Source organism: Lissotriton vulgaris, chromosome 1_1 (assembly GCF_964263255.1).
Source record: "Lissotriton vulgaris chromosome 1_1, aLisVul1.2, whole genome shotgun sequence".
In the NCBI taxonomy this organism is placed as follows: Eukaryota; Metazoa; Chordata; class Amphibia; order Caudata; family Salamandridae; genus Lissotriton; species Lissotriton vulgaris.
Window position 1 is genome coordinate 533512319 of NC_141685.1, and position 72089 is coordinate 533584407.

Sequence of the window (72089 nt, forward strand, 5' to 3'; positions counted from 1 at the left end):
TGCGTCATATTTACTGTATGGCACTTCATGTCACAATGAGTTAAAGATACGTCAGTATTTCTGATGTATCTTTAGGCGCAAAAGTGACGCATTGCTGGAGTGCGTCACTAAAGTGTTCAAATCCAGCAATGTGTCCTTTCACATGGGGCAAGCCTGCGTCAGTCTTACACCTACTGTGAGGCAGGCGTAAGATATTGATGCATTTGCACCCTAGAAGTGGCGCAGTGAAATCTCGTAGTTTTCACTGAGTCACTTCTACGAGGCTTACTTACGTGGGAACTCCCACCCTGCATACATTATACCTGACGCAGGTATAATATAGAGCAGGGGTATACAAAGTGATGCATCTGCTTAGATGTGTCACTTTGTAAATAGGGTGCAACAGGGGGCATGTTTTACGCCGCTGATGCGTCACAAAAAGTGACGCAACAGAAGCGCAAAACTGTTGCAAGGCCTCATAAATAAGGCCCTGTATTAATTGCAGCTAAACCTTGCCTCCAAATGTAAATTGTCTTATTTCTTTTTCCAGGTGGGCACCACTGTATAAACTTCAACGTCATCTAAAAGTCACCTCTATTATTATACAATATCACAAAACAACCAATAAAATGTCTAAGCATTTCCTGTGAAACTACTGTAAATGCAGTTGTGTCAACATAACATGACTTTATTTTAACAAATTCTGTGTTACAGTAGTTACAGTACTGTGTTTGTATGATGCAACCACCTTTACACAAATGGGTGGGGAACACACATATAAAAAAACAGCGCTAATTTGAACCAACCGCATATAAAAAAAATGCAAATATCAACCAAAAGTACAGCAAATACAGTTCTTGGGTAAATATTGTCAAACAAGACTGTTCCAATTACACCAGTCGGCATGAAAGCTCTGACCTTTTTTACTTATACCCTCCACCATCCCCAGTGTTGTGGTATGGTGATGCACCACATAAGTGCAAAGTGGTATGCTAAGTCTCTTTTCAGCTTAAATTTCAAGAGTGAACTGGAAACTTGCAGTTCAGGCTGGACTGTTCACATTGGAGCAGGGTCACAACTTTTTTGTATCTAGCTTGGTCTAACCTGAGGTGGTATAGTGGGACAAAGAACAATGGGTTGGAATGCTACCCCAAGTGATTGCCAGTGGTTAGATGTATTGCAAGCATCCTCCAAAGTGTCAAAGGGCCCAGACGTGAATCCCTTGCTCACTGAGTCAATGAAACCAAGTAACACCACACTGAAGAGTCCCAATTAGGGTGAACCAGCTCTTCAGTTGCTAGAGTTCAGTTACAGAGAGGACTTGAGTTGGAGGTTTTAGCTGCTCCGTTCCAATTAAAGCAGGGTCAAGTCTGATTTGCATGTATTTAACTGGGTCTAATCTGAGGTGGCATGGTGGGCAAAAGAATGATGGGTTGGAATGCTACTTCGAGCGAGTGCCCGTGGTTAGACTTATTGCAATCATCATCCCAACACCTTTTGTGTGTTTGATGCACCACCCTAAGAGCTCAAAGGCATGCCCAGATGCGGTTCCCTTGCTCGCTGTGCCACTGGAACCAAGCTACACCCAGCTGAAGAGCCCCAGTCAGTCGGAAACTGGTCTTGGGTTGCTAGTATTCGAGCTGGTTTCATGTAAAAGATAGTGCCTGTTCACGTAGGATGAATGATAACAATATTTGTTCATTCCAATCAAAGGGAGATAAAATGAACACATTTGAATTCTACGCTTTCTAAGGAGTCAGAGTGTCATTGAATAACACTGAAGTATCTCCTTGATGTGTATGAGAACGAATAGACCCTAGTATGCAAATACAAATGAATCATGTTCTAGTCTAGAGTGGCCTCGCCAGGTCCTGTTGAAGTTTTATTTATTTACTGTAATCTCTAGCTCACTGGTGACTTAGTTATTGTCTTGCATCATGACACTATGCAAGTTCAGTGCACTGGAGGACTGGGCAGTTTTGTGACATGTTATAATAAAATGTTTTCAATATATATATTTTTTAAAGATTTTTTCAAGAATTGTATATGTTTTTTATTTTTGAAATGTTTGTAAGTAAAATGTTTCTATTTTCATATATTTTAGGGTGTGTTTGCATTTTTAATTGCTTAGAGGACAGTGTTAATCTTCTAATGAAGTACATCATTAAATTTTGCATTTTCATTGAACAATATAATCATTTAATGGCTTTACTGACATCCATCCTGACAAAAGTGTAGTAAGGTGTTCTACAGTGAGGTCTATTGTGACATTTTAAGTGTGTCATAGTGGCATGTGTGTGGTATTGTTATTTGCTGGGGCGGTAAAGTGATGTGTGTAGAGGTTATTTTACGAAGCTATTGTGAAGTATTATAGTATGGAATTGTACAGATTGTATTGTACAGTTTGATAAAATTTCAATATGAAACTGGCAGATATGTTGTTCAGTGGTGAGATGTGGTATAAACTGGTCTTCTATGGGGTGGTGCAATGTTTTTTTAGATTGTTTCCCAAAAATTAATTACTAGCATAAATGGACAAAAATAATACTGCTAGGGAATGTGTGACATAATTCGTATACTCTTTGCACATAATTTAGACATCTTTGCTGCTTAATCCTAATTACTCGGGCAACAGTAAAGCTCTGTAGAGTGGTTTGGGGATTGATGAGAAAACTTATGTTTCACAAGGAAGAGTGAAATATTTTCAATTTTTCATGGTTTCTGTGAAATACAAGTTTTTGCACCAGTAAATTCATATGCATATATATATCTTAGAATTAGTACTTGTTAATGTCAATGGCATAGTATGTTGGTTAATTGACACTGTAGTGCACTGGCATGTGGGATGTGTTTCTACAAAAACAATATGCCTGATAAATTCTCCCAAACAGAACCTAAGCTACTTGAGCCTCAGGTTTACGTGATTAACAGCCAGATTCATCATTGTAAAATCGGCTCGCAAAGGGCTGAATTCTGAGAATCTGGCCCTTTGTGAGCGCAATTTTTGCATTTGGGATTCATCACTCCAAATGCAAAAATCGCAAATTGCGAAATCGCTAAATTGCGAGGAATTGCATTTAAGGAATCTCTATTTGAGATTCCTTAAATGCAATTCATGAACCATTTTTGAATTGCGAAATCGCTATTTTTGGCCGCTATTTACCGCGAAGTCTGACTTCGTGGTAAATAGCGAAAACTTAGAAAAATGCACTTTAGTGCATTTTTCTAAGTTGTATGTTACACACACACATGTCCTTTGGACATGTGTGTGCACAACATCAGTCTACATTTACATTTCAGGGGTGCTACAGGGTGTCCTTTGGACACCCCTGGCACCCTTGAAATCGCATCCTTATTTGCGATTAGCAAATTGCTAATCGCAAATAAGGAAGCTGTAGAAATCGCAAATAATATTGCGATTTCTACATGAATCCCGTTTTGCGAGTCATTAATAGCGAATCCTTAATATTCGCTATTAAGGACTCGTAAATCGGGACATTGATGAATCTGACTGTAAGTCATTTTGGGGCAGCGTCAAATCCCATGTGTGTTGTGTGGGAAAACCCATCACAACGCCCATAGAGCGGTTTTCTGGTGCAGAGTAAGGTGACACAACGATTTGTGCTGCGTTGCCTTACTTATGATGAATAAGGCCACTCAGAGCATGCAAGGCGGCTTTGCGTGGCTTCATAAATCTTCATGAGAGCCCGGCGTCACTCATGTACCACATTACTTGGTGCAAAAATAAATAATCCCTTGATTGCCACCATGCACACAGACATCACACATGGACACATATATGTACTTAGATCAGCACAACCTGGACAGCATTTAACTGAGTTGTTCTTGCAGTGCCTGCCATCTGAGGAAAGTAGAGCCCAGCCTGGTCAAGAGACCTTATTGCCCCCATTTGTGGACACAGCCACCTTTATTTACTGCAGTCGGTATGGACCTTTAAGTAATTCTGGCAGGTGTACACCCTGTATATTGAACTCACCATATCAGTGGGTCAGAATATCAACGAAAAAATATATAGTTTTAAATATCGATAGGTAAGTAGGTCTAGATTTACAGGTAAGTCAGTCTAGTTTTTCTTTAACTACCTCCATATAGATATACACGTACGTGGTAGATATATATTCAAGGTACGTAGATTCGTCCCTCCATATTCTCCTACCACGATTGTTGTTGGTGTCGATATTCAGAAGTACAACCATTCCGGCACCTCTTGAGCTATTGCAGCAATGAATGTTTTGGAACTTTTTGAAAGTGAAGCCGAAAAAACGAAATTTTGTCAATTACAAATCCGTCCAAACGGTGGCATTCATTGGCGGAAACCTGCCCCCTCCAGTTGGCTGAGCTAAATTCTAGGCATCGTCATCGACTCGGCTTTTTCTATCACACATCAGATGGCACCCACCATTAAGCCTGTTTGTAACATTTACAAGTTTTTCAGAACATTTTATTTTTCTAACTTTCCGAAGAAGTTATGGCTTGCAACGCGTTTGTGCAGTCGCATCTCTCCTTTAGTAATCCCCTTTACTTGGGCCCATCGAAAAAAACAAATAAGTCTGCATTAATATATACAGAAGATGGCTGCTTGGAGTCTGCCGGACTGAAAAACTGTACTGCACCCTCGTGAGTGGAAGTTACACTCCCAAAACACTCTTAATCAAATATCTAAATTTGTCATACAAGGACACGCACTCAAGCGTGCACACACACACACACACGAAACAAGGCCCTGACAAAATATGGCAACAGATGAATGAGAAATAATTCTGTGATGCAGAAATCACTCACAAAGCAATAGTGTATCACGGCATACTAACAAACTTTAATACAAGCATATGTGTATTGTTCACAGAATTATTATGTATAAGTAATATAAGTTAACTTACCTGTTTACCTGGTCCGATTTTTGCATGAAAGTTTGGACGTTAGTCTGCACTTCTCTTACCCCTGTAAATCACTAAAAGAAAACATTGATTTAGCATTGACAGGTATTTAGTCCAAAACTAAAAAGATGTTTTAGAAAAGAAGGATTAAGAACTGTGGAGATCTGAACGTTTACAAAGCACTTCCAATAATTACTTTTAGCAGTCCTGTGTCAGATCTGGGAACAAAATTACTTTTAGCAGTCCTGTGTCAGATCTGGGAAAAAATGACTTTTAGCAGTCCTGTGTCAGATCTGGGAACAAAATGACTTTTAGCAGTCCTGTGTCAGATCTGGGGAAAAATGACTTTTAGCAGTCCTGTTTCAGATCTGGGAAAAAATGACTTTTACTAGTCCGGTGTCAGATCTGGGAACAAAATGACTTTTAGCAGTCCTGCGTCAGATCTGGGGGAAAATTACTTTTAGCAGTCCTGTGTCAGATCTGGGGAAAAATGACTTTTAGCAGTCCTGTGTCAGATCTGGGGAAAAATGACTTTTAGCAGTCCTGTGTCAGATCTGGGAAAAAATTACTTTTAGCAGTCCTGCGCCATATTCAGGAAACAATTACTTTTAACAGCCCTGTGTTAGATCCAGGAAACAATGACTTTTAGCAGTCCTGTGTCAGTAAACAATGGCTTATAGCAGTACTGACAGATCCAGAAAGCAATGACTTTAAGCAGCCCTGTGTCATATTCGGGAAACAATGACTTTTAGCTGTTTTGTGTCAGTAAACAATGGTTTATACCAAGCAGTCCCATAGCACATCCGGGAAACAATGACATTTAGCTGTCCTGTGTCAGATGCAGCAAAACAATTTTTTTCAGCAGTCCTGTGTGCCAAAACAACGTCTTTTAGAAGTCCTGTGTCTGGAAACAATGACGTTTATCCGTCCTGTGTCCCTAAACAATGACGTTTCGCGGTCTTGTGTCATAATCATTAAACAATGACTTTTAGCACTCCTGTTTCATAATCAGGAAACAATTACTTTTAGCAGTCTTGTGTCAGTAAACAATGGTTTACAGCAAGCAGCCTTTGCCAGATCCGGGAAACAGTGACATTTAGCTGTCCTGTATCACATCCAGGAAACAATGACTTTTAGCAGTCGTGTGTCAGTAAACAATGACTTTTAGCATTTGTGTGTCAGTAAACAATGACGTTTAGCAGTCTTGTGTTCCTGCAATGACTTTTAGCAGTCCTGTGTCATAATCAGGAAACAATGACTTTAAGCAGTCGTGTGTCAGTAAACAATGACTTTTAGCAGTTGTGTGTCAGTAAACAATGACGTTTAGCAGTCTTGTGTCCCTGCAATGACTTTTAGCAGTCCTGTATTGGGTCCAGAAAGCAATGATTTTAGCAGCCCTGTGCTAGACCCAGGAAAAGATCTATGAGGAAGTCCAAGCCAGGACTCAAGCCCAGTAGACTCAAGCCCAGTGTTCGATTTGTGGAATAAGTATGCTGATCATAACCGTGTTATCAGGTTTTGTTTGTTGCTGATCATTTTTCTGATAGTTTATTGTTATGCTGTATTGATTGATTGGCGAGAAACCGAGGGCCATGATATAAGTTACTGTGTCATCTTAAGGTGGACAGACACAAGCTGGTCACCCTTTAATAGATTCGACTACATTTCAAATAGCGCGGATCATGTTTATTTTGCTTCCCTTACACAAATAGTTAAAATGTACATTTATTTGAGCTTTCTGATCCGGACAAAAAAATCTAGAAAAAGTAAATTTCGTAATCAGGTTCTATATTGTCTTTTTGTCAATGGGTGATATTGGTTGTCCGTCAACATTTCGGGGGTTCATTTGCGTTTGTTAGTCCTGTGAGCTCATTTCAGTGTTTTTTGCAGCTACTACACAACTAATAGCCATTAAGGAGACCAGCACCTTTTATCATTGAAAATAAATGTGAATCATTTCAGATCAACAAATGATAAGAATGTGAAGGGCATTTGCGAACAACTAAGTATGTTAACAGTGCTTAATGGCTGCGAGCAGTGGCGGCTCCTCCGCTAAGGTGGAGGAGCGTCGCTCTACTGCTTTTCTGCAGTGACACCAAGGGAAAATAAAATGATAATAACTTGTGTTATTATCATTTTCTCCTACTTCTGCCTGCTTTGCGTTAGGGGGCGGGGGCAGTGGAGGAGTGGTAGCACCCTCCAAAAGTGCGCAGTGACTGCTTGGCCGACCCTCTCGGGCCGCCCAAAACAGTCTTGCGCACTTTGCATGTTGTCCATGCATGCTTCATTACCGCCTACATGGAGAACATTCCTAGGCCCCCAGTCAGCGTCTGAGCACCGAAACACTGCGGTCCTACCAATCACAATTCTGCTAAGGCAGCGTTGTGATTGGCTGACTGGTCGCATGGGTATGCTTCCAGTAAGGCAGAGCGAGGGAGGACTACGGAGGCGAGGAAGCGGCGAGAAGGTAAGTTTTTATTTTATTTTTTTGATTCCCGGTTTTTAGTTTTGCTTTTGTCTCAGAGTTGGTGTGATCTCAACATACATGGGACATCACCCTGGACTTCTTGTTCATAATATCAGCTGTTGAGGGTTTGTGGCTTGTAATTCTCATCTTAAACGTTCTCCTTTGTAATATGGCCCAGCAGCAACTCCTGTATCCAAACGCACCCACATTTTAAAGAATGTTATAAAAATTTTACCACATTTTGCGTCTTCTATGTACTTGAAGGGTTACTACTCAGTACATGCGAAGGTGTCATATTCTATTAAAGTGCAGCCCCATGGTTTGGAATCAACAACAAGAAAAATTCGAAAAATAGACCATAGTTCCTCTATTGCTTTTATATGTAAAAAGAGCATTATATTTCTCTTACCCATTCCAACAGAACTCCCAGAGCATGTGACTAAAAGGCAATAGAAATAAAAATTATGAATATTTTGCACCGTTAAAAAATTAGTAGAAAAACAGTATTTGCCAATAAAACATCGTGCATATCAGTGGGTCTAGTAATTCGTATGATAAAAGCATAACACATGGCTGCTTGAGTAGCGTAGAAAGATGTGTTTCTTGTGGACTACTTGTGAGGCGAGCAGAAGCATAAACAGTCGGAAGTGAACAGGCACTGTCTGTGCTGAGACACTTATTATAGGGATAAAGGAGTCGATTTCTAGAGTGGTCGGCTGGGTTCTCTGTTAGTGAAGTCTGGCTGGCTTGGAGTTTAGGGTACGAGAATATTGGAACCAATATTTTGTCTGACAGAATTATTGTGTCCTAAATATTGTTTGAAAAAATATAACTTCTGCACCCAATAGGGACACATTTTTGAAGACTATGTTAGGAGACCACATTTCTGTCAGGTGATATTTTTTCTAACAGTATTCTAAGAAACAACTGTAGAATAGTGAGATGGTTTGAGAAAGATGAAAGGAATAGGAAATCGGCTGACTTTGAAATACAGGTGAAGAAGTTACAGCGCTTTGTTGTGTCTCAACCAGACTACTCTCAGGAAGGGGCAGTGAGGCTAAAGCAGAAGAGAGTAAAACATGGTCCTCATGGAATAGTGGAGGATCTTCTCTACCATTAAAAAGTAGTAGTCTTGAAGGCAGACAAGTAAGCAATTACTGAGGTTTTGCCTCCTGATGTTTACTGGGGTTTAGGGCTAGTGAAGTGTGAGATGAGGACAGACCTCTGGGGTGTTGAGTAGATGGAAATGAGCAGCTATGCCTGTTGTGTCGATGCAGGTGGAACTCACTGACAAAGTAGCACCTCATGTCTTTGCCTGAGGAGATTGCGTTTGTGGAGGCGAGTTGGCATGGGAGCTGTGTTGTTTTATGGGCTATCGGTGAATAATGTTATATGGTTTCTGTTTTGACAGAGTTCAGTACAAGGTATGCAGTTGCATTTAGTGACAAATATCAGTGAAACATTTGGTCATTTGTTGCTGGAGATATGTAATAAAGGCAGTGATGTAACACAAAATTATGGGCATCTCCCTGGGAGAATGTGAAGAGGGGCACCCGAGTCTCCCATATCTGACAGATATTCATTGGCCTTTGGCTGAATGGGGGCCTCTGAAACTTTGGGGCACCCTGAAGGGTAGAGGCCCCCCCCTGTGCCGCAGGAGCTGCAGGACCACATTATGCCGCTTAATAAAGGAGAGACTTTAGGAAATAGGTTGTAGGAACAGGCAAAGTAGGATTAGGTGTAAGGGAGCACTGCAGAGACAATGAAAGGGTTAAAAACAGAACCATGAGTGAAGTCAACTGGTGGAGTGATTGGTCCAGAGTCAGAGAGGTTGCATTACATTTTAACAGGAGTAGTTCTCTCTGCAGGAAGTGAAACAGGAAAGTAACATGATATGAAACCAAGACTATACACAGCATCTTTTTGAGATTTTTGAACAAACATAGCAAAGGTTACACATCAGTCAAGAGGGTTCAGTAGACACAGGCCTAGGTGTGGTGAGAAAGTTCAGGACTTGGGAACCACCTGTCTTGAGAGGCTTAAGAAATTGGTAGTAGCAAAGTGGGCAACGTGCTAAAGAAAAGCGTCTCAAGCATTTTGAAGAAGAAAAGAGGAGGAAGAAGATGGCCATAGTTAATGAGGAAATAGTTTTTTTTGATCAGGGGTAATAATGAAAATAATCATGCGACCGATAATGGGGACTGTCTATGATCAGGAAAACTAGATATAACTCTGAGTAGTGAGTGGAGTGAGTTGGCACAGCGCAATTAATGTAAAAATGAAGAAAAATGAACATGTTGATAAATTATTAAGTAATAATCATACGTTACTATGAGATGATTAAACAGGATATCATAATATAAAATAAAAGTAAGAAAAAAAATGGCAGGAGTGGTAGTCAGTGCATCACACGTTCTTTCAGACATATTATTCCATAAATATTTGGTTACCTGAATATATCTTTTTGGGACAGAACGTAAGCTTCAAACCATCATCATCTATTGGTGCGACTACCACGGTGTACACGTCCCCGCAGGGTATATTTGTAACATCACAGTAACTGGAATCGAGGCTGGGGGAGCATGTGAAATTGCCTTTCGATCCATAAAGGTCTGCACTATACTGGCCTTGCTCGGCTGAGGCCCGCCAGTTCACTCGTATTCCATTACTGGACAGTCTGTAGAGCCTCACACCCAACGGGCAGCAGGCACCTTGAAAATAGAAGAATGACAAGACAATCAGGTGAAGAAATGGGAGCCGTGTATAGGTTATGGAGCATTCAGAATGTACCAAAGGCAAACTGGCCCTGAAGATTTCTGTCACCTGTTCTAGAATTATAACTCAACCTCATATAAAATCCCCTAATAGTCTTAATGTGCTCTACTGAACCTCTGGGTGAAGAGACCATATTTAGTCATAGATGGGAAAGCAGTAATAAAATCCCCCTTAAATTATTGCAGCTATCCATCAAAATGTCATATTTGATGGAAACTCTGTACTGTTTCTGATGAAATGCTGGTACCAGTTTTACCCCATTTCTGGTTTCTCCTCACATTTTGTGTCCTCTAAGTATTTTCCTCTCCTCTATTAGATTTTGCTACGCTATGTAATTTGCCTTGCTTCCCTTGTGTCTCTAACAGCCCCTTGCTTCATTAATCTCTTTTTGAATCTTTCCTGTTTCCTCTATGCTGAAAGCTTTCCAGACCTCCACTTATTTTTCTTCTGATAAAAGTTAATGACACCATTTCTGTCTGAAATTGTGTTTGTTTTCTTTCCTCATGACTGTGTTGCTCTTATGGTTATTTGCTTCTCACTTTCTACTGTCACACACAATTAGGGTTAAAGTGTTATTCTTTTTTCTTCTCAATTCACATGTTCTGTCTCGCAAACACTTTCAGATTTTAGCATCATATCATTTTTACAATGTTCCACTTCTTGACTTTCCATGCTATGAAATAATGTTATCGTTCTTATTTTCTCTCTTTTGGGGTACTGATTTCTCATTCTTCTTGCTCTCCCTCAGCCCCACTGCTTAACTCCTTTAACCAACTTCTTGTTCGCGTAGTTCTCCTCACCCATACATCTCCTTCAATTTCTTCTCTCTCCTTGCTCCCAATCTAGCATTCAGCTTCTCGTTTACTTTCTGTGTATCACGTTTAAGTGTATCATTGGACTCAGCCCCACTGCCCCTTAACTTTCTACGCTAATCAAAAGTGGATGTAATTTACGTTTTACGTCCCAAATTAGACTCCCCACTCAGTGGCCCTACAGGCTTTCAATCTCATTTTGATTATTTTTTTACCTGCTAGCCCATGAGCCTTAAAATGTCCTCATCCTGCTACCACTCCACTGCTTTCATTCCTTTGGTCTCCCTCTAAAGGTGTACCTCTTAACCTCTTCTTCCCAACTCTACAATATCGTTCATGCTTATTTTGTTTATATTTTAATCTACACCATTTTAATTTCATTCTTGAATGTTTTAGTGATTGCACTTTATAAACACAAACAATGAGAATGGAATATTCTCACTAAAGGGAACATATTTTACTCTGTGGGGTTGTGACACAGAAAAAGTCGTATTAGTTTTTTTGTATTAGACCAATTCAGTAGTTTACCAAATCCTTTTGGATGAATTATAATTTTTACAGAAGTCACAGAAATATCAAAGTGCATGTCTGCATCTATATATTTTCCCACCGTATTCAAATTGAGCAAATAAGTCAGTTAGTGTAAAATGGCAGAACTGCCTAGAAAAATCTGTGTGACTTACCACTGATGTACCATCATTTTACAACAACAGAACATCCTGACAGCCTGCTTCCATGCAATGGCCTTGTAGTAGAGTACATGTGTACACAAAGAGTACGACTATTTAGCACATGATTCACTGTTGTCTAAAAATTGTAACATATTTCTCAAATGCTTAATTGTCTAACGTTGTGCAAATAATTGACTACGCAATATGTGGCAGATAAAGATAAATAAACGTATTATCACTTTAAATGAAAAATTCAAAAGAACATTTTTTAACATGAAGCCTTTCTTAAAGGAACAAAAGATAGTACAGAACATGTGGACATTGCTTTCCTTTTCTTACTTGAGGAGTAGCCTTGATACGTGCACACAGACTTGAGTCCTGTTTCGCTGATGGCTTCCAACGACACGGAGTAGTTGCTGCTACACGTGATACAGCCCAGAAGGCAGTGGTTCTGGAGGGTGGTGCACTTAGCCTGGCCTTTTGACGATTCCAGCATTGTCGTGTAGGTCTGTGCACCCAACGCAGTTGACCAGCTGACATTGGTCATGGCCTGAGTAACTTGAACTGCTTGCAGATCAGTAGGGCAGCAGGGAGCTTTAGGGGGGAAAAGAAATCAAATCACTGTTAGCATTATCCACCCCAGCACAGCATCTGGGCCTGTGGGTGCTCCCTAATAAACAGCTGAATACACATGTTTTTACTATGAGAATATTGTACAGACACTCAAAGATTATTGACATTTGAATTAAGATGGTACTTAGTGCATCCCAAGAACATAGTCACACAATAGAAAGTCTACATAGCACAGCTCAATGCCACCCAAAATGCTCTGTGTCCAGAGCATCTCATAAATAGATAGCCTTGTAATTGATATTATAGTATTGGATGGCTTCTTACAGGAGCAAGGGTTAAAAGAGAAGAGTTACAATTATTAGACGGTTAGTGGCAGGTCCAATGGGCTACAATATATGAATGAGTCGTCGCTGAGATCAGGTGATCCATATCGGTAGGATTTGCCTGAGAAACAGTAAATCTCAATCAACAGAGCAATGATCGAACCACTAGTAAAAACCCACTTTCATAGGATTTATTCATTCATTTGTCATTAGTTTTAGCAGATGATATGACTTGCTGTCATCCATCGAGCAATGTTATCTGCTGACCAGGTGTATACATATAGTTCTAATACCAAAATGTTTATTAGATCGATCAGAAAACGGAACCAATTGCTGTAATCTTTCACCTGTTTTAAGGTGCCTTAGGAGTTCACCCTGCATATTTGTTCTACCTTTCAAGGTATGTCTGCTGCCAATAATATACACATTGATTGTGTTGAAGATAGATCAAAGGCTGAGCAGTCATGGGATTTTGTGGTAGGGAACGTTAGAGTGGGGGTTGTCTACAAGAGTTTGCGAGGTGTCCAATATGTAAATGGACTTCTGACGAGGAAGAAAGTGTAGAAACATTTCAAGGCTGGCAAAGCCTCACTGGGGGTTATGACCAGGTGATATGCATTGACTCACATGGGGGTCAGAGAGCGACAGATCAATGATCATCAAAAGGGACATAAATATATTTTCATGGCTGAGGGGAAGGGTGAAGCTTTATAGAAAAGAACACTGGGGCTTATTATTGTCAAATGCTTTGTTTAAGGCAGATCAAATTCCAAAGCACTGAACACAGTACTGTGTATCGGGGTGCAAACCTCAGAATTACTCGGTGCAATTTTGAGATTGGTGAATACTGTCAAATAGACTGCAGCAATCAGCAATTTACTGGAACAGATTCACACTTTTTTACGACCCAAAGTCCAACCTAGAAGCACTAAAAAATCAATAGAACTTTTTTCACAGCTCCTCATTCAGAAGATCTGAAGATGTTTATGTGTGCAGATGGAGATTCGAACAACAGAATATCCACCAGTATGGTACATTTTTTGCAGTAGTGAATGTAGGTGTATGAAATAGAAGAAGAGCAGACACAGGGGAATGTCACATCATTTACCCCATCAAATCTGCAAGAAAGAAACTGAAAACTACGTCTGATCAGAGACTCAATAAAGCTCTCTTGACTATGGAACATAATTCATTTCTAGACTCTTGTCTACTGACAAAATATATCGCAGAAAACTTTTATTGTCTCAGCATACTACTGACATGCAGCTAAAACCTAAACGCCTTTGCTTAAGCACTTTGTTTAACCATCTTATACAAATCTTGGAGAATCACTTCCTAAGCTCTTTATTAAGGAATTAGATTGTTTACCCAAAACATATTGTCCTATGGAATTCTATTCCATCTTCCTGGAGATTCATTACACTTTGCAATATTGCATTTCTATATATTGTGTTGCAACTGTTTGCTTCATGGATTGACAATGCCCACACACCTGTTTCTAAAGGAACAGCATAGCTGGGTAAGCTCAGTCCTGATGGAGAACTCGCAACAACATGGACCACAAACATGCATCCACATGGGAGACCGGCCAGTGTGCAGGAGATCCCAGAGCTGGTGCAGTTCCACGTTCCTTCATCCCCTCTTGCAGTCACAAGATACGTGGCAGCATCATTGCTGGACTCCCAGTAGACGTCAAAGGAGGACGTATCAGTTGTTGTAATGTTTAATATTTCAGGACTGCAAGGGGCTATAAAAGATAACAAATGTCATTACCTAAAACACATTTATGTGAATACAATGATTCAATAAAATCAAGCTGTGCAATTGCATAAAAAGAGATGTGAAACTGTGCAATGAAATTCAGTTTTTAAAACATTTTTAAGAAAGAAAATGTTTGTTAGTTACAGTATGTATTTACATTAAGAAAAAACTATTACAATGAAATAATAAAGTTTTGACACATTTCTACAATCCTAAGTCACCATCACTAGTTTCATAACAGTTTGTCCCATAAAGATGTTTTTTTTTTAAATCAGCATTTAGAGATGAAACTAAGTAAAAGAGAAAGATTAGGAGGGTTATGGGAAACAAAGCAAAGAGAGGAGAGGCACGCACACCGTAGGCAAGATCTAACAAATAAACCTCCTGCAATTAAAATGCCATATTACGAGTAACCATAGATTTACACATCCTCAAACATTTTAGAATTACTTTATCATTTTTGTAAGATGCCGTCTCCAAGTCAGCCAATGAAACAAGATCCTTAATCCGTGTTTAAGTAGATGGTTTCCTATTTCACATTCAGCACTCTAAGACTTTTAGCAAAAGTTAACACATCTAAAACCTACAAGACTAGGTTTTCTCTGAATCCAGTGGGATTACTAGTGCAGCAAGAGTTCTCCTACTACCAGCTTTGTCTTTCGATGACCTCATTGGCAAAATGAAGTTATTTTGGACATATTCAAAACATATGAATAAGCCACTTTTGCTAGAACACCATCTTAAGTTAGATACCACCAAGTATCACCCGGTTTCCATTATAATTTAAGATGATCATCTGGCTAATCTGTCCTTTAACAAAAAACATGCTTCAGGGGGAGCAGGTAGGTGTATAATGCAGGAATCATTTTAAATCTGCTACCCATTTATTTCTTTTCATCTCCTGACTGAACAAGATTTGTCAGAGAAAATCATCAAGGTAAAGTAATACTTATTTTTCCATTGATTATTTCTTGAACTCCTTCAGGTGTGACGCCTGGTCCTCCATCCCATTGACCACCATACGTTAAGAAGCCTTTACAGAACCCAAGTGTTCCATACTGCATATTCGCTCAGACATCTGAAAATTGCCCAATGCCCTGTTGATGCTGTTGGAATTAGGTAAAAAAAAGTTCAACTTCTAACTGAAATGAATGTAAGCACATTCAAAAATACCCCTGTGTGGGTGGGAACTTATTATTTTCTTTAATTGCAACCCATTTTATTTGTGCAAATATAGATTCCAAAGTGCAAAAGAACCCCCTCTCCTGAAGTAAAGTTTCTGCAGGCCGTCTGGCATGATGATATGCTTGCGATGGTAATACACTTCAGAACACCACTGAGGGATCACTGGTAATTTCTTGGACTATACTTGTTACTGCAGTGCATGTGCACTAATGATGCATGCATGCACATTTGAGCCAGGTATTAAGGTGCAGGTTGCACAGTATCACAGAATACGAACAGGACCAATTTTTACATACCAGTACATGCTTGTGTCTTAATGAAAGAGTGTTTGCAGACCTGTTGACTTGAAATCACTGACAGATTCTCTGTGTTTTTTTAAAGTTTAAACTACATGGATACCATCTAGTATCGGGGAACAAACTCATGAAGAAACACTGTATAACGATTGTACCTGTTGTCGCGTATCTCGATGGGCACGAGGTGTTACTGCCCCGGATGTCGCTAAAGGAGTACACTGTGACGTTGTACGTGGTGTCGCACTCTAATGCTGAGAGAGCGCACACTGTTGATGTGTCATTACAGAGGATGACGTTGGTTCCATGCACTGCTTTGGTTTCGTACATTTCAGCGCCTCGGACAGGAGACCAGACAATCTCAAGAGTGTCACCGGATACATACGCTGGACTCACGTCTCCAGGGCAACAAGGTGCTGAAAAGTTAAACACACAAAGTCCAAGTTAGATTCAATCGCTAAAATGTTTTCAAACAAATCTATCTATAGATCACAAAATAGAGCGAGTGGTACCTCACTGACACATTCTGACACCTGTATGGGCACACTGTTATAAGGCATATTTCTTATATTTAAAAAATAGAGAGCCCTCTGTTCCATAAGATCTTTAAAAAAGTCAATTGTTTTGGAGTACTGAAGTATAGAATCGATTCATAATAGATGTATAAATAAGAATAGCACAAATATGGCTTTACATATTTGCGCACAATCAAGATAAAGCACACGTTGTTGATTTGCAAATATGATGTGTTATTTTGATGGAAAGCTATTTGTCATTTGCACAGTCACTGGCTTTATAAATATTTATGTATTTATCAAGTTTTGTATAGCACGAACTTGACTCAAAGGTTTCAGAGCGCTTCACAGCGTTTGCATTGCAGTAATTACAAGGGGATTACATTTGGAATAAATATAAATACATGGTGAAAGCATATAGATGAAGTATGCGGAAGACATCAGTATATGTTGACAGAGCAGGCCACATGCCTGGCTCCTACATGTTCAATGGACATCATTTTTAGCATTGAAGGAGGCCTGTTATGTAACAGAAGCATGCAGCCTTTAAATGCCCATACGAAGGACATCTTAGGTCCTGCTTACAGACAGCTTTTAGTTATATGTTGTTGAAGACCTATTGTTTACACTACCAATGTTTACAGTGAGATTGGATGTCTGATAGAATGTAGATTGCAAAATTATCGTGTGGACAGAATATTGTGTGAAAACTATTGAGGACCAAAATTATTGTGAAGGTAAGTGCAGATAGGTAAGTATAGAGCCCCAGGTATGGACGGAATTCCAGCTGATATATTTTTATCGGATCGGAAGTCCTGGTGTAGCTATTTTACAATGCTGGCTAATGCGGTGGCAATGGGAGGGAAAGTGCCTGCCTCATGGAAGGGAGCCGAAATCATTCCCATATTCAAGAAAGGTGATAGAACCCTGGCTAAAAACTATAGACCCATTAGTCTGATTGATACAGCGCAGAAACTAATGGGTCGATTAGTCCAGAATAAACTGCAGCAATGGATTAATGAAAAGAATATTTTATCATCCTACCAAGCTGGGTTTCGCCCTTTAACTAGTAGCGTTGATCAAGTCCTCCACTTTTTAACCATCTATTGGAGAAACGTTACTTTAAAGAAGGGGACATTGTATGCAGTCTTTGTGGACCTAAAAGCCGCTTTCGACTTGGTCCCCAGAGAGAAACTCTGGCAGACCCTGGCGGACGTAGGCTTAAGCCAGGAATTGCTTACACTTCTTGTTCGTCTCCACGAAAATAACTTTGCTAGAATAAGGTGGGGCAAGCAAGGAGAAGTAACTGATCCCTTCCCGGTAGAACGTGGGGTGAGACAAGGGTGTGTCCTAGCGCCGACTCTCTTCTCAATCTATATAAATGGTATTGTTGAACATCTAGAGAAGATTGCTAGTGACGCCCCAGTAATTGCAGGCTCTCGTGTCCCCGTCCTCATGTTCGCGGACGACACGCTCTTACTTTCCCGCACCCCCAGTGGTCTTCAAAAAGTGGTTGATGCCTTTGGTGAGTTTTGTGATGGGAGGGGCCTTGAACTGAATACCACTAAAACAAAATTCATGTGCCTCAACCAGCAGTCCACCTTTAAAGGTGTAATAAAATATAAAGGTACACCCCTAGAAAGGGTGGACTCTTTCTCTTACCTAGGCATCACCCTCCAAGAAAACATGAGCTGGAAATCACACATAAACACAACTTTACTAAAGTTTAGGCAGCTAGCAGGCGCAATTAGCCTAAAACATCGTAGCTCGCTAACAAAGCCAGTAAATTGTGTGTTGGAAATTTATTCCATGAAAGTACTGGGGGCATGTTTATATGGCTCTGAATTATGGGGGTTTTCTAATTTGAGAGAACTGGGCCGAGCAGAAAACAGATTCCTACGAGGGATTGTGATGGTTCCCCAAAGCACACCCACAATTCCATTAAAATTGGATCTGGGAAGAAAAGATATAGAGGACATAGCGAGGCTACGGCCCCTTCTATATTGGAGACGGATTATGGTGACCCCAGAACTAAGTCACTATGCGGCGGCCTTGATGGATGTCATCAAGTTCGACCGCTTCCATAGTATCCCATGGTTAAAAGAGCTCCGGGGACTCCTTATAAAACTGAAATTGGGTTATCTATGGGACAATAAAGATGTCACCTGCTTCCCTACGAAAGCAAAGCTGAAAGAATTATATTGGGAAATGGTATATCTTACAATGTTTAGTGATGGTACAAGTACAAGCCTAACATCTCGCTTCTTAGATATAAAAATGTACCCCTCATGCGAATCTTTTTGGGATGTTATCGAAAAACCATACAATAGAAAACTTTATTTTCAATTTCGCATAGGTACACTCCCGGTGAATATCTTCAAGAAGCATTGGTCCCCAGCATGGGATGAACACTGTCACCATTGTAATGAACAAACTGAGCACATTTCCCATCTCTTGTTCTGTTGTCCACTGTATTCGTCCCCCAGACGTAAATGGCTAAAACCTGTGTGTGCAAATATGGGAACCCGTAGCCAATCTGAAGCTCTCAGGATACTTGAAACAGATTGTTCCACAGTGCTCGTGGTTGGGGTAGCAAAATTCCTGGCCTGGGCATGGATAATTCGTACCAGATCATTAATGACAATCACATCCCAATGAAATCATGCACATTACTAACTTTGCACTTTGTTATATGAATTATTGTATTTTAACTTTTAGAAAAATCTACTTTTTAAGAAGTGTGATAATTTAGTGTATTTTTATCATGTATTTATTCGACAATTCATGTTTAATATGTATTTTTAGGAAGTATTTTATGTGTAGTATTTATTGTATTAGGGCTAGGTGAATGCTTTTATGACAAATGTCGAATAAAGCTTTGAAACTTGAACTTGAACTTGAACTTGATTTCCTATTCTTAACTCCCCATCTAGGTACCTTGAAGATATATATCTTCAAGGTACCTAGATGGAGAGTTAAGTATGGCAAAAATGTGCTTTCCCGTATAAACTTACCTGCACAATATTTTTGTCCTTGATATTCTTGACACAATATGTTCTTCTTGATATTTTGTCCAAACACCCTGATAGACAGGTCAACTCATTGCTTACTATTTGCTTACATCTTATTTTATGGCTTTCCTTCCTCTTCTTATGTTTCTCCCTCCTCTGGAGCATAGCTTTTTTTACCATTGTACAGATTGGATGACTTTACCTTTCCACTGCTCCCGCTCAGGAAACAACGTTTTTCTTTTCCTTCAGCATTCCATGGGAGTGCATGTGTTTTCTTACTCTGTCCCCAATATGTTGCTTTCCCCACACATCTGGCCACCCCACCCTACGTATTGCTCCTACAAAGCTCTTCCCTTGCCTCTCCTGTCCCTCCCTTTCGGACGGAATTGAAATATTTAACCAAGCTCTTACCTACATTACTTTCCCATGCTCCCAGTTGCTGGTGATGCTTTGCGATGTTTCATTTTTAATTTCCGTACCGTTGATTCAATGCCCCTCCCATCGCGTTCACCTTTTTTTCCCTAGCTTCTCTGTTGCGCCTACCCACTCCCTGATGCAGCCGCCAATCAGAGGTGTTTACTTTTTTACCCCTCGTCCCCACTCGCTCCACCGTTGGTCCTCCACTTCTCCTAGTCATATTTTTTTTCTTTTTTTCTTTTTGGGAGAGCCCAGTATCTTCAATTAGCTGCTATGTTTCTTATCTCTCAAAAAAAGGCTTAGGTGCACTTTCAAAATTTAAATTTACCACCCCAAGATGTGCCTCCACTTTCTTGGAATGATAAATATAAAAAAAATAGCAGTTGCATCATAATGCATATGTGCGCATGCATGGTGACATATATATTTCATCACACTATGGCTGCGGTAGCATGATGTAACAATCGGTAGGGGAAGACAGGGATCAATTGTGATCCAGTAGGGCTTTGATTACCATTCAGAGAGAGAAGAATGGAAGGTCCGGCCACAGTCGTAGCCCCAAGTATGAAGACATCAAAAGAGATGACGGGGTGTGTGAGGCCATTATATCCAACAAATTGGATACCCAGGGATGGTCCTCCATTGAGCACTAGCCCTTATACCCTAGTGACCTTTTCCTCCTTTCTTCCCATAGGAACAGCCCAATCTCTTTTGTTGTCTGCGGTAGCATGATGACATGTATGTGTACATGCATTGACACTGAGCCACATATTCGTCATCATGCTGGGCCTTGCTTTTTTCTTTATTTTATTTTTTGCTGATGCTTTTCAGCATAGTTATGAAACAATGGGGGAACCCGAACGTCCACTGGACCCGAGTGAAGTTCAGTACGAAAAAAAATGGTCACAGTGGTTTATTTTAAACCATCCCTAGGTGTCTCCATATGTCTTCATAAGTCCTGATGAAGACCCCACTCTAAGGACATATTATCGGGGTCAAAACGTTGACGGTCTTTTATTTCTTTCATGTACAGACAACAGCAATTGAATTACTGTGTCATCAGAATATTTAGTTTTTCATGCATATTTAACCTTTATATTGGCTGGATAGGTCACTATCTGCTATTGATGTATACCCTGCACGTTGCCTTTCCTTTTCCGTCAAACCTTGATTAGCACACATCTTTGAGCACTTCTTTCTTCTACCTTGGAGCACCTTTTTACAACTATGTAGATATCTGTGTTGCTATTGAATATGAACATTAATATTTTATAATATGAATACATTGGCTACATTGATTCACTAAGATGATTTTGGAACCTATGTGGAATACAGTTCCTCTGTGACCATTTCTTTTCGTACTGCTTTTCAGCATAGGCAATCAACAATTGTTATGCATGCTTTTTGGCTTACAGGCTTGTAGATCACACTGCTCCAACATGCACATAACTCCTTGGCGTGGTACACACTCAGACATACAATGCTACTGACAATCACTGCTCCAGGAGTCCAAGGATTCCACACCCAAATTCCATACATGGCATGCCCCTGAATAAAGAGTGATCTGATCCTGCAGAAACAGGCTGCACAGACGTCACAACTAGCTTTATATAAGACAGCCACAACACAAGCATGAACAGTCAATCCCCTCATTTGCCTACAGTTGAGGTAAACAGCCTGTGCCCTCTTTATACTATGGATGTTGGCGATGTATCTTTGCAGCTATTGGTCAATTACAGAATGCATCCCTTTCACTTACTTACCAGTGGTGTAATTATGCACATCCCCTAATGGACTCTGGCCGGCCCTGTTGTACGCAAAGACACTGATGAAATAGGTGAAGCCACACTCCGCAGGGAAAGGGCACTGTGTCGATGATGTGTTGCAGTTCACCTCCAGTCCGTCATCACTTTTCACAAATACAACATAATAGTCTTCGAGCTGCACGTCAGACCAGGAGACGGAGAGGGTGCCGGGGTTCTCCTCTGAAATTGCAATACCTTCTGGAGCACATGGAACTAAGTAAAGCACAAGCAAGACTGTTAGTAATTTCCGCAAATAGGCTTCTACATAATCATCGCCAAATAATCATTTGCTAAAATGTGTAATATTTTGTAAAACGCATTTCTGCAGAGTTTAACTACACAGATAGAGAGATTCAGAAAAACATTTTGGAGGACATTAGAGACCATGAAAATCAATTAAGAAGGTCAGTTCACACCACTAAATATTTCTCATAATTCATCCAAACATGAGCACGCTGTTTTTAAAATGATTTTACTGTGCAGCTCTACTTTCCCCTATCGGTATGGAAAGCAGGTTCAATAAAACAATACTGCTGGACGGAGCACTGCTTGACAACTTTTGACTGAGTTCTGAATATTGTCCATCTCGGTTGGAAAAAATGCATGAATGAGTGAGATGTATTGGATCGATTTAGAGCTTGATTGGAACAGCTCTACAGAGCACCCACCAACATTACCCCCAGAATTCCCTCTGGTATCGCAGTCTATGTGCTTTCCCTGACTGCGGTGGCCTCGATCCACGCAGATTCGACATATACAAAAGGACGGATACCATTAAAGAGAAGGTGGAACTCAGGTTTCCTGAATGTTTGTAACCGTTGCTAAAATGTTTTTAGAATTGTGAAGGATGTTCTAGAAAGTTTGATTCCTGCACATGCTGTCCTGTTACCTGTTGCCCTGTAAACAGGCATGCCCAAGAAAGCAAATGTGGGTGGTTAATGTGGAAAAAATCTGTTTGGGTCCATGAATCTAAGTGGGTAAGTGTTTTGATTTACATAGGATATTATTAATTACCTGTGTGTTGCTCCGTGAGATCGTAATAAGATTTTGCCTGAAATGCATTCAAGATAATGCCGACTCCTGGGGTACAAAATGACTACCGGAGCCGAAATCTAGACTGGACATGAATGCTATCAGTGGTTTGGAGGATGACTCTATGGGTTCTGGCCATAGAGGAAGATGAAAGGCTAGGGATCAAACCACCGAACATAAGAGAACTTGGAAAAAAATCATGTGTATCATTAATTTCCTCAACAGATGGACATGTTCACACAAGGAACCCTAAAAATAATGGGGCCCTTGGTGTGGCGGTGTTGTGTGGAAGTAAGACTTGGTTGGTGTAGAAAATAAAGACAACCACAATAACAGGTTTACAAGTCCATCATGTACAAGGCTGAACCCAAAGCTTTTTTGAGCATAGGAGTTGATGTTGGTCCTGGGATTGGGGCACAGACTTAAAACACCTGAGGATAACCACATCGCTGTGTGCAGGATTCGCCTCCTGTGCTGGACCATAATTAAAACGGGTGTGGTCATGACGAGCTCAGCTCGTCATGAGCACACGAGCACTGTGCTGCATGACGAGCTGAGCTCAGCATGAGCATGGAAGGTTAATCAGTTACCTTTACTAAAGTAGGTTTGGAGATGAGGTGTACTCTAGATAACTAAACAGTGGAGGAACATCACCGGGAAGATCAATGCAAAATCAGACAGGACTACCGTAGCATAGGTCACTTACCAGTTAGTAAAGGCTCTGCAATCGAAGGTAGACTGGGTCCGCCATCATTGCTCGCAATTAGGGACACTGAGTACAATTTTCCACACTCAAGTGAGAGGATGGTGCAGGATGTGGATGACGATGTGCAGTTCAGGATGGGGTCTCCGGCATCACTGGAGAGGGTCAGTGTGTACTCTGAAGCTCCCTGTGCTGATGGCCAGTTGAAAGTGGCGTCCAGGTTTGCAACGTCAAGAGCAGCGGTAATAGGAGCTGGAGCCTCGGGACCTGTTTAAATCAAATATAGTTATAAATGTGCTGCAGATGTTCAAATTCCACATTATATTAAATCACATCATTCTATCATGTCATACTGACAGTATCAGGGCCATATTTGAGTGATCCTGAACTTTGCCTCTGTGTTGACTAGCATGACAATGCCTCTCCACTATTATTTCAAATATCCACCACATCTGTTCGTTCCGAGAGAGTAACAGACTAAAGAACCACTAGCTCTCTCATCATAAATAACCACTAACAGACCCCAGAAAAACCTACATACCTGCACGCTTCATTATAATTACAGAATCTATAATACTCCATCCCGTGGTCTTGGTGTCACTGCGGATGCTGACATCAAAATAGTTGATTAATTACGATTAAAGTTAATTATGTAAACAACGTTTCTAACTTTCGTCTCTCTGTCTTTCAATGTATACTTAACTTGACATTCATAAAGATGAACAATCTATAGTCTAAATCATATAAGTTTTACTAAGTTGGATACTTTCAACTAAACTCATTACGAGTTTCTAGACACTCAGGCATAGATTTAAGTAGCAGAGCCTCGTAGTCTCCCTTTGATAATCAGAATCTCCTTTGCACACTTGTATCTAAAACAACCACCCTTTCTCTAAGCTTAAGATCTACTCACCATCACACTAAGAGCTGCCCACCAACACACTACTCTTGATATAGTATGGTCTATACTGAATGGAAGCCACATATGTGATGGTATACGAACCGCACATTCATCGCAAATGAAGGATGCTGTGGTCTGAGTCAACACTTAGGGGCCCATTAGAATGTTGGGTGAATCGCCACAGCCCGCTTGGCGGTGGCGATCCGCCTGACATTCTTTCCTGCCCGCAAGCCATTTCCCCCGTCATATTACTATGGCGGGGCGGGGGGTGGGAGGTGGGGGGGACAACCCCGGTGGACGGAAAGACCGTCCCCCGGTTTTCTGCTCGGTCGATGAGTTGACCGGGTGGAAAAGGTTTTAATATGGTGGCGGTGTCTGTTAGACACCGCCATCCATATCACGATGCATTCAGGGATTTGCCGCCACGGAAAGGCATGCGGTGTTTGCTATAGCGGGCCCCCAGGAAGTTGTGGGGTGGTTGGTGCACATGGGGGGGTACCTATGGTACCCGCCTGCAGTTTCATGCACAACATGGCAGGCACCGCACGGTGCCTGCCAGCACTGCCCACCGCAATGTCAAGAATGCAGGATGTGCCCGCCAGTGTGGCGGGCGCATCGTAATCACCCCCACTGGACTGTCGCACTTATGGCGGGCGGTCCCTTTCTACGTCGGTCCACCCGCCATCCTAATGATGCTCTGAGCCTCCACTTTCCTCCACCTGGAGTGCTTAGATTTCCCAGTTCTGAGGTATAATCCCGTACAGTTATATAAACATCAGTTTTTTAAAGTTGATATCATATAATATGGTTTGATATTCAGTACCAGATAAAGTATGCCTAATGTAGACAAGCCCGGTGTCAGTGGATATCAGGCATGCTTTCTTGGGGACAGTGGGTGTTTTCTACACAGAGGAATACTGTTGTAATAGCAGGGCCCTGACACTAGCACCAAATTATCACACAAGGATTTTTCAACTCGCACTTTCCTGCTCTTCTTCTGGCATTGCTGACTGAATACTAGAATGCGTTTTATGTGAGTGGATTAGCTACTAGTACTGGTTTTAACTGGGTAGGATTGAATTTTTAGAGATGCTATCACTGGTCTGAAATGCCTGTAGAAATAACTGATGTCTCGAATATCACTCTAGCAATCAAATATTGATCTAGTCACAGCATCAAGTAGCTTTCACGGTCATTGTCCATTGTTTTAACAGATACAGTGTTGCTCTTCAAGCTGTAGTGTCATTAAATTATACAAAGATAACTATGGATTTTGCAGGTGGGTAAGGAGCACAATGTGCATAGCCTTTGCAATCAAACAAAAGACTATAAGTGCCATGCAAAGTAAATGGGTTGTTGTGTAAGCAGGTGGAACAATTTGTTAGTGTAATGGTCACATCATAACTTTTTTTAGCACTTACGTGTTATTTGAGTGAGAGTGAAACTATCTCCAGGATTCCCATTTTCATCCCAGGCGTTTACGATGATGGTGTAGACGGTACCAGGATCAAGACCAGTAAATGTCAGATTGGTGTCGGTTGTATTCTCGGTTATTCGACTTCCCAACCCATCTGAGCGCACAATCGAGACCGAGTAGGACACAGCTGCGTAAACAGGACTCCACACCACTTGCACGCTGTCAGAACTTTCAGAGCTTGCACTGACGTTTGCAGCTGCCAAAACTATGAAAGAACATCAATACAACCATTATCCAATCAGCGTTATAGGCAGGGGAAACCAAATAAACCCTTGTAGGCTTGGGCACTAGATATTTGAAGTCAAAGTGTGCTACAAGGGGCTTGTTTATGAAGATAGTAAATCTTAGTTGTGAGTAGTACACATGTAACACACTCAAATGTATCAACAGGATATCACATTTAGTAATTAGCTGGAATTAATCAATGGAAGGAAAAAAGAGAGCACATGGAGAAAGTATATTATATTCTGAATTTTTTTTTGTATTTAGTAATGAAACAACAAAATTGGGGAGACAAATACAGAAAGATAAATCCAAGCAGGAGTCATGAACAGAGATATAAATAATAATAACTCTACAGTTCACAACTGAAACATCAACTCCTGGTGAATATAACAGACAACCAAAAATAATTAATAGAAAATGGTCGTATGTTCGTGCCAACGCAACGTTTCTGGAGATGATGGAAGTGTCGACGTTTCAGTCTAGTATGCAGTCGTCATGAAGACCATCATCAGGACAGAAAATGTCATTGCTGAAAAAACTCCCTGAAATTTCCAAGGAGCATTTTCTCAGATTGCGATGGGCGGCAAGAGATGTGGAGCAAAGTATCCACTGAGTTTAAATCTTTAGTCTGGTATATGGGGTCTCTTCTGATGGCCGAGTTTCAGAAAGCAATAAGCTGAACATACAGCGTGGCTTAAAAGTTTTGAAACTGACAAAAATGTACAGTCACGAGAGTAGCGTCTTCCGTCCGCTTGCCGTGTAGTCAATTACCACAAGTGAGCAGGGTTATGGTATTTAAACCTGGCGATGCAATTCCAATCGAAGCCCATGTTAGATGTCTCCACATCTAACATGGGCTTCGATTGGAATTCATAGAGCATATTATCAAGCCCATTATCGCCGCTTTATCAGCAGTTTCCTGCCGATAAAAGCGGCGATAATGTAACGACCTTTCTTGATAATATGCCCCTATGTCCCTTGGATCAAGAGAATCGATAGAGGGTGTTGAATATAGGCAGAGACGATGCTGGCAGAGCATGGCATTTCTTCTGATACTTCAAGACTGTGGTGAGCTGTGGAGATGGGACAAGGCCACTGCCGACTGTGGGTGTCGCATTATGAACAAGACCAAGAAGAGTGAGTGAATGAGAAGTGTACACTGTGTGGCTATCTGTTGCTGATTAAAGCACTATATAATGGTAGTCCTAGTCAGCCCTGTGATATCATTGTGGTGTACAATGATGTTGGCCACACACAGCTGTAACGTCACAGTGGTGTCCACTGGCTTGGGTGCACACTGATATGACATTATGGCGGTGTAGAACTGCTTTGGATTTGCACTGCTGTGACATCACAATGGTGTCCAGTTGCTTTGGGTGTACACTGATATGACATCACAGCAGTATAGATTATCTCTTATGTATGGGTCATGTCTCTTGTCAGGATAAAAGGAGACCATATGGACCATATTCAACATACATATTGAATTTTGGTTAGATGTCATTGGCATAACAAAACATTCACTTCAAAAGTAGCAACGCAGCATGCTTTTCTGCTTTCTTGGTTAAACGGCAATGGTCAGGGTTAGTATGGCCAAGTTGAGCCTTTAAGGGTCTTGGCTACGGACAGCCTTAACCACGGTCGGACTGGGACACCAAAATAAGTGACCCGTGTTATTGAACCAGCTAGCTAAAAAAGGGTCCCCACTTGCAAATCAGGTCAGTTTTGAACTTGTAAAGACGTGCAGTATGAGTATTTTTAAGGTACTGGAGACTGCATGGATTTGTGTCTGCTGTAGGCAACGTTTGTGGTAATATCAGGGCAATTAGCAGTCAAAACTGGGCAACCTGGTTATAGAACTGTCCCACAAACTGCTAAGAAAAACGCCCTACACACAGATCAGATCAGCCCATTGGGCACTGCCTAATGTTTCTGTAGGCTAGTCCAACTCTGGCCTTGGCTATATCTAGGTACCCCTATTGTTTCCAGTACCTAACATATAATTAAAGTGGGCTTTTGGGTAAGCCCTCTGCCCATGATTGCATGGATTGCATCCTATCCCAATTCTCTGCTCTTGATTTAATGGCGTTTCTCCCTATTCTTGAGTTGTACCAGCCAGGAGCATTTTGGTCTCACAGTGTTCTAATGGGTTGAGCTGTATTCTTCAATGACATACCTCTGGGGGCTCTTTTATTTAGGATTCAGCACTCCATTGGGAGTGCATGTGTCTCCTTGATCTTTCCGACTGTCTCTTTCTGTGCACTCAAAACCCCCACATCCCCCAACATGCTCACTTTTCTCTCCTCGAGTCACTGAACCCAGTGTTAATTGTGTTTTTGTTTACTTATTTATTTATTTTACAAGGACCAGTCAACTGCAAAATGCTGCTGTGTCACTCACTTCCTTTTTTGAGCTTCATGTCCACTTGTTTTTCACTTCTTTTTGTAACATTTTAATTTACCATTTTAGCATGGCAGTCTGCCATGTTAGAATGGTAGATTAAAAATAGCCATCATCCACCAAGACCCATGCATGTATCAGAGGCAGTCATGAAATGGGTTTTCTTCAATAGGAAAACCAGCACAAGATTGTCGGTCATTCCCACGGTTGGCATAAAACATTGGAAAAGCCAATAGCTTGAACTCTTAAAGGCGATAATGATAATCACTAAAACGTACAGGAGAACAGTTTTTGATTCAACATCATAATTTCTGTATGAATGATGCATAGATCAGCAAATGTTTCTATATAATTTGTTTATTTTTGTTCCGTGCCCTGTGCAACTGAAGCTAAACCAAAGCATCTAGCACTGGTATTTTAGATTGGCGAGAAAAGGTGAGTACAAACGGGTTAGAGTCATGAAGAGAGGTCTTCTCCTTCATCCGTAGGTGTAAGGGAGGCTCTAAATGATAAGGGGTTTTGATATATTAAGTGTTTTGGAGTTGGACATACTTCCTTTCCCTCTGGGAGCAATGGGAGGCCTACATCTTTACCATCTGCATGCACACTGCACAAAATAGCTGCTGCGGGGTCTGGTTGACCAACAATGGGGTTCCATGAGTAGAGGCTGCACAGGTCTGTGAGAAGTTGGTTGAACACCTCCCTCCAGATCATTATGGACACTGTTTCCAGTTCTGGACTCATAATGTCACAAACTAATGCATTCTGGGTAAAGTGGTTTTGTTTGTATTGGACTAATTAGACTAACCTATCTGAAAACAAAGTTTTGTAGGAGAAAAGTTTAAGACTGAAGTCTATGTCTGTAATGATGAAGAGAGTGGGGTCTCCCTCGAAGTGTGGCAAATAGGGGTTCTTTGGCCTATTTGAACCATCAGTTTTCACTCCTGTGACTGCTGAATGACTGCAGACCCTGCTGTTTTCAAAAGGCAAGGAGCCTATTTGAAATGCACCAAGCACATTAAGGGTTTTATCTGTCAGTAAAAAATGGCAAACAGGTTCATGCAACATACAGCGCGCATGAAGCAGAATTTCAGTGCACCCTTGATAACTGGCATATTGGGGTGGGTATGAACATTTCAGCAGTTGCACAGATTGCAGGGCCCGTTTTCTTCTGTGCGACTAAGAAGATATCCTAGGCAAACCATTTAATCTTTTTCCACAGGCAGCCTGTTCATAGCACAAGTATGAAGAGAGCAAACAGCTGGGCCTACTACCTTGAACAAGCTGTGCCAGAAATTGCTGCTAGGTAGCTTGTGCCGCAGTTTCAAGAGACAGGCTGAACCCCTATGCAGACCCCATCCCTTAAAAGCTAGTCATATAACCAAAGTCTGGTTCAGAAATATTGCTGTGACGTCTTGCACATCTCCTCTCTGCTCAGAGTGGAACTTTTAAATGGAGTTCTTGAAAACGCAGTTTGTCAGTCAAAGAGCAACATGGCGACTTCACAGATTTGGCCCTAGGTCTAGAGCTTATCCTTGCATTTAATTTTACTGCTCCTTCCTATGTCTTCCCCACACCAGACTTTTGTTGCACAAGCCTCTCTAGGAAATAGATTGCAGGCATGCACCACCCTTGTTCCAGTGATCCTTATCACCCCATGATATGGAACATGAGTATCCAACTTTTGTAAACAAGTGCTAAGTCCAGAAGGACAGATAGTAACTCTGCAAAAGATTCCCATTTGGATAAATTGTATGCAGTGTATCTTCTGAGAACATCCCGAAATTCTGCCATGGCTGGGTCCAAACCTGTGTCAATGTTGGACAGTCCACAGTTTACTGGCAATCACTTGGTAGACACAGGGGCCTCTGAAATATGCTTTGATGTAGGGAGGCAGTTCTAGTATTTCTCCTCAACAAACTCACCTCTGTGTTCTTCAAGGATGTATGGTTTTTTGTTATGAGCATGCAGTCTTTTGTCACACTCTTCAAACTTCAGCAGATTTGTGAACTGGGGCACAGGGATGCAAAAAGAGACCATATCTTCTACCTCAATTCAGAATTTCTCCAGAAAGTAATCTTGAGGCCAACAGGCTTCGTTTGGGAGGATATCATTATTAACTCCTACTGTGATCCAGATGAAGGGCTCATAACTACATCCTCATGGATCTAATCTTGTAGATTGGAGGCCTCAATAAAATTCGCCTTGTCACCTTTTGTTTTGTCCTGGTAATGATCCTACAGATCTGGCAATTTGCATATGTGTCTGTTCAGAAAAGTTGTGCAGTTTAGAGGCAGCAGCACAAACAAAAAGGATAACACCACTAATAAGGTGACGAGGGGTTAGAAACATCTATTGTATCACCATATTTCTCTGAATAGGGTAATAACCAACAGTTTAAATAAAAAGAGCTCCATCCCAATGAAGAAACATGCCACATTGAATGGGTGAGGGTCTTAACCATAGTTTAATATAGCATTCTTGGATGGAACACATATACCGTTAGGTCGCTCAATTACTACACTTGATATGCCAGTAGCATTTGTTTATCATGACCTCAAAACGCAAAGAATATTTTCTCTCCCCTTTCTTGGCCACTTGTCGACAGTGGCAAGCAGGCTAATAGAGTGCTCATATGAAGGTTGGTATTTTTAGTAGCGTTTGGAAGGATGTATCTCAGCTTCGCTCATCTTTTTCTCTCACTGTGCCCAGGTGTTTTTTCTTTTCTGCCTTGGCTTGAGGTTGAGAAGGTAGGTTTACAGTGGTAGGGTCGCTCTAGAGAAGTTGTATAATGTGTGACGAGGTACCATGACGAACAGGCCAATATACGTTTCTATGAGAGTTGGCAATTCAGTAGTCTTGCAGAAGATGCATCTTGACCTCTCTAATATTTTCCTCTCACTGCACCCAGGTATTTTTTCCTTTGCTGTTTTTGCCTGGTGTTTGGAAGTTGAGAGGGTAGTATTACAGAAGGAGGGTTACTCTAGAGAAGTTGTGTGATGAGGATCCATCATGTGCAGGCCTATACAGGCTACTATTAGAGTTTGCATTTCAATCGTATTGAGGGAGGATGTATCTTGGCCTCTCTTATGCTTCTCTCAAACTGCACCAGGCTGTTTTTTTCTTTGCTACCTTTGCCTGGTGTCTGGAATTTGAGAGGGTAGAATAACAGACGGAGAGTTGCTCTAGAGACGTTGCACGGTTAGGATCTGTGATGCCCCGATCAACATGCAGTGCTATCATAGATGCCATTTCAGTAGTCTTTGGAAGGATGTATCCTGGCCTCTTTAATCTTTTCCCCTCACTGCATGCAGGTGTTTTTGTTCTTTTTCTTGGCTGCCTTTGACTGGTATCTGGAAGTTGAGAGGATAGGAATACAGATGCATGGTTGGTCTGGAAATATTGCTCAACGTGGAAGAGTGATGTGGAGGCTGAAATAGCCTACTATGAGAAATAGTATTTTAGTAGACTTTGGCCGGATGTTTTTTGGCTTCTTTAATCTATTCCTCTGACTGCCCTATATATTTTTATTTTTTGCCTTTGCTAGGGGACAGGAGGTTGAGAAGGTACTATTCTATAAGTAGGATCACTCTAGAGAAGTTGGGGTGAAATTCTTCAGTCTTCACCAACTACCATTGATGTTTACAGTGCCTCATTTGTCACAGAATGAATTTCGTTGCCCAATGCTCTGCTCAGAAGCTTAAGGCTGATACTGTTAAATGTTGCAGCTCCAAACACCTAGTCTGGTTAGTCGTCTATCTACAGCAAGGATCTTAAATCCACTACCAGGTAATCCCTGACCCTTTATCTTACTCTTGTCAGTTCCTGCTTTCTCCCTTTGTGACATTTTTTGTCTTTCTCTTCCTTCCTCTTTCCACTTGGGGTGTGTTTTGCTCTTTCTTGCTCTCTGTAAATGTCTGATGTGGAAATGTAAGTGGCGGTCTTCAAAGTCAGTGCCTGTGGGCCCTACCGGCAACCACTAGCTTTTGCAGTCTGGTGCACACTATTGGGCATGCCTCCCAGTGCTCATGACCACTTTCATGTTCTGAACTTCCTAAAAGTTGAACGGATTTATGTTGGGATTGTCAGTTTCCTAGTTAATAGAGCAACAGGATGCGAGAAGAGCCAGCAGAGTAGCTTGGGCGAAGGTGTCATATTTGTACACTTTGGCTCATAGGATGTTTTTGAACACTGTCACCCAGTCTGTCTTATTACATTAGGGCCCTTCCTTTGTTTTAGGAGACCTGCAGGTCTTTCATTTGAACTTTTTGGGAATGCCTAGTTTTAGCTTTGTTTTCAACAGCGATTAGGGGCACTCTTGTGTAAAGATCCAATCCTCTGTTGCTCAGCCTTTTTTTCCCCTCTAAGACCATGAAGTATTCCATCCACAGTTAAATACAATCTTGTCATTCATTTTTTCCAGAATAAAATCCTCCCTTAGGGAGTTATACTGTCAAATTATTTAGCGAGACCGACTGATTTAGCGAGTCCGACTGATTCTTGCACTTTGTGTCTTTTGGTTCATCATCTAAGGGGAAAAAAGCATTGTCTTTCTACACTTGGTAGACGGAATAGGCTTTCTATTTCTAGATCCCATGAAACAGCAGGGATCCTATCACGAGGACCTATTCCAGATAGATAGATTTAAGACATGGTTGCCTCTTTGTCAGAACAGGCAATTTTATAAATTTGCATAAAAGCGACTTGGGCACTCCATACACTTCTACATGGCATTGCAAATTGAGGTGGGTAAGTTATAGGCTCAAACTGAGTGTGGTAGGGAATATCTAAGCCAGAAAGTCAATGGGTTACAATCTTGTGACCAGAATATGAAGGGAAAAAATATCAAAGAGAAAGTGCACAGAGAGAGATATGAATTTACTATCCTTAACTCCACACGTACATACCTTGGAGATATTTATATTACCAAGGGAGGTGTATGTTGAGTTGCTTATAGAAAATCCATACAAACTTACTTTTCAATATGTTGTCCCTTTCTATTCTGGTCACGATATTCTAACCTATCGACATTATGGCTTCAATATTCCCCTCCCACACCACACAAACTCGGGTTTGGGCTCTCGGACAGCTGGGTGATTATATAAACCCATGTTACCTCTTCAAACTGTTTATTACAGACTAACACGGGCTCAAATCTGATTCGACCCCTTTGCACTTTTTGTGCTGATAGAGAATTGCTAAAACAATGAGAGCTTGTCTAGTTTGTAAACATGTTTGTTTTTTAAGCTACATCAATTCCGCCATTGTCATGGTCAGTGCATACCATGCACAGGATCAGTTAAAGTCTGACCAAACATTTTTTATGCTAAATGAGACTGAGATCAGATTCTAAAAGTTAACACATGTGGTGGCATTATTTTATCTGATTATTTGAAATTAGATCTTTTTTTAAGCAATCAGATTGCATGCTAAATTTAGCAAACAATTGTATTAGAATCATGAATCAGAAAGTGAGGACTGGGTATTCCTCTCAAGTATCAAAGAGATCTTCCTAATAATCCTGTGGGACCCACTCGCCCCCTTTCTACCATGTATCACACGCTGTATAAACAGAATCAAGGTACATGCATAAGGCAGGTGTCAGTGAGTGTGCATGTGTTTGTGCATGCACAAGCGTACATATCTCTGCCTTTCCACATATCTCTACCAGATTTCTTGATTCAATACCTCGAAGAATAAGCTCAGGTGAATGTCCTACCCATAACAGAACCAGGACTTTTGTTGGACTGTCAACAAAATCTTATTAAACTCAGTCTTGAACCATGCATGCTTCAAGGATATACATTATTTCTTCACTCTGAATCAGGCCCTTTATGCCCATTCCTTGTCGTTTTTTGCAAAAGTAATCTTCTGGAGGAGTTGCGGTTGTCACAATTACTCAGTGACATGTGGGCACTGTAGAAACACTGCAAATATTCTCACCTAAATAAAAAATATCGTGCTATTTTCTTCCTCCAATCACACAGTTGTGGTCAGTTCTTGGGTTTAGACAAAACTTGACCATAAAAATGACTTGTGCCTTTTCTTCTGAGCTCAACGCCTTATGCTGGTTATGCACCGCAGCTTGTATTAATCTAAAAACCTGATGCATGTCTGTTGTCATGCCCTCAGGATTGATCATTCAGCTTGCCATGTTTCCAAATGCTCGCCCACATACATACTAAATTTAGCTCACCCAATGTTAGGTCTAGAGTTTGCTTATCTTAAAAACGGGAGCGGGGATTTATGATCAATGTCCCCCTTTCTGAATTTCCCTCACCCCTTGTTTGTGCCTTATAGAATCTTACAGCCTCAGTCGTACACGGTTAGACATCAATTCCTTGGAATGGTCTTCTTACAACAAGGATGTCATTGAGCCTTAAGGCTGACGTGGGATGCTTTGGCAACTAGAATGAAGTGCTGAGAATAGGTCTCTAGTTGAAGATGAGATTTTTAAAAGTAATTCGTTGTTGGAGGCGGCATCGAAACATGCCTGTTAGCTGCAGGAATCAATTACCAGACAGTAATAATAACCTTCAGCTCTGAAAGGGTTTGCAAAGCCTTACCTGGTTTTGATTTCGAGTCTGTGTTCTTTGCAAGAGGTGTTATATTACTGTCCCTTCTAGAATGGCTTTGCATCAAAGATTGCCCCAGGCGTAAAGAAATGGCGTTTGAGGGCCCATTTGTTCGAATGAATAACTGTCCTCACTGTAGCTGCAGAGCCGGAGGCCTCTACCTGACCTATTTCAGAGTTAGCCTGACTGTGTTACGGATATTAATATTTGGTTATCTTCTGTACAGTAAAAGGATGAATGAAGATGTTGAGTTTTATCGCTTTTTGATTAATTTCTAAATGTAACGCTATGTGCAGACCCCATGTGTCAGTCAAATCAGGTTTGCAGATTACTAAAAGCTTATCATCCATGGTATGTCTACCAGGTCATAAATCCATATAATACAAGACATACATCCATTATGACTGCAGCTATTACTAGTATATAGCAGAAGACTATTCACATGTGCAGCCATGTTGAAAACCTACCCTTCGACAAGGGGCCAGCCAGTGTAGAGAAAACAGTTCTCTTTACCCAGTCCTGCATGACAAAGAATAATCATCAATAGACATTCTGGGGTGTTTCTTAGTTTGGTGATACCTGCTTGGGTGTTGAGACCTTTTAAGATATCATTCACCAGATGGGCCCTTAAGGGAAGCAGAAATCTGTCTTTGTAGTTATAATGGAAATACAACCTATTTCAAACCACTATTGGTGTGTGAAATTTAGTGGCAAATTGTCTGCTCATATAAAACATAAGCTAGGGCCCTACAAAGGTAATGAAAAGCTTCTTTTCTCATGGTATAATCCAATATGACTGTATGACCTAGAATGACCCTGAGTGAGAAAGTGAGCGAGAAAGTAAGTGTTGTGGGTGAGTAAGTGAATCAATAAGTGAGTTTATGGATGAAAAAGTGAGTGAATTAGCTGCACCTTCACATTCAAGCCTCATCCTCCGCAAGAAGCTGGAGACCTGGCTCTTAGAGTAATCACTTTAGGCCCTAGGCGTGAGTACATTCACATGTTCAGTGCCAGGATACCCTCCTGGATGAGTGGGCGCTTTAGAGATCTACACAACATACCAATGACTAAGCGAGTCTGTGAATCAGTGAGTAATTGTGTGCGCCAGGAAGAGAATGAAGGAGTGAGCCAATAAGTGAAACTGCCTGTGAGTGTATGAGTAAGTGAGTCTGGGAGTAAATCGATGAGTGAGTCAAGGAGCAAAAGACTAAGTGGTTGGGTGGGTCTGTAGCGAGTTAAGGGGTGAGTCAATGGGTGAAAGAGATAGTGAGTAGGTGAGCGAGTCAAAAAGTGAGTGGGTGAACATATGAGTTACTGAGCAAGTTACTGGGTGGAAGAATACATGAGTTAAAGGATGATTGAGTGAGCTAAGGGCTGATCTATGAATGAAAGAGTAAATGAATGTGGAGTGAGTCAATGGGTGAAAAAAGTGTGAGTGGGTCAGGAAGTGAGTCATGGAGTGAATGAATGAGCCCGGAGTATATAACTGATCAAGTGAGTTTGTGAGTAAGCGAGTGGGTGAGTGCGGAAAGAGAGTGAGTAATGAGTCAAAGAGTGAGTAAAGGAGTGAGTTAATGGGTGAAAGAGTGAGTGTGCCCTTGAATAAGTGAGTGAGTCAGTAAATGTTTAAGTAAGTGAGTCACGAAATTAATGAATGAACCAAAGAGTGCATTACAGAGTGAATGCGTGGGCAAGTATTCAATGAGGTGGGTGTCTTTGGGGATCCTGAGCCTCAGTGAGAAAGACATTTCTCACAAAATAACTTTTTGGGGGAAAGAGTTGTCAGTTAAATTCACACTATTAGATTAATTAGACAGAGTGTAAAATAACTGCAGTTGACTGAAGAGAATACGTTACCTGTCTGCGTGTACTTAGGACGGGATGGCTGGCTCATCCCTGCAGAGTTTATAGACCGGATGGTCATTTTGTAAAGGACGGCGGGATCGAGCCCGGTCACGGTCCCTGGTGAGTTAGGGACGGTGGTCTCATAGAACAAGGGTCCATTGCGGGCTGTGACGAGGTAGCTACTGGCGCCAGGGACGGCCGCCCACTCCACGGTGATACTTTGGCTCAGCTTGGAGTAGGCCTGGTCAATAACAGGTATCTCAGGAGCTGTGGAAAGAAAGACGTAGAGAACATAATGAACCCTCCTTCCTCGAGTTATCCTGTGTTCATACAAGGGATCACTGATTTCAATTACACAACACATATTTTAAGACAGTTTTACTGTAGAAACTTCCATTTATCACGTACACCCAGTAGTTTTATTGAACCAGTAATATTGAATGATGAATGGTATTGGTTATTCCACTAAGGCTGCTCTATCCCTATTGGCACATGTCATCAGATCTCATTATGAATGCTAAGACCCCTCATGTATCTTTGCTGTCATGCATGGCATTTGAACGTCATCAACGTGGTATAGAGACTGACAGTGTTTACACTTTATACACTTCTGGTGGTTCAAGGGTGCTCAAAGATCCATTCTTGCACTAATAAAGCCCTTACAGGCAGCTCTATAATTAAAAAAAAGGACTCTCAAAGGATGAGCTGGGCAGGCATGGTCCCAGAACCCTCCCCCTTCACAGGAAGACTGGGTGCATGCAGATGCCAGTGATGTGTAAATCTCTAATGGGTGACATGCAGCATGGTCTGATTGGACCCTACATGAGAGACATCTTTAGAAAGTCGCTCCAACAATTCAAAAGAAGACCGTGACGCAGTGGCATAGTTTCACTACATTCACAGGGGTGGCGAGAGCGGCACGTGATAAGACTCACTGATGTCACACAAAGGTGACGTCACATGATATTTGACCCCTTGACACGTCATGCTACTTTTTACCAGATAATATTTATTGAATACCCAGTCCCAAGCGTGCTAAACACACAGTGACTGTAATAGGTGCATGCACTAGAACAGCGACAGCAGAGATGTACGCTCTCTAACTTGCAATAGTTAGGATTGCTACAATCACAGTTGTTGCAAAGCAGCCTGTATGAAATGCAATCAGGACCACCTGCTACCTCTTGCTGCCCCTGATTAGCTAAGGCATTGCATTTGCAAAAAGTTACTCGCCTGCCTTATGGGTATCTATGGTCAAAATGCTTTATCATTATGAGGCAACTAGAGAGAAGCATCCATCCCATTATTAATGGTGCTGATATGATCAGGAGCATCGGTTGTGGCTCCCTGGACCGGAAGTGCAAAGTCCAAACAGTTAATGACACATCAGTGCTGCCCTCCTACACAAGGTTTGAGGAGCAGCCGTCCACATCAGACTGCAGTCATTTGGCACAATGAAGGCTACAATTCCAAAAGATTTTTCCACAGGTAAATGTAATTTATGCGTGGAAAAGCTTCCACCTCCATGTACAATACATTTTTCTGCTTCATAGAGGTACGGCCTGGGGGCATTGCATACAGAAGTGTCACGAGTGTGGAAAGTTATAATGGTTTGAAGGATTTTTCACACTCAAAGGTGACCCCTGAAAAATGTTTAGTAGGTGGAAGTAGAGGAATGTCAGGTAAAGGAAACGCAATGAAAAAGAGAAGAGCAACTATAGGGGATATCTTTGTGTGCATTCACAAACACTCCTCACACTTATTCTCACTTCTGAACTTACACCTTAATGAATCAGGCATTAATAGAGCAGAAAGTTATGGACATTTTACAGAACCCCCACCCCATTTTTTTGTGATATAAGTTTATACCAGTACTTCTAAGGAAGCATGGTTCAATTTGTGAGTTGGGCCCTGTGGAATCTTCCTCAATTGTGTTATGTGTAGTGTGCACTTGAATTTGATCATGGACCGTATTCCACAAAAAGCACTCGACCCACCCCAGTCAGCAGCACGTTTTTGCCCTTCACAAAATCTCACGTACATATTGAATATAAATGAATAAGTATATGATCAAGCAGCTTTCTGTGTCACGCGCTTATGTACATGCTTCACATGTCAAACCAAAACTTTGTTTGTGGCATGCTATCAGTGATCCTGATGTGCACTTTACACAGGTGCATTATCAATACAGCGTAAACTTTTCCATAATGTTCACGTATTAATCGCTTTCGACCTCAGCACAGGCAGGTGGGCCCACTCCATCCTCACCCACAGCCATGGCATAGTGCCAACCGCTAAGATGTAGTCCCAGCTTGAACCCCCTGCCCACTACATCCATTAATTCATATCATAGGTATATGCCACCTTTTAAGGGTGAGATGGGTGATGTGGTAGGCATTAAGGATACAAGAGAGTGAATTAGACAGCTCGTACCTGTGTGCCCTACTATGGTCCCCTCAGCCAGTGTGACTCCATTGCTGTCAAAGGCTTCCACGGTGACGTCATATAACGTGTCTGGCACCAGGGTGTTGAGGGTCCCAATGCTGACAGCACTGTTGAACACGGCAAAGGCTGGCGGGGTGATCACAGAGCTAACAGGGGTGGCCGTCACCCTGTAGTAAGAAGTGCCTGCAATCTTGGTCCATTGGACGTAGAAGCTTCTCTCCGTCAGTTGAAAAATGGACACGTCGATAGCTGAGGTTTACAACAAACAAACAAAGCACAATTTATCAGCGAAGTGTGGCATCTGGCTGCAGCATTTCAAAGCAAACTATGTCGAAAAATACATTTCATGCACTGAGATCATCAAGCGAAATGCACCGAAAATGTACATTCATTAGTAACTCCACACCAAGCTCTTTAAAAAAAAGCAGAAAGAGAGGTAATTTAGAGAGCCTTTTAGTAACCCCGTACTTTATAAATACCACAAATAAATACATTATTGAAAGGTACTGGAGCATATCTATTTTTCAAAAGTGAGGTCCCCATGTTTTTTTTAAGTTAGATTTTATTGAAGATATGAAAAGGGGGAAAATGGGGTACAAATGAAGAAACAGAAAAATGTATATGGCAATAAGATATAACTTAAGGCCCCATGTTTAGACTTGAGCCTCGAGATGGATGGAGATGTCTTAACCTGTCTTGTGAGCTCAGCGCAATCTTCTCTGAAGACCTCATTTCATAAGGCTGCAAGTTAATATTAATGACATACTTTCAAGACTCGAGGTACCCCTCCCGCAGAAGTAACCCAGGGAAGACGTGCGTACATTAAATTCTTTAAGCAGCAACGAGATTCTAGTATTGATCAAATACAGCTTTTCCAAGTTCAATACTGCAATTATCACAGTCTTAGAAACAGATAGATAGATAGATAGATAGATAGATAGATAGATAGATAGATAGATAGATAGATAGATAGATAGATAGATAGATAGATAGATAGATAATTAATATACAGGCATACTTTTATATATGATCCCACCCTCATCTCATCATTTAATTTATAGATATTTGTGCGGAGGAATCGATGACAACGGTATTGGAAAGCACAATACTTTGATCCAAATATCTACTTGTAGTTCATTTTAATCAATGAAAAACTTGTGGTCATGTGAGTGTCAACTGCATATGAAACAAACAAAAATATATTTTACCTGCGCTCTGGGAAGCAGCCTGGAAAAAAGTAAGATTTACATTTTTAAAATCACAATGAGTAACACATTTCCATGCCAGAGAAGCAGATAAACGTGCAATTTAAATTGAAAAAAAAAAGATTAAATTCCTCTTTGAATTGCCTCTGCCTCGCTCATGCACTGGCCCTTCCCAGACCTGCCCTTGACCTGCGCTCGCGACCGTACAGGGCGGAATGCAGGTCATGTTTCTCGGCCGGCGCGCGCTGAGCCTGGCTGCTGACACACCGTGGGCCGCGCGCCGCTGCTGACAGGCTCTGAAGGTCATGACCTCTGTGCCTTGTCTCTGTGGCATGGAAGACCCGTCACGCAGAAAGAGCACAGCGCAGACTTCTGACTAGAAACGAGCTGAACAATGGAAGAGCTGACAGGAGGCAGGCACGAACAATCTTAACAGAGGGTGGGGCTGTGGAAATATAAAGTCTAACTGAGGGAGGTCGATTTAAAAACATGCTAGGACTTACCTTCTGAGCACATGTGAAGAAAACCCCCACCAGAACGAAGAACCGGACGCTTCCTATCTCCATCTTGACCTGCGCTGCTATTATTCGTCGAGTAACATGTGCCCACAGCAGACAAGCTGGTATCTCCAATGGCTTATTTCTGAAGCTGGGATCGCCTTACTAACTACACTGCAGCGCTGCTAAAACACATCCCTTCCCTTCTGATAGTGAAAATAAATACCTGCTGCTGGCCACACCCTACAGCCGAGGGGGCGGCCTACAAAAAGGGAGCGCTGCAGAGGTAGGAAGGAGCATGCTGCCCTTTTCACTCAGGACAAAGAGTGCAGAAAGGGGCCAAACTAAAAGGAAAAAGTGTTAATTTAGGTTAGGTCTCGTTTGCCATTTCAGTAAGTTTTGGTATGAAAGGCTTTCAACCTCCTCGGGTAGTAGGCATAGGCGCAGAAATTAGGGACCCCACCCCTGGGGGTGCATTAGCTGGAGTTTAGAGGTTGAATGAGCAATAAAGATGTTTTACAATTTTTTGTTGATGTTGTAACATTTGCTGCGCGTTTACAAAGATCAAATGTCAGACTTCGTCTTCTGAAAAACAGCTGCCTATTCGTGTACTTTTATTTATCTGACTGCAAAGTGAGAGGATGTTTAGTAAAAAAAATGATCCAGGTGCCAGTCCTGCTGGGGTATTGGAAGCAAATGGAAATGCCGTGGGATGCTGTTTGGTTTCTAATGCACGACATTTAAATATCAGTCAATGAGCTATACACATATTTCAAATTATGTAAGCATTCAGTAAAGCACAAATGAAGCACTTTTTTGTAATTCTGAAGTGTGATAGAAACAAAGATTTTGGTAGGATCGAAACAAAATCAAGACACTTTACTTGGTAATGCACAAATGCTAAATATTTGCTGAAACCCGATTTTCACACATTATACTTTATGCGCTAATTAGTCTTTGCAAATTTAGTGCCATTTCAACTGAAAATGTACTAGCAGTAAATGAGAGTGCCATGCCTCACCAGTGCTGCAAAATGCACCAACAACTCAGTGGCGGCTCCTCTGCTAAGGCGGAGGAGCGTCGCCTCACTGCTATTTTGCAGTGGAAAACAGAGAAAATAAAATGATAATAACTTGTGTTAGCATTTTATTTTCTCTTACTTCCACCCACAGTTTTGCATGAGGGGGCGGGGGAGTAGAGGAGTGTTTGTACCCTCCTAAAGCGTGCTATGACTGCTTGGGCGGCCCTCTCAGGCCACCCATAACAGTCATGTGCACTTCGCATGTTCTCCATGCCGGCTGCATCGCAGCCTATGTGGAAAACAGTCAGCGGCTGAGTGCCAAAAAAAGGTGCTCAGACCAATCACAGCAGTGTTGTTATTGGCTGACTGGAAGCCTGGGTGTGCTTCCTTTGGCTCTCTCAGCAATGGAGGACTACAGAGGAGGGAAGGGCAAGGAAGCGGCGAAAAGGTAAGTTTTTAATGTAATTTTTTCCTAGCCGCTTCCCCCGTTTCCTCCCGTCCTTTCGCATCATCCCCCCTACTTCACTCATCCCCCCCCCCCTCGCGTCCCCGCAGCTCTGATCGGTGCCGGCCGCACCTGCACCAACTGCCCTTTCCTCTCTCCTGGCTGAATGGGCTTCTTGCCTCATTTGCTATACTTATTCTTTTAAGAGGCTTAGATTTTTCACAATCCCCATGACTTCAGTGATATAACATTAATGCAGCACCCCATTCTGAAAATTGTTTCCGTACCACTGATAGTAGGGTCAAGATGTTATTAAGTCACATGAAGCAGTGGTTCAAAAACAGTTTTTCACACCAAAGCAAGTTATTTTTAAGACTATGTCATAATTCATGTGAGAAAGAGATTTCATCCATTCGGAGGCCTATATTCAGGCCTTCAGTTCATTTGGATATTGACAGTCCCTAACCGCTCTACAGAATTTCACCTTTCGCCATTGTTTAATGAAACTCTTTTCGTCCCTCCTTGTTGTCTCTTCCCTTATCCTCCCTCTCTCACCTACCCTGCCCCCTCCACTACTTTTCTCTCTCCTTTCTCTCCTCTCCTAATTGTATTGCCTATTTCTTGGGATTTATTGTGTTATTGTTGAATTTTTTCTGTTACATTGTTGATTCTCATGTAAAGCGCTCTGATACCTCCGGGTCTAGTCAGCGCTATATAAACTTTTTAAATAAATAAAATAAACTGTACCTTGCTGGCAACAGCTTCAGACATCTGACATATATAGTCAGAATTTGCTCTTAACAAAATGCAACCTGATTTTCTAAAAACAAAACATATACTTTTAATGAAATACTTTTTCTTCTTTTTAAAAGTATAGAACTGTATTCCACTTACTGCTACCTAAAAACATATTCCTGTTTGGAAAATCTGCTCTTTTCATGCTAACTGTTCAAAAATAAACATACAATATAACAATATAACAAGCAACATTCATACTATATTCCTATTTTGCCATCTTAGGGTTCTGGTGACATGCACAATGTGTGATACATGCAATCTCGAGGTCATCTCTTACTTCGTGAAGTGGCCTGTGAAGGTGTCATAGGTTGGGTGAGATGTGGTCAGATTTCTTCACAAGAGCAACTAATTGATCAACCGCTTGCAGGGGTGTGGTAGTGAATTTGTGAAGGTTGAAAGTATGGCTTTTCCACCATCTAGATGAGTGAGTACAGGAGCTTGACCTGCGGTTCTAATGTCAGGAAGTGGGATGGACGGTTTCAGTGTTCTGAGTAGGTAGATTTTATAGGATGACGATTTTGTTAGTTTATTGATGTGGTCGTTTAGGATGAGGTTATTAGGATAGATCATTGCGGCACACTATAATTCACCAGATATGAATGCGATTCAAAAACATTGAATTACACAAATTGAGATATTGAAGAGAGAAAAGATTCAAAAGAGGTCAGAAGAGTTCCTCCTATTCCCGTTCTAGACTTGAGGAGCCAATGGAGTGATTTGTGGCCTAATGCATTGAACACTGCACCGCAAATGTATCCATTTTATCAAATGCATAAACTGGAAACCATCAGGTGCAAGCCTATACATGTACAAGTATATGCAAAATTAAATTTGTCAAAACAATATACAATTTCCCATAAAAGGACCTAATAAGGGGTAGGGAGACAAAATATCGAAATTTAAATATCGATATACAATAATATCGATGTTTTAATTTCGATGGTATAGAATATCGATGTCCAGAATATCGACAGACAGAATATCGTTTTTATGGTATGTATGTTACTAATATCGAAATTTAATAATATCGAAATTATGTTTAGTGTTTTGTATTTTATTATGTTGTTTATATGTTTGTTAAATATGTTATTAAATGTATGTTTGAAAATTAGTAATTTTGTTTACATTTTGCGTTTTAGTATCAGAGCGGGTTGTGGGTTTATAGGGGAATAGGGTGGGAAGTAATTTAATAATAATTAATTAATTAATACATATTTAAAAACATTTTTAAATAATAATTAATAGTTAATTAATTAATAATAATTAGTTAATTAAAATAATTAGAGTTAATGTGCTAATATAATTTATTTTTGTTATTGTCAATTAATAATGAATTGGTAATTAATTTATAATAATTAGTAATTACATTAATTAGAGTTAATGTGCAAATAAATAGAATTATTTGTTATTGGTAATTAATAATTAATTGGTAATTAATTAATATTAATTAGTTAATTACAATAATTAGAGTTAATGTGCTAATATATGTAATTTTTTAAAATTAATCTGGTTGATAGCTTTATTTCGATATGAAAAATATCATAAAAGCATTACATAAAGAGTAGCACATCGAAACAGAAAAGACTGTACAAGTTAAAAACCAGGTCAGATAAAAGTTCTATAAGCTGTACAACAATAAATTATTTAAAAAAGAATTAAATTGATATAGACAGTCTTTTTGAGCGGATCAACGATGCCCATTTGAGGAATTTAGATACGCCACAAACTATGGGGAAGGATGTATCGGTTAGTAAAATCCGTAAGGCCACCGTATACTGGTGAGTTCCCAATTGTCTACAGAAAGGTTTAAGCCAGTGTCTTCTTGGGCGGATGTAATCAGGGCATTCGAAAAAGAAATGAGCCACAGTTTCGGGCCTACTTATACATAGTGCGCAGTGCGGTGACAAATGCGCGGGCGTGTTCCATCGTGAGAGCAAGTCTCCTAGTGGCAAGGTGCCTACTCTGAATTTAATGTAAAGTGCCCGGTCAGCTGAGATTGTGATTAGATCCAGATATGGCTCATAAGCAACAACGTCTTTTATTTTCAAGTAGGCTGCGGTGGTATTGCAGTGACGTGGGTTGCTAATGAGCTGGGCAGAGACCCACTCCCAATACATTTTTTTCAGAGACGCTTTCGGCGGGGCAGATCGTGTAGTCCAACATGACCCCAGACCTAGCTCTCCCAGGAGGTTTTTAATGTCCCTTAGCCACTTTATCTTGTGCCAACCGACTGTTCCCATCACTTCTGACAACCCATCCGCATATGATTTCAGTTCTGGGACCCTCCACAAGCGAGCCCATAACAGAAGGGGCCGAAGGCGAGCCTGGTCCTTGATTGATTTTCAGCCCGCATCCAGGAGCACCGGCACTGTTGGAGTACTCAGCGGAATGGCCAGAAGGTCCTTCAGAAATTTGTTCTCGGCCTTGGATAGGGCTTCCACATTACCAAGGCCCCATAACTCAGCCCCGTAGAGAGATGCCGTGACAGCTTTAGCTTTGTAGATGTCGATTACTGGAGCCACACATTGCTTTGAAGAGTTACGGTACTCACTCAACAGAGCACCCCCCACCCTTTTATGGCTAAGGGTCATTTTAACAATGTGGGGTGACCAGCTCATGACATCACTCACGCGGATCCCTAGATAGTCAAATTCTGAGACTCTCTCCAGGGGAACAGAGTTCAGTACAGGAGGGCGACCAATCCTGCGTGATAGGTGCATGGTCAAATATTTGGTTTTGTCCACATTGATGGCAAGCCCTCTTTTTGAGCAGAAGACCTGAAAACGGTTCAAAAGTTTCTGGAGGCCCTGGGGAGTCTTTGAAATGAGGAGGGTGTCGTCCGCAAACAATAGGGTTGGAATCCTCACGCCCTCCAGGGAGGGGGCGTCTGCTGGTTCTTCAAGCAGGTGCTCTACCACACCATTCACGTACAGAGAAAATAGTGTGGGAGCTAGTACGCAACCCTGTCAGACGCCCCTTTTTACTGGGATCCTGTCGGTCTTTTCCCCGTTCCGTCCCCATCGCACCTGGGCGTAGTTGTCTTTATGTAGTTCAATGAGAAGCAGTAGAATATAGGGGGGCAGCCCAAGACCCTGTAAAACCCTCCAGAGTTCCTCCCTAGGAACTAGGTCAAAGGCAGTCTTTAGATCTATATAGTTTTAAAATTGTTAATTAATAATTAATTGGTAAATAAATAATAGTAATTATTTAATAAAATTAATTAGTAATTTTTATTCCTACGCTATCCAACGCTTCCCCTACTGTTGCACCCTCTGGTGTGGGAATAGTAATTTGTATACCTACGCTAGCCAACGCTTTCCCTACTGTTGCACCCTCTGGTGTGGGAATAGTAATTTTTACCCCTACGCTATCCAACGCTTTCCCTACTGTTGCACCCTCTGGAGTGGGAATAATAATTTTTACCCCTACGCTATCCAACCTTTTCCCTACTGTTGCACCCTCTGGTGTGGGAATAGTAATTTTTACCCCTACGCTATCCAACGCTTTCCCTACTGTTCCACCCTCTGGAGTGGGAATAGTAATTTTTACCCCTAGGCTATCCAACGTTTTCCCTACTGTTGCACCCTCTGGAGAAGGAATAGTAATTTTTACCCCTACGCTATCCAACCTTTTCCCTACTGTTGCACCCTCTGGAGTAGGAATAGTAATTTTTACCCCTACGCTATCCAACGCTTTCCCTACTGTTGCACCCTCTGGAGTGGGAATAGTAATTTTTACCCCTACGCTATCCAACGCTTTCCCTACTGTTGCACCCTCTGGAGTGGGAATAGTAATTTTTACCCCTACGCTATCCAACACTTTCCCTACTGTTGCACCCTCTGGAGTGGGAATAGTAATTTTTACCCCTACGCTATCCAACGCTTTCCCTACTGTTGCACCCTCTGGAGTGTGAATAGTAATTTTTACCCCTACGCTATCCAACCTTTTCCCTACTGTTGCACCCTCTGCAGTGGGAATAGTAATTTTTACCACTACGCTATCCAACCTTTTCCCTACTGTTGCACCCTCTGGAGTAGGAATAGTAATTTTTACTCCTACGCTATCCAATGCTTTCGCTACTGTTGCACCCTCTGGTGTGGGAATAGTAATTTTCCCCCCTACGCTATCTAACCTTTTCTCTACTGTTGCACCCTCTGGAGTAGGAATAGTAATTTAAACCCCTACGCCATCCAACGCTTTCCCTATTGTTGCACCTTCTGGTGTGGGAATAGTAATTTTTACCCCTACGCTATCCAACGCTTTCCCTACTGTTGCACCCTCTGGAGTGGGAATAGTAATTTAAACCCCTATGCTATCCAACGCTTTCCCTACTGTTGCACCCTCTGGAGAGGGAATAGTAATGTTTACCCCTACGCTATCCAACGCTTTCCCTACTGTTGCACCCTCTGGAGTGGGAATAGTAATTTTTCCCCCTACGCTATCCAACCTTTTCCCTACTGTTGCACCCTCTGGAGTGGGAATAGTAATTTTTACCCCTACGCTATCCAACCTTTTCCCTACTGTTGCACCCTCTGGAGTAGGAATAGTAATTTTTACTCCTACGCTATCCAACGCTTTCGCTACTGTTGCACCCTCTGGTGTGGGAATAGTAATTTTTACCCCTACGCTATCCAACGCTTTCCCTACTGTTCCACCCTCTGGAGTGGGAATAGTCATTTTTACCCCTACGCTATCCAACCTTTTCCCTACTGTTGCAACCTCTGGAGTAGGAATAGTAATTTTTGCCCCTACGCTATCCAACCTTTTCCCTACTGTTGCACCCTCTGGAGTAGGAATAGTAATTTTTACCCCTACGCTATCCAACACTTTCCCTACTGTTGCACCCTCTAGAGTGGGAATAGTAATTTTTACCCCTACGCTATCCAACGCTTTCCCTACTGTTGCACCCTCTGGAGTGGGAATAGTAACTTTTACCCCTACGCTATCCAACGCTTTCCCTACTGTTGCACCCTCTGGAGTGGGAATAGTAATTTAAACCCCTACGCTATCCAACGCTTTCCCTACTGTTGCAGCTTCTGGTGTGGAATAGGAATTTTTACCCCTACGCTATCCAACGCTTTCCCTACTGTTGCACCCTCTGGAGTGGGAATAGTAATTTAAACCCCTATGCTATCCAACGCTTTCCCTACTGTTGCACCCTCTGGAGTGGGAATAGTAATTTTTACCCCTACGCTATCCAACGCTTTCCCTACTGTTGCACCCTCTGGAGTGGAAATAGTAATTTTTACCCCTACGCTATCCAACCTTTTCCCTACTGTTGCACCCTCTGCAGTGGGAATAGTAATTTTTACCCCTACGCTATCCAACCTTTTCCCTACTGTTGCACCCTCTGCAGTGGGAATAGTAATTTTTACCCCTACGCTATCCAACCTTTTCCCTACTGTTGCACCCTCTGGAGTAGGAATAGTAATTTTTACTCCTACGCTATCCAACGCTTTCGCTACTGTTGCACCCTCTGGTGTGGGAATAGTAATTTTTACCCCTACGCTATCCAACGCTTTCCCTACTGTTCCACCCTCTGGAGTGGGAATAGTCATTTTTACACCTACGCTATCCAACCTTTTCCCTACTGTTCACCCTCTGGAGTAGGAATAGTAATTTTTACCCCTACGCTATCCAACCTTTTCCCTACTGTTGCACCCTCTGGAGTAGGAATAGTAATTTTTACCCCTACGCTATCCAACGCTTTCCCTACTGTTGCACCCTCTGGTGTGGGAATAGTAATTTTTACCCCTACGCTATCCAACGCTTTCCCTACAATTGCGCCCTCTGGAGTGGGAATAGTAATGTAAACCCCTACACTATCCAACGCTTTTACTACTGTTGCAATATGTGTAGTAAGTATATATATTATTTTAGATGTACACTTTTTAATTTATTTTAAATGTATATGTATTAGTTATTAATTTTTAAATATGTTTTAATGTTTTAATGTAATAATAGTAAAATTATATTTATTTTTAAATAATTTTAACATTATTATTAATACATAAAAAAACGATAGATTTGATTTCGATATTTTTGTACTACGATATTTTATTTCCGATATTTTTGTACTTACCTTTATGAAGATATAACTCCGATATTTTTGCTGTCGATATTTTTGTGTCAATATTTTTGTATGTAGATATTCTGTCTGCCGATAATATGTCAGACATTCCTAATAAGGATTATCACATTGCATAATCTTTAACTGCAACTGTTTGTCAGAGGGAGCACCTAACACTAAAACCTTTGCCTACTGAATTAACCTGTGGGATTCCGTGTAAGAAAATGTCTGTCTACAGCCTTTGACAAAATGCAATGAAAATCTATGTTTAAAGGCCTTTTGGTTTTAAAAAAAATCATTTTTCACAAAAGAACTGGTCAGGCTTACTCCCTTTGTAATTGCTTTTCATAATTCACATATAAGATTCATGGATCCCTATTGCTGATTATTGTTGCCATAGGCAAACATGGATCATGTGTTTGTACCATGACATAGGCCTTTCTCATGGATCGCCGTCTAACAGAGTCGCTTGACAACCACATGCAGACCTTAGCACCTGACCCAAACTTGGCGGCCAATAGTTATGACAACTCGATAAGGTCTGACATTAATCGACTGGCTCCTGAAAGAATAGTTAAACAACATAGGAATCAACCCTCTGCACCTTGGTACAACTCTGAGCTGAAAACCTCACAATCCAGATGTTGATGCTTAGAACGTGCATGGAGGGCGGAATATAGCATGGTGGGTAAAAATAACTATAACTGTGCATTAACCAAATATAAAGAAGCAATTGTAAGTCCCAAAAAGATCTACTATACTAGTAAAATAGAGGCGGCTAAAAACTCTGCCAGAGTACTCTCCAAGACCGTCACAGCCTTATCTAAGCTACAACAGGGGAACCTTTTTGCCCCCGATCAAGTTCTTTGCAATAAAATGGCTAGTTTCTTTCAGTTAAAGGTCCAAACAATATATGAGGAACTAGAGGGTCAGAGCTCCCGCCTTGCCATCTTGCATGCTCAATCAACGGAAGATGTTTCATCTACTACCAGCCACTTGACTAGCTTCTCGCCTCTAACAGTGGACATAGTCGATGACCTGCTGCAGGCCACTAAGTCCGGGTCCCCATCAGACCCCTGTCCCCCATCATTCATGGGGTCTCGGGTAAAGGTAGTATTTTACTAGCCCCCCTCCTGAATAATGTTATCAGGACAGGTGATTTTCCAGTTTCCTGGAAGAAAGCCTTTATCAGACCCATCCTAAAGAAACCTTCCCTCGTCCCATTCGAAGTAAAAAACTACCAGACGATTTTCTGTCTACCCTTAGCGTCCAAAATATTGGAAAAAGCCATCAACTCAGATCTAACAGGCTATCTGGAGACCAACCACCATCTAGTTTCCACTCAGCAGGGCTTTCGATTGTACCACTCTGCGGAGTCAGCACTAATCATGGCGACTGAGGAAATCCGTTGGCGAATGGCTGGTGGTGGCAGAGCCGTCCTAATCCTACTTGACCTATCAGCTGCGTTCGGCACGGTTAATCATAACTGTACTTACACAACGGCTGAAGGCAATAGGAATTAAGGACTCAGCGTTAACCCTTCTCATCTCTTTCCTGACAGCCAGAGAACAGAGGGTGTGCTGGGACAACCTTGAATCTGATAGATTCTCTCTCCCCTGTGGAGTTCCACAGGGGAGAGAGCACTGCCGCCAACTCTATTTAATATGTATGTGACACCGGTGGCTAAACTAATTAGGGACCAAGGCTTCTTGCTAGTATTGAATGCCGACGATACACAAATTATAATTTCCATCTCTGCAGGTGCCGATACGGTGGTGGGTAGAGTTCACAGAAGACCTGGGCACATTATGGGTTGGTTGCACAAGAACTATCTTAAACTAAATACAGATAAGAAGGAGGTTTTGGAATTTGGAACTGGACCTCCTATATGGAATCAAGCATGGTGGCCGGCAATGGCAGGAACCTGTCCGGTCCCTATAGACAAAATTAGAAATTTAGGTTTTCTTTGTGATGTCCAGCTAAACTTCTCAGGGCAGATTAACCAGGGGACGTCATCCTGCTACTTTCTTTTAAAAATATTGCGTAAAATCTTGCCATTTATTCCCTTAGACCTGAGGAAAGCGGTTGTGGTTTCTCTTGTTCTTTTCCGTATTGACTATTGCAACACTCTGTATTTAGGCATTGACACACATCAACTGTCAAAACTGTAATCTTTGCAAAATTCTGCAGCACAAACTTTATATCCTAAATATCAGCATATTTCTAGCACTATCAGGAATCTCCACTGGCTTCCAGTTAGGCAACGAACAGAGTTTAAGGCATTGTGTCTGGTGCATAAAGCCCTCTATGTGGGACTCGAGGGCCAATGGATTTTCACAAACTATTCCAATGGTAGACCTCCATGGGAATCTCACATCAGCCAATAAAGCTTTGGTTCGGGTCCCTAAAATCAACAAGGCAAGATGGGGAGGCAGATGTCTCTCATATCTAGCATCTAAGCAGTGGAATGAGTTACCAGAGAACATTAGGCTTCAATCCTCTAGACCCCAGTTTAGGAGATTGTTCAAAACCTAACCCCTCCCCTGCGAGGCTAATTCCCCCGCTGTGCTGGGGGGTGGGGGTGCGCACAGTGCTCCGGTGCTCGTGACGAGCTCAGCCAATCACGCAGCACAGTGGCGCTGTGCTCATGACGAGCTGAGCTCGTCACAGCCACACCCATTTCTTTAGAACGCTCAGCACAGCGGGGGAATTAGCCCCGCCTGCGAGCATTGCGGCCGTTATAACGAGCTTGTCATGTGCACACGGCCACCGTGGCTCATGACGAGCTGAGCTCGTCATGAGCATGGGAGGGCTTAACTCTCCCCTTCTCAGCAATGACACAGTGACTCCTAGTTTCACTACATTTCTCTACAACTCCAGCGCGAAGACACCTCGGCATTCATGCACTTTACAAGCTCCTTATTTACTAACTTACAGTACTGAACAGTGGGCAGAGCGAATGTATGTGCTGAGTGTGTGTGGGTCTGTGAGAGCACAATACATGGAGGTTACGGTACTGCACAGCGTGTATACTGGGTTCATACACTGAGTGCAAGAGTGCCTGAAATGGTATATTACATGGAGGACCCTGCATTCTATTCTGGGAAGCTGAGGCCTGCCTGGTGAAGACATGTCCTCCCAGAGAGATTTGTGTATTGCTACATTCCTGTGAGCTGGGTGGGACACACTGGAGAAGGGAAGGAGAGACTCCCAAGTACACTTCAATGGGCGTTCTTTGATTCAGTGACAGATCACTAGGAACGGGCCTGGACACATCTCAGCCCATGAAGGCGGTGGGGCTGATATGGGAATCATAAAGAGTAGGGCTGGGTGTAGGAATATGGCTATTTATGTAGTGTACCAATGTAGGGGTACACCAGGCAAGTAGTCCAGGTGACCCTTATTTAGTTTACAGGGCTTACTTTAATAATCCCAAGTGCTCTATTTGTGGTAGTGTGGTTGAGCCACCTAGGCTTTTCAGAGGGGAGTGTTGAGCATTATTTGTACATACAGAATCAATAAATGAGATACACACTCAATAAGAAATTCTAGACCAGTTTGAAATATAGCACAGATTTTTATATAATTTTAGACACCAAAATCATCGGAATGAGGTAAGTACTTTCGGTGATATAGATTTTTGAAATAATACAAAAAAATATACTTGAATAACAGTTAATCGAACATGGTAATGTTATCCTATAGGAAAAATATGCACTGCATACATTTACTTGCAATCGGATTTGTAGGATACCATTTAGAACTTAAGGTGCTTGGTCCAAGGTCCAAGAAACCGTCAGCAGTTCGGGCTTACCTGCCCTGGGGAGTCCGGATGCAGAGGTACTGGTCACGTTGGTAGCTCCGAGCACTACACGTCAATGGAAAAAATACCTGCAAACAAAGGCTGCAAGTGGGGACTTGGGGACAAGTCTGGCAAAACCCAAAGGTGAGCTCGGCTCTTGAGGGTCTCTGGAGCAAGGGGACAACATTAGTTTACTTGAACTCGGGTTGTGGAGCTCGGGTGCTGAGGTGTTTTGTCCTGCAGGTCTCTCATGTTAGAAGCTCTCAGGTCTTGGGTCGACCTGGAGAGGGAAAGAAACACAAGACTGCGGAGCCACTCTTGGTGAAGCTCTCCTTGGTCCTGAAGTCCCTCATTGTCAGGCCATGGGTTGGCATTGGTGGTATCCAGCCTGGACACTCAGCAAGCCTTGGCTGCTGCAAATGTCTTTGTACCCAGGGTATTACTACTGGGCGGCTCCAGTATGGCCTGAGAGGGAGACGTATCTGACCTTCTGTAACCATGGTGAACTCTTCTTGGTGTGATGCACCCTCGTTGGACCTGATGGTCAGCAAGATGATGTACTGGACAAGTGCGATCGGTGCCTGCAGCTATAGGATAGTGGCTCCTCCACCACAATGAAGATGCTGCTTGGTTAACGAAGTTCTGGACAGTGCAATTGTAAGGAGAGCAGCAGCTAGGCAGGATTTGGCACCAATTTCAGTGATGGTCCATAGTTCTTGAGTTGTTAGCTCTTCCTTGTCCTTCTTCTGTTCCCAGGAACATATACTTAAGATGGCTCAGAATAAAGAGTGTATCCCTAGAGTCATGTGAAAACAATAGACAGCTATTTCACTCAGTCAATCGTGCATGCTTAATTTCACCAGAGTGCAGAGAAGTAGAGAGATGGGCGTTTTCAATAAAAAGGTGTCATTTTATTGAGCAGTCTTCTTTCTCATGCAAGAGAAAGGAATTGCCACAATTGCAATACTTATTATAAAGTAAAGTGCGTACAGTAAAAGTAGTATTATGAAATAATACTGTAAAAGCATTGATATGGTTTCTTAGCCATATGATACTTTAAAATGGATAAAATATATACATACATAAAAACATTGACTAACAAACTCAACTGGTGCTTCTAAGATACGCCTACCCCGGTGTACCTGACCTAAGCCTAATACGTGGGAAGGAGTAAATAAGTTGCAGTTTTTAAGTTAAGTTAGGTTTTTGCCAAGTATCGGAATCAAGAATTCTCTCTAAGGTTTTAATCAGCTCCGTACCTTGGTTATAGAATGAAGGAGGTCTTGTATCTCGCTTCTCAGGACTCGATCTCCCAGCAACCCGCGAGGGTGACTTGGGAACACCGGAGATGGATTTTCTTCTCAGCTTGAGAAAAAGACAGCGTCTCTCTCAGTGTGTCAAAGGGAGGGGCGGTTTCCTTCGGCTCTCCGAAACAGCTGGGCTTCCGGGCAAATAGAACGTCGCTCTGCTCCCAACCACTGTGTGTTTGCTTAAGGCAACGTTGGTATATTTATACCTGAAAGGTGCCGGGTTTGACGTAAGGTTGGACATAAGATGTCACTAAGAACTAACAGTTCTTTCTGGACTCCAGTCATTTTTGTGCAAAGCAAAACAAAAGCAGGGGGTTTTCCCGGGCTGCTGGAGGCTTGGTTTGTTTAAAGAATGCGTTGTGCTTTCTAGGAGTCTATGGGAGTAGCCTTGCCGTGTTTTGGACTGCATGGGCTATTACTAAATATGGATATGATTCTTATGCCTTTATAAGGATATTATTTGTTATAACCACATAAGGGCATGAATCTGGAATATCGAATTAGGGTCCTAGATAGAAATACAACACCCACTCCACGTATTAATGTCCATCATTACTAAATAATAAGCAATATAAACATATAACGATGTATGTGTGTTTTCCAACCCACCTCAAAATACATAAATTGCATTTGAAATGGTGTATGGTGTATACACGAAAAATGAGTATTGGTACTGTACGCTTTTCAAGCATGGTAATCATTCAGTTAAATGCATATATATATATCAGCTGAACGAATTGCGAAAATTACACATGAAATGGCTCTGTATACAGAAAAGAAGGCCGAGACCATTTATTATTATAATTATTAAGGAAATTTCAATTATGCCTGGTTACGCGCACCGGCGTGTACCCGCGCTATGGTGAGAGACAGTGAGGAGGCCAACAAAGCCACTGATCACAACTTCTTTCCGGGAAGGCAATGTCCTGAGAAACTGGAAATCTGCCCAGGTAATACCACTAAAAAAGAAACCGAACATTCCAATTACTCAGCTTCAAAATCTGCGGCCAATCTCTCTTCTCCCTTTCTGTGCTAAGATCATAGAAAAGGTGGCCAATCTCCAACTCATGGAGTTTCTGGAGAAAGAATCACTCCTCCACCCTTCCCAATCAGGGTTTAGATCAGGCCACTCTACGGAATCAGCCGTTCTGTATTCCACCGAACAGATACGGAAAATGGTGGATGAGGGAGAGACAGCAGCGCTGGTCCTACTGGACCTAAGTGCAGCATTTGATACCGTGCTGCACTCTACGCTGCTGTCTCGACTCTCAGACATGGGAGTAAAAGACTCTGCTCTCACCTGGTTTCAGTCATACCTCACTGACAGAACTTTCCAACTTCATTGCCCACCCTTTAAGTCATCTCCTCGCAGTGTTAGCCATGGGGTTCCACAGGGCTCTAGTCTAAGCCCTACCTTATTCAACATCTACATGGAACCCCTGGCACACATTGCGGAGGAATTTGGGGTGGGCATTGTCAGCTATGCTGACGACACCCAGTTGGTGTTCAAAATAACGCCAGACAGTAGAGACCTAGCCCCCAACTTCTCCAACTGTATGCTAAGCATAGCAACGTGGATGAATGCCAACTGCCTCCGTTTAAACGGAGATAAAACAGAGGTTCTGATAGTGGGGAAGGATACTTCTGTCTGGTCAAATGCATGGTGGCCTAGTGAGTTGGGTGAACTACCTGTGCCTGTAGAGAAGGTGAAGAACCTCGGAGTCATGCTTGACGCCGATCTCTCAGGTAGAGCCCAGGTAAACAAAGTGACAAGCAAATGCTACTGCACCCTAAAAGTACTGCGTAAAGTTTTAGACCTTCATCCGACAGAAGCAAGAAAGACCATAGTCCATGCCCTAATATCTCCCCACCTGGACTATGGTAATGCTCTCCTACTTGGCCTTAATCAAAAGAGTCTGCACCAGTTACAATGCATACAGAACTCTGCAGCACGACTGGTGCTCGGTCTCCCTCGGAGAGCATCCACGAAAAATGCGCTTGCCAAGCTTCACTGGCTCCCTGTAAAAGAGAGAATTATATTTAAAACTCTCTGCTACGCACATCGCATTGCCCAAAATAAAGGCCCTAGCTATCTGAGAGGCCTCATCACCATCCATAGGCCGATCAAAGATCTTAGATCAGCAGGCACGATGCTATTTAAAATCCCCCGCATCACTAAAGCTAAAATGGGAGGAAAATCCTTCCGCTACCTGGCCACCAAGCTCTGGAATGCCTTGCCAATCCAGCTGCGGATGGAGCCATCTGAAACAAGGTTCAGAGCTAGACTAAAAACTCATCTATTTCCCAAAAATTAATTCCGTTCGCCTGACTCTTGGTCTTCTTGATGGTTTGCATTTGCAGTCAGCGCAGGGACACACAGTTTTGTGCAGCCAGGCGCTTAATAAATGTTTAAAAAAAAAAAAAAAAAAAAAACAATAATCAAGTGTTGAGCGGAACAAATGTGTTTTAAGAGCTCTACGGAACTTACAGCTAGATTCATGAAGCCAATTTGCGATCGCAATAGCTGCGAAAAAGCAATTGCGATCGCAATTTGTAGAAAAGGTATTCAACAAACAAATTGCGAATTCGCTAAACATTTATGCAAAATCGCTATGAAATTCGCAGAAACCAGGCAGAACACAATCAGCGAATCGGTAATAGCGAGAAAGCAGGTTTTCTGCGAATAAAAGTGCGAAATCGCAAAAAATCGCTATCGCAATTCATGAAATTTCGCAAAATGCGAAAAACCCGAAAATCGCAAATAGCGACGCGCAAATTAAGGAGAACCCAAACCAGGTGGTAACCATGAAAGAAAAAAAAAACATCTGAAAAAAAGTATTGCTAAGTACCCACAGCTGCTGGCTTGAACAAACACACTTAAGGGCATGCAGCTGGAGCCTCAGGACTCTCACAATGCCAGGACTCTACATGGTGGTCAGGCGGCGAAGGCTACAGCGAGCAGCACAGAACAGACGACGCATCCAGGAGCGGATATTCCGTCAGTGGGTCACCCTACTGGGCCAAACCAGGGAGCAGATCTACGCAAACTACCGCCTAAGTGGGGCAATGATAATCAAGCTGATCCGGGACCTAGACCCCCTCCTGCAGCACCCAACAAGGAGAACCCACGCCGTCCCCACACATGTGCAGGTATTGTGCAGCCTGCACCTACTGGCCTCCGGAAGCTTCCAGGGAATAGTTGCTGTTGCAGGGGGTATATCCCAGCCCACCATGTCCCGCTGCCTAAGGAGTTTCCTGGAGGCCATGCTGACCCGCCTACACCACTACATTTCATTTCCCACCAGCCAACAGGACTTGGACGAAACCAAGCTGCAATTTTACAATGTAGCCCAATTTCCACACATCATAGGATGCATTGACTGTACCCACATCCACATCTGCCCACCTGCACAAACAGAATACATGTATCGGAACCGCAAGTCCTACCACTCCCTCAATATACAGATTGTATGCAATGCAAAGACAATCATCACGGACATAGTAGCACAGTACCCGGGGAGCACACATGACTCCTTCATATTCCGGATTAGATATAGCTAGTTATGCAAGTGAAATGGATTCAGGTAAATTAATAATCCTGAGTGAGATTAGTTTCAATGAATCAAGTAAACAGACATATAATTAAGACTAAATAAACATGACAATACTTAACATTAAACAATAACCAGTAGACATGTGTATAGGCAAAGCAGTAGATTTTATCAAAATTGAATCATAAAGGGAAAAAATACAATACAGATAAATATATGTACAAACAGGAATACAGGAAAAGTATATCTGAAATCAAATCAAATTCTCTGTAAAGCCTGTAAAACACCTATTCAAAATACAGATGTATAAATTCTTCTTTGGATAAAGTTGAAAGTCGACGTTTCGGTCTTTATGGACAACTCTTTAAGACCATCATCAGGACAGAAAAAATTGATATTGTAACTCCCTTAATTTATCCACCATCAACTGATATGATGTTGAAGAAGACGATTTATAAAAAATGACTCTGGAGATGGGCAGTGATTAATCTTAATAATGGAGAAATAATAGGCAGTTAAAGCTCTTCACCTAGTTATCAACGCGTCACACAATCGTCAAAGGATCGCAATGTGTTGTGGAATCGTCAGAAAGATCGATCTGTAGGAATCTTGAAAGCCCGAAAAATGAGGTGTGCCAGCCGTCACTCTGCAAGCAAGAGTGACGGCTGGCACACCTCATTTTTCTGGCTTTCAAGATTCCTACAGATCGATCTTTCTGACGATTCCACAACACATTGCAATCCTTTGACGATTGTGTGACGCGTTGATAACTAGGCGAAGAGCTTTAACTGCCTACTATTTCTCCATTATTAAGATTAATCACTGCCCATCTCCAGAGTCATTTTTTATAAATCGTCTTCTTCAACATCATATCAGTTGATGGTGGATAAATTAAGGGAGTTACAATATCAATTTTTTCTGTCCTGATGATGGTCTTAAAGAGTTGTCCATAAAGACCGAAACGTCGACTTTCAGCTTTATCCAAAGAAGAATTTATACATCTGTATTTTGGATAGGTGTTTTACAGGCTTTACAGAGAATTTGATTTGATTTCAGATATACCTTTCCTGTATTCCTGTTTGTACATATATTTATCTGTATTGTATTTTTTCCCTTTATGATTCAATTTTGATAAAATCTACTGCTTTGCCTATACCCATATCTACTGGTTATTGTTTAATGTTAAGTATTGTCATGTTTATTTAGTCTTAATTATATGTCTGTTTACTTGATTCATTGAAACTAATCTCACTCAGGATTATTAATCTACCTGAATCCAATTCACTTGCATAACTAGCTATATCTAATCCTTAAACAAACTCCTTTGGAGGCAAATCTACCCATCCTACCATATTTTACCCAAGCCCCCAAAGGTATACTGGGTCGCTCACTATATTTAAACACACTCCTTCATATTCCGGCACAGTGGCCTCCACACACGACTGGCCAGGGGAGACTTTGGTGAAGGACACCTACTGGGTAAGTACACATGCCACACAACAGTACAATATGCTAATGACGCTGCGCTGCACAGGCACTCACCCTCTGCTCCTATCATGCAGGTGACAGTGGCTACGCTCTCCGTGAGTACCTACTCACCCCATACCTCAACCCAGCAACACCACAGCAACAGCGTTACAATGCAGCACACATTCGCACAAGAAATTGCATTGAAAGGACATTTGGGCTTTTGAAGAGCAGATTCCGCATACTGCACAAGACTGGTGGCGCCATCAAATACGATCCAGAGGTCTGCTGCCGCATCGTGGCCGTGTGTGCTATCCTACACAACATTGCTACCAAGCGCAGGATACCTGTAGACATCTCAGGCAGTGAGTCAGAAGGGGACAATCGGCCACCTGTACATGTGCGTCACGCACGCGGGGAGAATCCAGCAGAAGGACACAGGCGCCGCAACGAAATCTGCATGAACTATTTCTAGTGGACCCACTCCCCACACCCATTACTCAACTCATGCATGACAACATTAATAATGACATGAGGCAGTTTACGTTATTCAGAGTTTTAGTTACTGTTACTTCACAATAAACATGGCATTCTGAAAAGTGTTCACAGATTGACATATTGTTTCATATGTCCAGGTGAGTCTGAATGGCATGCTTGTTGTGTCACCATGTGGCCTCTTTGGAATGCACCTCAGTTCAGTGGGGTCTGCGGGTAGTTGCCCCAGACCCCCTCTCTACATCCTCCTCCTGATTTTGCCGTGCGGCGGCAGAGGGCCTGCTGCTGCGGCGGGGTGCCACGACCCATGGTATGGACTGGCTGCTGTGGCTTGATGTTGCCTCACTGTTGTCGTCTGCCCCCCCGCCTGGCCATGGCCACTGGCCTGCATGCCCTGCATGGCCACTGATATGTTCTCCAGGGCTGTAGCTACGTCCTGGCAGCACTGCACCATTTGCACCTGCATGGCCAGGTATCGTCGCAATAGCTGTGAGGTGGCGTTACCAATGATGTGGTTTGACCTTGTGTACGCCGACAGGCGGGTCAACAGTTGACGGTGTCGGCGGCGATTGACATTCCGCTGACGGGACATTGCCTGAGTGTTGGCCTCCACAGCTGCAGTCATTTGTGCGACGTTACGTGCCGTCTTATCCAGTTGGAGGTGGATGGCGGCTAGGTGTCGGGCCTGGGTCTGGTGAACACTCAGCATCCTGCGCTCTTGGAGAGCCCACCTGCTCTAACACTTCTGCCCCTGCCAGCGCGGGATGTATTGGTGCGCGGCTCCCTGACCAGACCGCTCGTCTGGCTCCACACAGCCGCAGGGCGGCGGGTTTGTTGGCGACCTGCTGCTGGTGTTGCAGGCCGCACTGCTGGCTGTGTGCTGCGTGGTACGACTGCAGCGCCAGTTGTCACGGGGTGGCACGGGCCATAGGGGCGGGTGGTGGGATGACCGGTGTTGTTGCAGCTTGCCCTGATGGTCCGGGCTGTGGAGTATGGTGTGTATCCCCCTCCGTGTCCTCCGTGTTCTCCTCAATCACCAGGGCCTCACTGTCAGTGCTGGGGACATCAGGGCCACCTGTGATGTAAAGTGGACGTTGATTAGTGGCATGTTACGTACACAGTTAGGCTTGCTACATGCATGCAGTCTACCATTCCCTGTCTGCATGCAGGATTGACTGTCACTGGACATGTGGGGCTCTATGGTACAGGTTGGTAATTGTGGCCAGACTACATGTCCCACAATGCAATTGCGCTATGGAGCTGTACATTGGCTGCATGCTTGGGGTTTGTAATGGGATGCACTGGAGTCGTGGACAATGTTAGGGGACAGGGGGTTGCAGTCGCATGGCACTTACCTGGTGTGTCTTGGGTGGGTCGGGAGGAGTCAAGCCGGGTCACACCCATGCAGGCCTGTGGGTCGATGGTATCCTCCACCTGGTCCTCCAGTGGGGTGTTCGGTGGGCTCCCCTCCATCTGTCGCCAATTGCTCCCCCAGCCTCTCTGCAATCTTTTCTTTTGCCCGCCCTCTCAAGTCATACCAGCGCTTTTTCAGCTCGTCCACCGAGCGCTGGGTCACCCCCACGGCATTGACTTTGGCGCGGATGCGCAGCCATATGCGTCTTTTGTCCGCCTCTGGCACCCTTCGGGAGTCTTTGCCAAATAGGCGCTTGTGATCCCTGGAGACTCCTTCAATTAGGTGTTCGAGCTCCTGCTCTGAAAACTTTATTTTGCGTTTCCTCCCACTGGTGGAAGCTCCTGCTGCATCCTCTGCGATGGCTGCCACTGTGGTGTCTCCTGCTGTGGTCCTGTTGGAATGCTGGAGGGGAGCTCTGGTACTGCTGCCTGTGCTTCAGACTCTCACTGCTGAATGAGGGTGGGACCTGCCTACTTCCTGGTTGTGATGTCATCACTGTGCTCAGGATGCGACTTTCCGTTTTTGCGATCTCGCAGTTAGCGAGATCGCAATTTGCGATATCGGTAATTGCGAAATCGCAATTTCAACTGGGGTTTCGGCCGATTCTGCGATTATTTACCGATTTCAGACTTCTCGCAATCGGCGATTGCGATTGCTTGCGAATCGCATTTTTACATCGCAAAACATCATGAATGCCGTTCTGCGATTTCTAAATTGCGATTCGCATTTACTCGCAATTTAAAAATCGCAGAATTGGGCATTGATGAATCTGGCTGTTAGCCTCTGAAGGTTCCAGACGCAGCTCCATCGGGAGCATGTTCCGCTCTTAGCTGCAAGGTGTCTAAATGATCTTCCCTCCATTCGCGCCTTCTTAATTTGGGGAACAGCTACCAAGCCAACACCAGTGGATCTGAGAATACGATTTGGTCTGTAAGGTGTGATAAGGCTCAGTAAAGGGATGGGCGCCTTGCCCCCAATAATGCGGTGACATGTGCATAGCGCCTTAAAAGCAATCCTCTCCCTGACAGGAAGCTAGTGGAGAGTCTTCAAGGCGGCTTTGGAAGCTGCTTTTCTAGGGAGCCTCTGAAAAGGGGGTGGTAATGGACAGAGTATCTGAATTAAGCAGAACACTCCTACCCAGTCAACAGATCAGGGCTTGATCCATCACTGTTTTTTAGCTCACTGCACCATCCCAGCTCAGAACCTGGCTACATGCAAATTAGTCTGACCCTGGCCCAGTGCATCGTGGGAACAGGGCAGACCAAACTACCAAGCCAATTCTTTTACTGGAAGCAAGCAAGCCGGGCCGAAGACGGCTGAAATGCCAGAAACCGGTCCCCGGTAGCTTGTCTCCTTTCTGGTGAAGAATTGGCTTGGTAGTTTAGTCTGCCCTGTTCCCATGATGCACTGGGCCAGGGACAGACTGATTTGCATATAGCCAGTTTCTGAGCTAGGATGGTGCAGTGAGATAAATAACGGTGATGGATCAAGCCCTGATCTTTGGACTGGGTAAGAGTGGTCTGCTTAATTCAGACACTCTGTTCATCACCACCCCCTTTTCTGAATCGTTTTTGGCCACTATAGGTGTGGCAGGGTATACTCAGACATGAGTCCCTTTCTCACTGCTCCATCAGGATTCAAACAAGCCGGGCCGAAGACGACTGAAATGCCAGAAACTGGTCCCCGGTAGCTTGTCTCCTTTCTGGTGAAGAATTGGCTTGGTAGTTTAGTCTGCCCTGTTCCCATGATGCACTGGGCCAGGGACAGACTGATTTGCATATAGCAAGGTTCTGAGCTGGGATGGTGCAGTGAGATAAATAACGGTGATGGATCAAGCCCTGATCTTTGGACTGGGTAAGAGTGGTCTGCTTAATTCAGACACTCTGTTCATTACCACCCCCTTTTTCTGAATCGTTTTTGGCCACTATAGGTGTGGCAGGGTATACTCAGACATGAGTCCCTTTCTCACTGCTCCCTCAGGATTCAAGCAAGCCGGGCCGAAGACGGCTGAAATGCCAGAAACCGGTCCCCGGTAGCTTGTCTCCTTTCTGGTGAAGAATTGGCTTGGTAGTTTAGTCTGCCCTGTTCCCATGATGCACTGGGCCAGGGACAGACTGATTTGCATATAGCCAGGTTCTGAGCTGGGATGGTGCAGTGAGATAAATAACGGTGATGGATCAAGCCCTGATCTTTGGACTGGGTAAGAGTGGTCTGCTTAATTCAGACACTCTGTTCATCACCACCCCCTTTTCTGAATCGTTTTTGGCCACTATAGGTGTGGCAGGGTATACTCAGACATGAGTCCCTTTCTCACTGCTCCATCAGGATTCAAGCAAGCCGGGCCGAAGACGGCTGAAATGCCAGAAACCGGTCCCCGGTAGCTTGTCTCCTTTCTGGTGAAGAATTGGCTTGGTAGTTTAGTCTGCCCTGTTCCCATGATGCACTGGGCCAGGGACAGACTGATTTGCATATAGCCAGGTTCTGAGCTGGGATGGTGCAGTGAGATAAATAACAGTGATGGATCAAGCCCTGATCTTTGGACTGGGTAAGAGTGGTCTGCTTAATTCAGACACTCTGTTCATCACCACCCCCTTTTCTGAATCGTTTTTGGCCACTATAGGTGTGGCAGGGTATACTCAGACATGAGTCCCTTTCTCACTGCTCCATCAGGATTCAAGCAAGCCGGGCCGAAGACGGCTGTAATGCCAGAAGCCGGTCCCCGGTAGCTTGTCTCCTTTCTGGTGAAGAATTGGCTTGGTAGTTTAGTCTGCCCTGTTTCCTTTCTGGTGAAGAATTGGCTTGGTAGTTTAGTCTGCCCTGTTCCAATGATGCACTGGGCTAGGGACAGACTGATTTGCATATAGCCAGGTTCTGAGCTGGGATGGTGCAGTGAGATAAATAACGGTGATGGATCAAGCCATGATCTTTGGACTGGGTAAGAGTGGTCTGCTTAATTCAGACACTCTGTTCATCACCACCCCCTTTTCTGAATCGTTTCTAGGGAGCCTCAGCAGCAGCATTCTGTAACACCTGAAGGCGGTTCAGACTTTTGACCGTAGTCCCCAGATAGAGAAGGTTAGCATAATCTAATCGTGAGGTTACAAGGGCGTGCACCATCGTCCGCCTAGTACCAATAGGAAGCAAATCCAAAGTCCTCCGCAGGTTTTTAAGGACGCCAACACACGTCCCAACCACACGACCAATCTGGGGAGTGAATGAAAGGTCTGAGTCAAACATTACCCCAAGATTTTTAGCCTGCTGACAAGGCACAGGAGTAATGCCTAGGCATACTGGCCACCATGCCAAGGACCACACAGACGGGCCACCCCCCACCACGAGCACCTCAGTTTTGGCACCGTTGAACTTCAGGCAGTTGTTAGACATCCAGGAGGCAAGCTCCTGCATGCAGACACTGAAGTCAGATGCCGCAACCTCGGGCGCCCGTGACAGCGAGATGACCAGTTGAGTGTCATCGGCATATGACACAATTTGCAGGCCATGACTCTCCACGATATTTGCTACGGGAGATACATATAGGTTAAACAGGGTTGGACTCAAGGCAGACCCCTGCGGCACTCCTTGATCCAAGTTGATCATACGGGAGTAATACTCCCCCTGTCTAACCTGAAGGCCCCTATTGGACAGAAAAGATTGGATTCACTTCAGCGCAGTCCCTGTGACTCCACCCTTGTTCAGACACTGTAGCAAGGTGAAATGTGCTACAGTGTCGAACGCAGCACTCAAGTCGAGTAAGATGAGGGCCATCGTCTGCCCTTCATCTACCCCTTGCCTGATGGTTTCAGTGGCCATAAGCAGCGCTGACTCAGTGGAGTGGCGAGAACGAAAGCCAAACTGAGTTGGATGAAGCAGGCTAGCCTTCTCCACATGAGCCATCAGCTGAAGATTAGCCACTTTCTCTGCCACTTTGTCCAGGTAGGGTTGGAGAGAAATAGGGCGGAGGTTTTCCAATCTTTCCCAACTAACATTTAATTTTTTTGAAGCGGAAGTACCACTGCTTGCTTCCATCTATCAGGTATGGTATGAGTACTGAACGATAGGTCCAGGACATCCCTAATATAGGGCTCCAGGATCTCGATACTCCCTGCGAGCAGCTTAGGCGAAGCAGGGTCTCAGGGGGATCCTGACTTGATGGAGCGGCATATCTGCAACAGGCTTTCTGGAGGTGGCGTGAGAAAGTTCTCCAGCCTGTTTTCACCCACATCATCCTGTTCTATCTCTCTGAAATCAGAGCCCCTTCTATCTCCTCCCGAAAAAGCGGAGTATATAGCAGCCACCTTTTCAGAGAAGAAAGCAGCGATACGATTACAAGATTCCTCTGAGGCACTAGACCAGGGGTCTTCAAACTGTGGGGCGCGACCCCCAGGGGGGCCGTGGAGCGATGCAAAGGGGCTCGCGCCTTCACAGTGTCACTTCTGCCCTGTCCTCCAGGGCTTCAGCCCCCCTCCTCCCCATCCTGTGTTTCAGCCCGGGCTGCTGCAGTGCAGCTCTTGCTCCTGGGGACTCGGCTGGGCAGTGTCTGGAGTCTTATCTCCGGCCCGAGTTTTTCACAGGTCTTTAAAGACCATTAGCATATTTACATGCCTTTGTTAACTGATTACCAAAGCTTAGTTTTTTATGGTTCCTGTACCCCATGGCCCCCACTCTGCCTATTCCTTACATTTGTATTTTTACACTTACTGCTGTAGTGTGAGAATGCATTTAATGTAAAGAAATATAAAGTTGGGTTGCCAAAAGAAACATGCCTGCTATGTGTTGTTTAAAGATGCTGCAGAGACCTGCTCTTGACACTAAATGGAGTTATAAATAAAAAAGTATGTATTAATTAGTGATGTGACTTTTCTGTCTTTATTTTCTTTAATTATTAGTCATGGATCATTGAGGCATCCCTAGCTAACAATTAAAAGTGCTTTCTATTTATATTTGCTGTTCTAAGTATTCACAGATAAGTGCCAAAAATACAGCTGTAGGTGATAATGAGCTGGTAACCCTAATCCTTAGACTGGAAGTTTGTTGCAGGATCAGCACATTATTTATTTCCTCCACCCTCGAACCCTGATTAATGCCATTATAGCAATAGTTGAACCCTACGCTTCAAGTTTCAGGGAATGCACCCTGCTTTCAAACTACTCACTTCTCATTCTCGCCTTCACTTTCACGTTCACCCTGCACTCCCAGCGATCATAATGCACTCCCACTGATCACCATGCACTCACACTGATCACCATGCACTCATAGCGATCACCATGCACTCATAGCGATCACAATGCACTCACACTGATCACAATGCAGTCACAACATTCACCCGCTCACCATGCACTCATAGCGATCACAATGCACTCACACTGATCACAATGCAGTCCCAACATTCACCTGCTCACCCTGCACTCACAGCGATCACAATGCACTCACACTGATCACAATGCACTCACAACATTCACCCACTCACCCTGCACTCACAGCGATCACAATGCACTCACACTGATCACAATGCACTCACACTGATCACAATGCACTCACACTGATCACCATGCACTCACACTGATCACCATGCACTCACACTGATCACCATGCACTCACACTGATCACAATACACTCACACTGATCACCATGCACTCACACTGATCACCATGCACTCACACTGATCACCATGTACTCACACTGATCACCATGCACTCACACTGATCACCATGCACTCACACTGATCCTCATGCACTCACACTATTCACCCACTCACCCTGCACTCACAGTGATCACAATGCACTCACACTGATTACAATGCACTCACAACATTCACCCGCTCACCCTGCACTCACACTGATTACAATGCACTCACAACATTCACCCGCTCACCCTGCACTCACACTGATCACAATGCACTCACACTGATCACAATGCACTCACACTGATCACAATGCACTCACACTGATCACAATACACTGATCACAATGCACTCACACTGATCACAATGCACTCACACTGATCACAATGCACTCACACCGATCACAATACACTCACACTGAACACAATGCACTCACACTGAATACAATGCACTCACACTGATCACAATGCACTCACAATGATCGCAATGTACTCACACTGATCACAATGCACCCACACTGATCACAATGCACCCACACTGATCATAATGCACTCACACCATTCACCCGCCACTCACAGTGATCACAATGCACTCACTGATCACAATGCGCTCACACTGATCACCATGCACTCACACTGATCACCATGCACTTACACTGATCACCATGCACTCACACTATTCACCCACTCACCCTGCACTCACACTGATCACCATGCACTCACTGATCACCATGCACTCACACTGATCACCATGCACTCACACTGATCATCATGCACTCACATTGATCATCATGCACTCACACTGATCACCATGCACTCACACTGATCACCATGCACTCACACTGATCACCATGCACTCACACTATTCACCCACTCACCCTGCACTCACACTGATCACCATGCACTCACTGATCGCCATGCACTCACACTGATCGCCATGCACTCACACTGATCATCATGCACTCACACTGATCATCATGCACTCACACTGATCACCATGCACTCACACTGATCACCATGCACTCACACTGATCACCATGCATTCACACTGATCACCATGCACTCACAACATTAACCCGCTCACCCTGCTCTCACAGTGATCACTCTGCACTAAAAATTTGCTTGCATTGTTCACTCAGTACCTCACCCTGCAGTCACACGAGCACACTTCTCCCCCTGCACTCATGTGACACTCCACTCACCTGTCCCCCCCTTACTGCTCAATCTGTAGCTCACTCAAACAAGGCCATCACTAACCATGCACTAATTCGTCCCCCTCTGCACTTACAGCCAAACCCAAATTCGTATGGTCACCTCACTCACCCTGCAGTCACTCCTTTTACCATACCCTCACACTGTTGCATTGCTCACCGTGCAGTCATATGGGCACTCTTGTCACCCACACAGTGCAGAAGGTTAAAGTGCCTGGTACAAAGAAGATGTACCATGCACATCAGAGAACTGAGTGTGAGTAAACTATGAGTAGCGCTATAAAAAAATGAAATGTTTGTCAGACAGGTGCTATAGAGAGATGAGGTGTATTGTTGGTGAGTGGTAGTGAGGGAATTTATGGAGAAGGTGGGAAGACTGTTGCACCGTGTGCAACCTTGGGAGAGGAGAGAAGAGAGGGGTGGAAGGAAGGGGGTGAGAGGAAAGGGGCATGGGTAAACTGCTTAACTCTACACAAGACCACCACGCTTTGAATGCACCCTTGCTGCTCCCGGCCATGGCCAGGTGAGCTTCTAATGTGGCAGCGCGTATTCCTGCAGATTGGGAGGCCCTTCACAGAGGTTGACTAGACATCTTTCTGATGTTAATTGCTGTATTTGGTCATAAACTGGTACTGATGGGATGAAATCTTACCTCAGTATTACTGTGTTAAAAAAAATGTAAATAATAAAGCAATGCTACCCCAAAATACGCAGCATCACAGAACATTATTTACATTTTCTACTCACACAATTTAGTGAAGCCTGTCGCATAATTTGGTCCTCACCTTCCTCATAACCTAGAGGTTTAGAAATTTTTGTCAGGAGAGGGTCCTTATGCTAGAAAATGTTGAGAGGGGGGTCTCGGCAACCAAAAGTTTGAAGACCTCTGCACTAGACGGATCAGCATATGATCCATGGAAAGAAATTTCTTTATAGATTTTAAATAGCTCCTTAATAGAATTTTCAGCTTCCCCTATTCTTCCTGCAAAATATTTGGCCTTGGAGCGCCTGATTAAACTATGATAATCTCTCCGTTTAGCTCTATATTCCTGCTTAGCCTGATCGAGAAAGGCAACCCTCCACCGCCTTTCGAGTTGTTTACATTCCGCCTTAACTCGGCGGAGCTCATCGCTAAACCAGGGGGCGGATTTCTGAGGTCTGCTACCAAGGTTTTTTAAGCACAGCGGAGCGGTATCGTCCAGAGCATCACTAATACGACCTTCCAGTCTATTGGATGCAGAATTAGCATCCTGACCTCCCGGTCTACCTCCTTTGACCAGGGCAGTGTCGAACTTGGCTTTAGAGAAAGCTGCCCATTTACGACTGGGGCATTTTGGATTGGCCCACTCTTGGGTGTTTGTTGCCGGAACACTTATGACAAAGGGTACTAAAAAGTGATCAGACCAGGGAATCGGTATAAGGGTGTTTACTTCAATTTCCTCCCAGTTGGCAAAGATAGGGTCCAATAAGATGCCCTTTTGATGAGTGGGGGCCTGAGATCTAAGGTGGAGTTGGAGAGCATGTAATTCCTGACAGAAGTCAGTGGCTCCCTTGTCCCGTGGGTCGTCCAAATGCATGTTAAGGTCACCCAATAGCAAAAACTTGTCCCTACGTAGGGCCGCCTCCGTTATGCCTTCCATCAAGCTGGTGGTAAAACGAGTGTTGGACAGGCCCCATGAAGGGCTCACGCCCTCCCCGCATGACCGGGCCAGATACCGGCTCTCCCCGTGCTACCCACAGAAGCACCCCGCAAACCCGTCTCCTGCGAGACGCCTGCTCCCGGATATCTACGTATCACTGGCCCGGGCCACCGTCAGCACCATTGCCCGGACCAGCCGCCATCTTGGACACTGCACCACGAGGCCACTTGGCCTCAGCTCGACCCTAACCCTGGGCCTGGCCAGGCCCCGACATCCCGGCACCACCATCCACCCAGGAGGTGAACGGACCACTTGGCAGGTCAATGGGAGGAAGAAGTGTCGATGGCTCTCCCTCGCCAGGTGCCGATCGCCCCCAGCCTCCCCGGGCGCTGGCTCCACCCCCCTGCTGGGTGTCTGGACTCCCTCATCCCGGACCTCCCGACCTCCAAGCGCGAGGGTCCGGACATCAAAGGGCCCCAGACCTATAACTGAGGCAGCTCCAGAGCAGGAAGGCAGTTGTATCCTGGAGTCGAGAGACACCGTGAAGAACTCATCCTTGACGGACTACTGGCGCTGCCGTAGCCCTGCCCTGTGAACTGTCGTCCTGCCTGCTGGTGCTGCCGCGGCCTTCTGCAACCTTCATCCTCGTGGGACCTGCTGGCGCGGCCCGTTGTAATCTTCATCCTCGTGGGGACCTGCTGGCGCTGCCGCGGCCTCTTGCAACCACCATCTTCGTCAGGACCTGCTGGCGCTGCCGTGGCCCGTTGCTACCTACGACCTACTCGGGACCTGCTGGTGCTGCCGCGGCCCAACCTGCCCGAACGCCGAGCTCGAGGATTGTGAGCTACCATCGCCTCATCTCAACATCCGATTGGTCACAGGACTGTCCTGCTACCCCCTTGCCCTACTAGAGACTTGAATTGAGATGATCCTCGTGTCCTGATCTCATTTGTACCGTACTACCTTACATCAAGAATTGCATATAAAGAGCGTTAACCTTATCCCTGTGTGGTGTCCATCTGTGGGGGGGAAGTTACTTGTCTGTACGATCGCTGGAGACGGCACTCCCCGGAGGCCTCTCCCCTTGTCCTCGGCCGACCCTCCAGGTCCCCGTCTAACATTGGTGGCAGCGGTGAGATCCGAACCAACGCATAATCGTACAGAGAGTAACTCACCCTACGACTAAACCACAATGACGACCAAAGAGAGCGGATCTACAGAGAAATTCCAGATGGAAAAACTGGAGGAGTACAACCACCGAGAGCTAAAACAATTTTGTATAGAACTAGGCATTGCTACCACCGGTCTGAGCACAAAAGATGACTTTAAGCACGCCCTAGAATCCTGGGCAGAAACAAGTGCCGCCGGACCCCGGGACCAAAACGTCGAAGCAGCAGAGACCAACACCACGCTGGCGGAAGAAAGGAGAACGGGTCTCTCCCGGGAAGAGATCCAAGAACGAGAAAAAAGTAGACTACACGAATTAGAGTTGGCACGGCTCCGGTTAGACGGAGAGCTAAAACTGGCGGAACAAAAAATGAACTTGGAACACTTACGGCTCCGAGAAGAGCGGGAAGAAAAGCAAAGACAGAGAGAACTCGAAGAAAAAAGACTGGCATACGAACACGAGTGCAAGCTAGCAGAGATAGAACTGCGGAAACAGAACAAAGAACTAGGGGTGCCCGAGCGGCCGCGCATCCCGGGCGCTACCGAACAAAAGGTCCACATCCCCAAAGATGTGGTCCGTGAATACTATCGGAACGACGACATACAGCAGTGGTTCAAGGCCTACGAGATTGCCATGACCTCCCACCGGATCGATCGAAGTGACTGGGGAGCCGGTCTATGGGGGAGGTTCGTCAATGAAGGCAGCGATGCCCTGCTACAGCTCCCGGACCATCAAATGACGTCCTATGACCACATGAAGGCCGCCCTCCTCACTCGATATGGACTTACGCCCGAGATGTACCGCCAGAGGTTCCGCGACTGCACCCGGATCCCGGGTACAACTTGGGTAGAATATGTGAACTATTTCAGCCGAGCCTTTGAGGGGTGGATCAAGGGGAGCCACGTAACCACCTACGAGCAGCTCTTCAACCTCATTGTGTGGGAGCACCTCTCCAACAACTGCTTCGTCGAGCTTAGGCAGCACCTCCTCGACAGTAAATTGACTGAGCCACGGCAGCTCGCCGCTGAAGCTGACCGATGGGAAAGCACCCGAGTGGCCCGGAGTGGGCCAACCGAGCAGAACAGAACCAACCAAGGCCATCATCGTCCCCGAGGAGGAGGAGGAGGCCAGGGCCGGGGCATAGACGCCGTCCCGGCCGCTCCCGCGACCAGCACCCCGCCCCCGGCCGGGGCAACCCCCCGATGCGGACGGGGTTCCGAGCCAATGTTACTTGTCACCGATGCCAGCGAGTCGGCCACTATGCCAGTGACCCGAACTGCCCAAAGAA

At 43.5% G+C, this 72089-nt stretch overlaps 1 protein-coding gene across 1 annotated transcript; it reads right to left on the minus strand.

The window, feature by feature from the left end:
* Positions 1-4880: 4880 nt before the first annotated feature.
* Positions 4881-40979, minus strand: FNDC7 (fibronectin type III domain containing 7). Its single transcript, XM_086936314.1, has 13 exons — positions 40797-40979; positions 40297-40315; positions 39077-39337; positions 36656-36910; positions 25543-25803; positions 23224-23487; positions 21444-21698; positions 15896-16153; positions 13991-14245; positions 11942-12196; positions 9795-10055; positions 7754-7783; positions 4881-4951 (listed from the first exon to the last, which is right to left on the minus strand). The coding sequence occupies exons 1-13, from the start codon at positions 40857-40859 to the stop codon at positions 4920-4922; spliced, it is 2469 nt and encodes an 822-aa protein (XP_086792440.1). The 5' UTR covers positions 40860-40979; the 3' UTR covers positions 4881-4919.
* Between the last annotated feature and the right edge of the window lie 31110 nt (positions 40980-72089).

What these genes read in the sequence shown, in the direction of transcription:
- FNDC7 (XM_086936314.1), bottom strand. Translation starts at nt 40,859, where the DNA reads ATGGAGATAGGAAGCGTCCGGTTCTTCGTTCTGGTGGGGGTTTTCTTC. An exon ending in TGCTGTTCCTTTAGAAACAG is followed by an intron (nt 12,197 to 13,990) that starts GTGTGTGGGCAT and finishes TCCCCCCTAAAG; the next exon opens with CTCCCTGCTGCCCTACTGAT. An exon ending in TGGGAGTTCTGTTGGAATGG is followed by an intron (nt 4,952 to 7,753) that starts GTAAGAGAAATA and finishes GTTTTCTTTTAG; the next exon opens with TGATTTACAGGGGTAAGAGA.